General features: G+C 35.2%; 2 protein-coding genes across 2 annotated transcripts in view; both read left to right on the forward strand.

The window, feature by feature from the left end:
* The first annotated feature begins 29,008 nt into the window (after window positions 1–29,008).
* LOC120133162 (protein indeterminate-domain 12-like) lies at window positions 29,009–31,789 on the forward strand. The gene is made up of 3 exons (XM_039149810.1): window positions 29,009–29,470; window positions 29,554–29,950; window positions 30,981–31,789. The coding sequence occupies exons 1-3, from the start codon at window positions 29,362–29,364 to the stop codon at window positions 31,699–31,701; spliced, it is 1,227 nt and encodes a 408-aa protein (XP_039005741.1). The 5' UTR covers window positions 29,009–29,361; the 3' UTR covers window positions 31,702–31,789.
* A 35,716-nt stretch (window positions 31,790–67,505) lies between these two features.
* LOC120133196 (protein SPIRRIG-like) overlaps window positions 67,506–72,089 on the forward strand; it is a 7,050-nt gene continuing 2,466 nt past the window's right edge. Inside the window, exons 1-5 of the mRNA XM_039149837.1 lie at window positions 67,506–68,675; window positions 68,884–69,580; window positions 69,658–69,760; window positions 69,846–70,960; window positions 71,049–72,089. The exon at window positions 71,049–72,089 is cut by the window's right edge and continues 595 nt beyond it. Coding sequence (XP_039005768.1) covers window positions 67,506–68,675; window positions 68,884–69,580; window positions 69,658–69,760; window positions 69,846–70,960; window positions 71,049–72,089 — 4,126 coding nt within the window. The remainder of the gene's footprint in view (window positions 68,676–68,883; window positions 69,581–69,657; window positions 69,761–69,845; window positions 70,961–71,048) is intronic.

Genomic DNA, 72,089 nt, shown 5'->3' on the forward strand with positions numbered 1-72,089 from the left:
CATATAAAATTTTAATTATAGATTTTTTTTGTAAATCTAAAATAATTTAAGGATAAATTTATAATTTAACCTTCATAGAATTTTTATTATTCAATAACAGAAGAAATATATTTTTGAAAAAAATAAAAATTTAAGGGCATTTTAGTCCAAAACGCCGGTAATCCAACAATACCTAAGGAAAGGGAAGTAATGACATTCCCGGTAATATACCCCAAAAAATCCACTATTGGTAATCTTACATTACCGAGAATAGGATTTCCGGGCTAACCAAACGGGGGAATGTGGATTCTATTCCCATGAGAATCCACATTCCCCCATCCAAACACCCCCTTTATGTACGTATACAATGTATCCTTATTTAATCTTTTATTTGTATTAGATTAATTGATTAATTTATTGACAAATTAATTTGAATTAAATAGGATAAAAATTTATTATAAAATAATTCTATTAATTTAATTTATTACATTTATAATATTAATTTTTATTTTTAAATTTTATTGAAAAAAAAATTAATATCTAAGCCACTAACTCGACTTATCATTAATGAAAAATTTTATGGTTAACGTCGCACACCGAAACACACCATTAATACGACACACTGAAACACACCACTATTTAAATTGTTCTTATTAAGTAAATATTAAAATAATAAACTAGACATTTAGTAGTTAAACTATCATTTTTTTATCGTTTTAGCTTAAGTTTAGTTTAAGAAACCCCACAATGTTGATGTGGCATGACGTGTCAAATGTTTTTAATTTCCAGATCACCTTTATCTTTAAATTAATCGTATTTAACCAATTAGGTGATGACATGTGTCATCACAACATATGATGGAAAAATAAAAAAAATATTCTTGCTCCTAGCATGAATCAAACATGAGCCTCTCACATGAAATACAAGGCACTCAACCACTAAATAAAGTTAGTCACTTAAGTTAATTTCATCATATTTTTTATTTAACTTATATAACGGTATCACCACAAAATCAATATTTTTCTATGATTATAAAATCCAAATATGAGGCACTTTAAATTAAAGATAGAAAGCTTAGTCACTTGGTTATACTATGAATTAAATATTATTATACTAAACTTAATACTTACTTATATCATTATTAAATTAAAAGATAAATTTTCACTTGATTTGGAAATAAAAATAATTAAATAATTTTTTTAATTTTTTATAAAAATTATATTAAATATTCTAAAAAGTATATTTATAATATTATAAAAAAATCTTTTTAAAATATTTGTTTTTTTAAATCATATTATTAATTTATTTTAATAATATTAATTATTTATTAAAATTTATTTTAAATAACTAATTAATATTATTTAAAATAAACAATTAAATATAATTTTTAAAATTAAATATGTAAAATAATATATAAAAAAGATGATATTTTTCAGAATATCACCTTCCAAAAATTATAAGCAGATATGATACTTTTCCATATTATTAATGAAGATAATATTAAAAGGCGTTATGTTTTACATGAAAAAATAGGAGCTATGTGTCGTGGCCATCTTCTTCATAGGGCCACCACTGGGTAGGAATACCAAGTCCAGCATTGTATAAGGCTTATTGGTGGGTAGAATAACTTGTCATCTTTTCAGTCATTTCAATGTTTTAGGTAGAGAGTTCGGGTGAAGGTGATGTCCCCAATTTGAGTGTTTTAATGTCTATTTGTGGTATTTTTGTTATTTTGTTTTCGCATATATGTAGAGGGTGGACAACCGACAGAGCTTGGGTGCTCCACAGGTAAAGGTATGCCTCTGTGAAAATCATCGAGAGTCACCCCTACACCTAATCGATGGTGTGGGTGAGTCTTCTGTAACCCGATGTTATTACATTAATAAACTTATTTTTCCCTCGGAGAAATCCGAGGTCGGATGTGGGCATCCGCTATGCCCCACAGGCTCGACCTTTGGCTTGAGGATCTCGGGTGTAGCAATAATCTAATACAATATGTGCTTGTGTTTGAGCAGATAAACAAGACTAAGGTTGACTTGACTGGAAAAGTGTTCCTTTCAGGTGCCGCGCGGATTAACAACCAAACTAACTACGCGAAATCCGTGACACTATGCACCAAAAACTTTTAAAGTTGTGTTAGAGGATAAACTTTTATTTTTTCCTACTTCAGTTTTAGCTAAAATTATGTTTTTGTGTACTTTTCAAAGAAAAGGTCTCGTTAAAAAGAGTGTCCTAGGACTTTATATTACTAGAAGAAGAATCATTAGATACATCATACATAATAATCTCGAGACAAACTGAGTCAAAGTACAAGGCATTTCCAGAACGGAGAGCGTATTTAACCATAGTATGTGCCAGAGTATTACAAATTCTATGAACAAAACACACTTTGTAATTCAAATTCACATTCAAAATCCTACAAGCTTTTCGAATATGATAACCCAATGTGAACAAGTCCTCATGTTGAAACATCTTGTTGACTACAAGCGTTGATTCTGATTCAAAGATTACATGTGTACACCGATACTCACACGTCAAAGAAAGAGTTGCGTTCAGAGAATGAATCTCCGAAAGCCCAGCTTCGGCACAACCTGATGACGATGTAACCATGCCACCAAGTACCTATCGAGCAATAACCCCCACAACTGATATTTGCCCAGCAGGCTCAAAAGCACCATTAAGATTGATCTTCACAACATGGATGAGGAGGTTGCTATTTTATTTATTAACTTTTAAAATTTATTTTTTGAAAGAAAAAGGATAGCTAGTTTTATTAAGTAAAAAATATCCAAAATTACAATGAGAGCTTACAATTAGAATCGTAAACTAAATATATAATTAGGATATTCTTAAGATAAAAAATAGTCACTTAAGATCATATAAGGACCATACAATGAAAAGCATAAAAATCAATTCAAAAAACATCAAACAACATGTAGATAGATACGAATAGATTTAACTGATACAGCAAATGAACCACAACAAGGGGTTAAACTATTGAAAAACCAACGACAAACGCAAATCAGAACCAAGCTTCATGAGAAAATCATCTACGAACACATGTTACGTATCCAAATGTAATTAAAGGGTCCAAAACAGAGAAAATCAACAAGATAACAAATTAGCGTCATCTTGATCAGTTGCATCGGCGTCAAATATAACAATGTGAAAATTAAGCGACAAAATAATAAATGATGAAAAATAAAACTGAAAAATGTGCCAAAAGACAGAGAAAATGTATCATGAAGACAAAGAAAATCGTGAAATAAAGACAAAATTATTAGAAATAATAAAGTAGAAATGTGAGGTAAAAGTAAAGAACAAGGAAAAATAAGCGGCCACAATCAACATCAAGTGATACATGAATCACAAGGCTCACATCAAAGGAAGATCCACTAACGCTTCTAATTAATCCATACGACTAAGCCTTGGAAAAGAAAAACAGAAGAGCATCAGACTTGCGACTACTTTTTTAATGGGGTCATAATGTTATTTGGTCAACATGTATTTTGGAGTTACAACCAAAAATCTCTTAGTTTTCCAACCGTTCTTGAATCGCATAAATCCGAAATCGGGAACTCAAGATACTGTTGAAAACATTTTGATATTTCGATATAAAAAATTAAGTATAAATGAATTTTAATATTTTATAAAGATTTTTATAAGTATATTCGATTCAATTAATAGAATATCAAATTATTACTCCAAGTCTTTCAAGATCAAATTCAAACCTTACTAAATGTGTAAAATTGTGTTTTATACTTAAACTATTTTTGAAACAATTTTCACAAAGTATTTTGAACCAAAACTAAGCCTAAAATCAATTTTTCAATGTGATGCACCGATGCACCAATCCATGCATCGATGCACCATGGAATTAATTGAACATCGAATGCAGTTCATGCATCGATGCACTCTCCATGCATCGATGCACTCGGGTTTTAATGAAAACATCGAATGCATTTTATGCATCGATGCACATACCATGCATCGATGCACTCAGGCTATTTTGAAACATTGAATGCACTTCATGCATCGATGCACTAAGGGTCCAACGGTCAAAATATTTGAATTTTACACTTGATGCACCGATGCACCATGGGTATGCATCGATGCACTGACGCTCTCAACTGAATTTATTAATTGTTTTCACACTTAAACGACTCTATTGACTCCACTAATCATCAACAACGTTCAGAATCATTTGAAGGAGTATTTAAACAAGCTTAGAAGCCATTGATCAATAAGAGAAAACAAGAAGAAACAACAAGCAACTAGAGTCAATAGAGAATCAAAGAGAAAGCATAAAACTCATTGTTTGAGCACTTCAAGCCTATTTTTCATTCAATATTCATTTTGCTTTCAAGAACACTACTTGTACTCAATTTTATTCATTCTTGAGTGTTCTTTTCTTTGTTCTAGAATTGTGCAAACAATCTACCTTGTGAGGATTTCCTTGTAAGTTTGCAAATTTGTAATCTTCTCTTTGAGAAAGAGTGTTCTCGTGAATTGGAGTATATTCTTGAGGGAGTTGTAAGGTTATCTCTTTGGCCTCAAAAGAAAGAACAAATTAGTGAATTTATTGGAAAATCCTTAGTGTGGATAGTTAAGGTAGTCGACGTAGACTTTGGTTGAGAAAGTCGAACCACTCTAAATCGATGTGCAAATCTTTTCAATTTTCTACACCACCAAAATTTTAATTGCCAATTCACCCCCTCTTGGTCAAGTCCATCGATCTATTAACTCAACAATTGGTATCATAGCCTCACTCATTTGAAGGTTTAATCACTTCTTGAGTCGATTTAGGAAGAGTTACATCGATAATCAAGTCATCAATGGCCTCCACTTCAAACGTCAACTCCGGTCTTGATTCGATGCTCGTCAACAAGCCTCATTTCTTCAATGGAGCTAACTATGTCTATTGGAAGAATAAGATGATGTATTTCATTCAAGCAAGTAACATGGGAGCATGGAATATTGTAGAAGACGGATATATCAAACCTCTCACTCATCCAAGATTGTGGAGTGAATGAGAGACGAGAATGTTCCAGCTCAACTCCAAAACCATCCATATCATATTTTGTGCTCTTGGACCAGATGAATATGGGAGAGTTTCATCTTGTACAACCGCCAAAGAAATATGGGATAAACTACAAGTCACTCATTAAGGAACCGATGAGGTAAAAGAATTTAAAATTAGTCTTCTAACACATAGCTATGAAAATTTCAAGATGAAACTGAATGAAGATATCAAAGCTATGACGGATAGATTCTCAACAATTGTCAATGGTCTCAAATCATATGGAGAGATCATTCCAAACGAAAAGCTTGTGAGGAAGTTAGTTTACTCACTTCCAAAATTATGGCAATCTAATAAGACTGTAATTATCGAGGCTAAGAACCTAAAGTCTTTAACTCTTGAAGAGCTAATTGGTTCCCTCCTCACTCATGAAATGATGCTTGAAGATGAGGTGGATCTCGATAAGATTGACGAGACACCAAAGGAGAAGGGGAAGAAGAAAAACATTGGAGTTGCTCTCAAATCCACAAAAGATGAGAGTGATTCGAATGAAGATGACGATGAAGAGGAAATGGTATTGTTTGCCAAACGGTTCTGAAAAATGATGAGACCTTAGCGAGGAAGAAAATTCAAACGAAATGAAAGCCTCAAAAATGAACCAAAAGAGAAGGACCCAATCATTTGCTATGAATGCAAAAAGCCGGGGCATGTCAAATATGATTTCCCACAATTAAAGAGAAAGGGTTAATCAAAGAATAAACACAAGGCTTATGTGGCTATATGGAGCGATGAAGAAGGTTCTGATAAACAGGAACAAAAAGTAGCAAACTTGTGCTTGATGGCATTCGGGGAAGATTCTAAGGTAACCTCTAACTCATTTGATTTAGATGATTTATCTTATGATGAGTTATTAGAGGAATATAATGGGTTGGCTTCGGATTATGAGAAATTGTTTTTAAAATATAAAAATGATATTTCAAAATTAAAAAATGAAAATAAACTCATATCCAAAACCAACAACGATCTTGAAAGTAAAATCAAAGATTTGCAAATCAAATTAGAAGAGTTTGAAAAGAAAATTTTGGATTTGCAAAATTTACTTTCAAAGGTTAATGATGATCATCAAAGATCATCAAAAGAAATTTGATGATCTTAAAGCTTCTTTTGATAAAGTTGGAACAAAATGTTTTGAAATTGGAGAAAATTCAAAATCCAACTTTGTTAGAAAAAGTTTTAAAAACTACAATCATAGAAGTCCCCGAAGAACCTCTAATGGAAAAATCGTTAGAAGTATATGGGTTCCTAAAGGACTCGTTACTATTAAAGATAAGGATATCCTACACAAATGGATACCTAAAGGGACTAGGATTTTGGAAACTAATGAATATGGACCCAAAAGAATTTGGGTACCAAAAATTATAAATTAATCTATATTTTTAGGAAAATGAGCATTGCTACAAGGCACAGGAAACAAATTCAAACTCATGGTACCTTGATAGTGGATGCTCAAGACACATGACCGGGGATAAAAGCCGGTTCATAGAACTTAACGCCAAAAATGGAGGAGAAGTGACTTTTGGTGATAATTCAAAAGGTCACATCAAAGGTATAAGTACCATAGGTAATACCTCTTCCATACAAATTAAAATGTTTTATATGTGAATGGATTAAAGTATAGTCTCTTGAGTATTAGTCAATTATGTGATAAGGGATTCAATGTCATGTTTGAAACTAATGGTTGTAAAGTTATTGACATTGCATCTAATCGGATTATGCTTGTTGGTTATAGAATATGAAACATTTACATGGTGCATTTAGACTCTATTGATATGACTAATTTATGCCTAGTTGCTAAGGATGAGCATGATAGTTGGTTATGGCATAGGAGACTATGACATGCTAGTATGAGTGTTTTGCAACGGCTAATTCAAGGAAATTTAGTTCGAGGGTTGTCTAAGCTTAAATTTGATAATGGTAAAATCTGTGATGATTGTGCTAAAGGAAAACAAAAGTGAATTTCTTTTAAATCCATTAATGACTTATCCACTAGTAGAGTATTACAATTGATCCATTTAGATCTTTTTGGGCCAACTAGGACTACTAGCTTGGGTGGAAAACAATATGCATTTGTCTTGGTAATTGACTATTCTAGATATACTTGGGTTCTATTTTTAAGTACTAAAGATGAAACATTAGAACTTTTTATCATTTTTTCAAAAAAAATCCAAAACGAAAAAGGTTACTCTATCACTAGTGTTAGAAGTGATCATGGCACTGAATTTGAAAATCTTGGATTTACTAAGTTTTGTAATTCTAATGGTATTAGCCATAATTTTTCAGCACCTAGAACCCCTCAACAAAATGGAGTTGTTGAGAGGAAAAATCGAACTTTAGAAGAAATGGCTAGAACCATGCTTTGTGAAAACAATTTACCAAAATATTTTTGGGCGGAAGCCACAAATACCGCTTGTTATATTGTAAATCGAGTAATGATTAGGCCAATTTTAAAGAAAACTCCATATGAAATTTTTAAAAATAAAACGCCTAACATTAGCTATATTCATCCTTTTGAATGTAAATATTTTGTTTTAAACAACGGTAAAGAAAATCTTGGCAAATTTGATGCTAAAAGTGATGAAGGAATTTTTCTGGGTTATTCATTAAATTCTAAAGATTATCGAGTATTTAATAAAAGAACTTTAGTTGTAGACGAGTCTATGCATGTTGTTTTCGATTATAATCCCCTTCCGAGGAAGGATTATTGTTTGAATGATGATGTAGGTATTATAAATATAAATGACGTTGAACATGACGTTGGAGAACCATCATCAAAGGAAGAAATGAAATATGAGGAAACTTAATATCCTCTCGAGAATCTAACCATTGAAGAAAGGGAAGTATCTTACCCAAGAGAGTACAACTATGTCAAGGATGGTGAGATTATAGGTGATCCATCCAAAGGGGTAATACCTCGATCTTCTCTTAGAAATATTTGTAATTATGTTGTATTTATCTCATGCATAGAGCCTAGTAATAAATCTATTATAGGTAGTAGATGGGTATTTAGGAATAAGCTTGATGAGAGTGGTAATATAGTGAGAAACAAGGTTAGACTTGTTGCTCAAGGGTATACTCAAGAAGAAGGTATAGACTATGATGAAACATACGATCCGTTAGCTAGGATGGAAGCAATTAGAATGTTATTAGCATTTACATGTTTTCATGAATTTAAATTATATCAAATGGATGTTAAAAGTGCATTTTTAAATGGTTTTATAAAGGAAGAAGTGTATGTGGAACAACCTCTTGGTTTTGAATATTTAAAATTTCCAAATCGTGTTTTTAAGTTGACAAAAGCACTTTATGGTTTAAAACAAGCTCCTAGAGCTTGGTATGAAAGATTGTCAAACTTGTTAATTGAAAAAGGTTTTTCCAAAGGGAAGGTTGACACTATATTGTTTTTAAAGCATAAAGGTAAAGATTTATTAATAATTAAAATTTATGTTGATGATATAATATTTGGTTCTACTAATGATGTTCTTTGCCAAGAATTTTCTAAGCTAATGCAAAGTGAATTCGAGATGAGCATGATGGGGGAGCTCTCATTTTTCTTGGGACTCCAAATCAAGCAAAGAAAAGATGGCATCTTCATCAATCAAGCTAAGTACGTCAAAGATAAGCTCAAGAAGTTTGGACTGGAAAATAAGAAACCATATAACAGTACTCCAATGAGCTCATCCACAAAGCTTGGCATAGATGAAGGAGGTAAATGTGTGGATGTTAAATTATATAGGTCAATGATTGGCTCTTTGCTTTATCTAACTGCAAGTAGACCAGATATTATGTTTAGTGTTTGCTTATGTGCTAGATTTCAATCATGTCCTAAGTAATCACATTTACTAGCAGTTAAGAGAATCTTTAGATACCTTAAGGACACTCCTAGTTTAGGACTTTGGTATCCTAGAAACTCTACCTTTAGCTTGCATGCTTTCTCTGATGCGGATTATGGAGGTTGCAAATTAGATAGGAAAAGCACCTCCGGTACTTGCCAATTCCTTGGAAATATGTTGATTTCTTGGTTTTCAAAGAAACAAAATTGTGTAGCATTATCTACTACTGAAGCGGAATACATTTCAGCCGATAGTTGTTGTGCACAAGTTTTATGGATGAAACAACAACTTTTTGATTATGGAATTGAAGTAGGTACCATTCCTATCAAGTGTGACAATACTAGTGTTATTTGTCTCACTAAAAATCCCATCCAACACTCTAGAACTAAGCACATTGAAATTTGACATCACTTCATTAGAGACCATGTCGCTAAGGAAGATGTTGTTCTATAATTTGTTGATACTTTGCATCAATTAGCGGATATTTTTACAAAGCTTTTAGACAAGGAAAGATTTTGGACACTTAGGAGAGAACTAGGTTTAACTGACCTATCTTTACTTAGTGTTTAAAATATTTTTAGCACTTTTAAGAATAAATGAAAAATACTTATAATAATAATTTTTGATTGTATTCTTTGCTATTAGTTAGGGGGAGTTTATGTTCTTTGGTGAAAATTAATTTTATGTTCAAATGTAGTTTAAGGATAAATTTGATTGATTGAACATGATTAATTTTCATTATATGAGTTGCCAATACCACTAGAGCCAATTAATTTAGCATTTTGAGTGTTTAAAACGGATTTTTTGACATTTTTGTGCTTAATGTATCGATACACCTAACAGTGCATCGATGCATCCTTGAATGTGCATCGATACACCATGAAGGTGCACTGATACACGCCTTGAATGTGCATCGATGCACAAGGTCATGTATCGATGCATCGGTCGGATTTTGGGTTTAAAAGGCTTATTTTCTTATTTGTTTCAAACCCTAAAACTAAACCCTCTCTAGTTATACACCTCTCTTCTTCTCTAAATCCTCATTTTGCTCAAAATCAACGAAAATTTGTCGGAATCTTCGAGCTTTTCATCTCTATATCCTGCTACTGTCATTAAATCGTGCAACAAAACATCTCACTCTCATCAATCCAAAATTTTCAAGGTATTTTTCTAAAAACCTCTAGTTTATCATTTTTTTTTATCTTAGGACTAGTTTTAATTAGTTCTAGGATGAACATTATATCGGGCATTGATTGTTTGATGATTACAAACTAGATTTTACAACTAATTTCATCAAAAACTCACAATTTTTTAAAGAATTTTTGAATTTTCGAAATAAAAAAAACGCTAAATTTACTTTTTAAATTTGATGTTTTTTATTTAATTATGTTGTTTTCATGAAAAACTATACATGTTATAATTTTCAAACATTATTTTCTAAATAGTTTTTCAAAACTATGCCCATTAAAATTCGGTTTAGAGAACCTTGAATTATTGCAGACTCAATTGAGTTTTGGGATTGATTATTGTGCATACATGTGTTTCAAATTGCAGCTTTCATTCCTTATTCTGATTCTTTAAACCATGTCAAATCCAAAACGCCCTAGGACTTCTTCTAGTCGTTCTACCCGACCTCCAAATCCCGTTCCTCCTCCACCTAATAGTCTTATAGGATCCTGTTTTAATATGCCTGAATGTCATAGAGAAGAATTGTACTCTAGGTACATAAATTCTTTCTAATCCTATAGAATCCGGGAAGAGCGTATTCTTTCTCATCAAGCCATGATAGATATTGACTTCGAATACCTTCTGATTCTTAAAACTTGGAAGTTTGATAAAATGTTTCACCTCAAACCTATTGTCTATCATCAGTTAGTCCGTATTTTCTACTCCAATGCGGTATGCATTCAAAACCAAACTCAATGTGGGACTATAGCAATTAGATCCTATCTTTTAGGCCAATATATTAATATTGACCCCGAGACTATAGCTTTCCGTTTTGGGCTAGATGATGATGGGTTATATAATGAGAATGAAACTGTGGAATATCCCTATGTTCCAAACTCTAGTGTTAGTACTCTACGATCTCATCATAATTGTTTTCTTCATTTGATGATCTCTTGGTGGTTTAGACCATCCGGAGGTAGGTATTCTACTCTTCGTACTAGAGATTTATGGTGGATGCACTGTATCAAGAATAAGAACAAAATAAATCTGCCCCACATTATATTTAGTCAACTAGTAGATATCATAAATATTGTTCCTTCAAAACATGTCGAAACATTAATTTATGGATGTCTTCTTAGTAACATTTTTATCAAACTCGGTCTAAAGTTCTCTCTCGACAATCCCATCCCTCTCCAAAATCAAATCAATCTCACTTCGTTGAAGAAAGAGGATTGGAAACAAGGCGAGGAAACTGGTCTTTGGGTCTTTCGACCCGGTAAGCAAACTCTGGGAACGAGTTCTTCACGATCTGCTCCTAGCTCCTCTCGTGCTCCTCCTCCAGCTCTGGCTGTTGACGATGATCTCGAGTTTCAATAACTTATGCAAGATATCGACGATCACATACCAGACGATGAGCTTGCACCGGAACCAGCACGGAAAGAAGATCAAATGCCACCATATTTTTTATCTTTCTTAGAGTCGTTTGATATGAGGTTTGCCTCCATAGAGTCTCAGATTACTGAGTTTCAGTGGGAGATGCGTGAACGTATGGACGCTCTCACTCTTGAAGTTCAACCTCATTATCCTCCTCCTCCCGATCCTCCGATGGAGTAAATTTGTTTCCTTGTTATGTTTTCTTGATTTTTAAAACTTGGATTGATTTTGATGTTTCTGGATTGTTTGTTTTGGATTGTTAAATGTTTGAATTTATTATGGTTTGGATGATTGGATTTTGAACTTAATATATATATATATTTGGTTTGGTTGAATTTTCTTATTTTTGCATCATTCGACATATATGACCAATAATGGCATTTCACATTTGATTATGAATATTAATCTTATTTACTTATTATCAATTGGACATACTTTTCAAAACCTTGTTTAAAACATTTTAAAGTCTTTTTGATTTAACAAAAAGAGGGAGAAGTGTAAAAGTGTTAAAGGGGAGAAATATTATAGTAAGGGGGAGTAATTTTTCAAAATTGAATTCAAAAATAATTTTTCTTAAACAAATCTTAAAATTACACAAATGTTTTGTTATATCAAAAAGGGGGAGATTGTTGAAAACATTTTGATGTTTCGATATAACAAATTAAGTATAAATGAATTTTAAGATTTTACAAAGATTTTTATAAGTATATTCTATTCAATTAATCGAATATCAAATTATTACTCCAAGTCTTTCAAGATCAAATTCAAACCTTACTAAATGTGTAAAATTGTGTTTTATACTTAAACTATTTTTGAAACAATTTTCACAAAGTATTTTGAACCAAAATCAAGCCTAAATCAATTTTTCAAATTGATGCACCGATGCACCAATCCATGCATCGATGCACCATGGAATTAATTGAACATCGAATGCAGTCCATGCATCGATGCACTTGGGTTTTAATGAAAACATCGAATGCATTTGATGCATTAATGCACATACCATGCATTGATGCACTCATGCTATTTTGAAACATCGAATGCACTTCATGCATCGATGCACTCTTAGTGCACCGATGCACTAAGGGTCCAACGGTCAAAATATTTGAATTTTACACTTAATGCACCGAAGCACCATGGGTATGCATCGATGCACTGACGCTCCCAACTGAATTTATCAATTGTTTTCACACTTAAACGGCTCTATTGACTCCACTAATCATCCCCAGCGTTCAGAATCATTTAAAGGAGTATTTAAACAAGCTTAGAAGCCATTGATCAATAAGAGAAAACAAGAAGAAACAACAAGCAACTAGAATCAATAGAGAATCAAAGAGAAAGCATCAAACTCATTGTTTGAGCACTTCAAGCCTATTTTTCATTCAATATTCATTTTGCTTTCAAGAACACTACTTGTACTCAATTGTATTCATTCTTGAGTATTCTTTTCTTTGTTCTAGAATTGTTCAAACAATCTACCTTGTGAGGATTTCCTTGTAAGTTTGCAAATTTGTAATATTCTCTTTGAGAAAGAGTGTTCTTAAGAATTGGGGTATATTCTTGAGGGAGTTGTAAGGTTATCTCTTTGGCCTCAAAAGAAAGAACAAATTAGTGAATTTGTTAGAAAATCCTTAGTGTGGATAGCTAAGGTAGTGGACGTAGACTTTGGTTGAGAAAGTCGAACCACTCTAAATCGCTGTGCAAATCTTTTCAATTTTCTACAAAAGCTTCCACCAAAATTTTAATTCCCAATTCACCCCCCTCTTGGCCAATTCCATCGATCGATTAACTCAACAGATATACTCATCTTAGTGAAGGTAACGCATGCAAAAACTCTTATATAAAATTAATACAATATTTTTTTAATATTACAAATTTCAATATAATTTAATATAGGATGATGAATTGTCTTTTAGGATTAGATTTATTATTTTATTAGGAATTTATATAAAGTTAAAACAATTATATTTAGTTTATTATAAGTAGGAATTATGATATTATTTTATTATTATTTTCAAGCATTACTCATGCTACAACAGTGACTTCTTCACCTTATATAAATGAGGCTCTCCCCATCATTGTAAACACATTTTTTCCTTGAATACAATACATTGAGAGTTTATCTTTGTAAGTATTGATTACTTGTTCCTTCGAAGCTTCTTTTCATTAAGTTCTTTTTAAGTTCTTTGTAAGAGAGATCTTCACACTCTAGTTTGCCTCTTCATTGCAATTAGGAGGGCTGCTTAGAGCTGATTATCGAGTTTGCCTAGTTAATTGTGACTAAGAGGGTTCATAGGACACTTATCCGTTGATTTTAATCATATCCATCTTCATTATCAATATCAATCACACCACCATCTCCACGATTTTGGCTATAAAGCCTAATTTGGCTAAGTCATTCTACTTTTATCAATTTTTTTATTTTATGTTCATCTTCTTTGTCTTTATCTATCTTTATTATATTAGTCTTTATTATCTTAATCTTTATTCTTGATTTTCCAACAATTTAATCTCTATATTATCCATCTTTATCGTCGCTCACATCTCTTCATTCCCTCTCGTTATTTTATCTAGTCTAGAGTTTTCTAGGTTTAATTCTTCAACAATAGCAACATTCATTTTATCCGCCACCATAACTCTATCAATTGGTATCATATTTGGGACAATTCTTAGGGAGAATCAAGTGATTTTCTTGTTCTTGCATGTGTACACCACCAAGGTACCCCAATCGAGCTAGTTCACACAAGTTCATAGTTTTCAGGTTATTTTTCAATTTTTTTACTTTTGTTTTAATTCCTTCTTGTTAGTTTGTTGATTTTTATCCAAAAAATAGAGAAAAATCAAAAAAAAACAATCCACATATCATAACGAAGGAATTTGGAGCTGATTTTTACTAGTAGCTTTGTCCTAAGAGCAGTTTCTAGTCCAAAATTCAGAACCATCGAACTTTATTTGACCCCTCAAAACCATTATTCAAGTTTGATCGATAGATTCGAGGACTTAGAACTCCTCTCCTATATATAGGAGGCTTCATTCAACTTTGTAGTGATAACTTTTTCTTGAATACAATACATTGAGAGTTTATCTTTGTAAGTATTGATTACTTGAGCCTTATAAGCTTTTTTTCATTAAGTTTTTTCAAGTTCTTTGTGAGAGAGATCTTCACACTTGGGTCTGGCCTCTTCATTGCGATTAGGAGGGCTCGTTAGAGCCATTTATCGAGTTTGTCTTTTCATTGCGACTAGGAAGGTTCGATAGGATAGTTATCCATCTATTTCCATCTTCTTCAACTCCATCTTCTTCTTCCATTCAAATTATTTTGCTTTATTCATGGATTCTAGAGCTTTCTAAGTTTGATTCTTCAATGAGAGCAATAATTCATTCATTCACTGCCGTTTTCCTATCAGTTGGTATCAAAGACATGGTTTTTAAACACTCTTTTTTCTCCACACACGAGTGAAACCATGGAGAAAGCATATGAATCAGTCATAAAGAAAAACAATAGTGGCCGACGCCAAGTTGAATTTCAACATAAACACCATGTTATAAGACTGGTGTACAAAAGAGGATCTCAAGACAACACAAAATCGGTTCCAACAAGGAAGAAAACTCAACTAAAATGCATAAAGACACATCACATTGATCCAGGTAAGTGTTTTACAATTTTTTCTTTCCATACATCTAATTCTCTTTCTCTTGGATTTTCATATTCATGTAAAAATCATTTTGAGGGGAGGGGAATGATATATGCACCAGAGTACATAATGATGACAACACATGCTTATTTGGACTAATGTTTTTACTCGAACCTATTAGAAGAACAAAGTCTCAAAGATTCAAAGCATATCTATTGGGTAATTATAATGTGAGTGAATCATTAAAAGGTTCTAACATTTCTCTCTTTTATGTTTCATATAGATTAACGCTTCCAATTAATCTACACGACCAAGCCTTGGAAAAGAATAACATAAAAGAAATAGACTTTAGATTGCTTTTTTAATGGGATTATAATGTTATTTGGTCGGGATGTCTTCTATAGTTACGACCGGTTGTCTCTTAGCTTTCCAACTGTTCTTGAATCGTATCAATCCAATATCGAAAACTCAAGATACGCTCATCTTAGTAAAGACAACGCATACAAAAATTCCTATATAAAATTTTATAAATATTACAAATTTTAAATATTTTTATTGATTATTTGTAATATAATTTAATATAGCATGATGCATTATCTTTTAGAATTAGATTTATTATTTTATTAGATATTTAGATAGAGTTAAAACAATTATCTTTAGTTTATTGTTAGTAGGAATTATGATAGTATTTTAGAGTTATTGTATTATTATTTTCAAGCATTAGTCATGCTTCAACAAAGACTCTTTCACCCTATATAAAGGAGGCTCCTCCCACCATTGTAGGCACATCTTTTCCTTGAATACAATACATTGAGAATTTATCCTTGCAAGTGTTGATTACTTGTACCTTCGAAGTTTCTTTTCATTAAGTTCTTTGTGAGAGAGATCTTCACATTCTGGTTTGCCTCTTCATTGCGATTAAGAGGACTGGTTAGAGCCGATTATCGAGTTTACCTAGTTAATTATGACTAGGAGGGTTCGTAGGACACTTATCCGTTAATTTCCATCATTAGCAATATCATCCACGCCGCCATCTCCACGATTTTGGCCATAAACCCTAATTTAGCTAAGTCATTCTATATTTATCAGTTCTTTATTTTATGTTCATCTTCTTTTTATTTATCTTTATTATCTTAGTCTCTGTTTTTTATTTTCCAGCAACCTTATTCCCTACATTACCCATCTTTGTTACCGCCCACACCTCTTTATTCTCTCTCGTTCTTTGATTGAGTTTAGAGCTTTCTAGGTTTGACTTTTCAACAACAGCAATACCCATTCATCTGTTGCCGCTTCTCTATCACAAAGAACGGTGTCATCGCCTCCTAAACAAAAAGTTAAAAAGAAAATCTAAGAAGAGGCTACTTTTTTCATTAAAAATTAATCATAACTTAAATAGTACATGACTAATATGAGTAAATTTTTATTATGACTCAAATATAAAAGAAAAAAATAATTCCTATAATTTACCCTCAATAAATTTCATGTTTGTCTATACTTTGAAAAGATATCATATATATATATATATATATATATGTGTGTGTGTGTGTGAAGGGTGATGTATATAAACGAGAGAGAGAGAAACAAAAGAAATGCCTAAATAACGTCTATAGCTTTCTTGTGAGACCCTGACTCAATTTAAATGTCGTCGGCCCCACCTTTGGTACCCCTTGCTGCTGTTTTGGGCTCTGAAATTGAAGGTCACCACTTCCAGTCCAAGTTGAGCTTAGTCCTGGCCCACTCTCTCCGCTTTACAAAAGCCTACTCTTAGTAGGGTCGCTGATGAAACTTGGAGCATCTTTTCATCAAACAACCCTAAATCCCAACATCACCACTATGTGCCTTAACCCTCACGATGCATGAGGTCTTTAGATACTAAAATAAAAATAGTTCGAATTATCCTCCCACTCTTAATTTTATTGATATTTTTAAAGTTTATAAGTTCGAATATACTGTCTGTGCTTTAATGATATAAAATAATCAAATTTTGGTAACATAAGAGGACATAAACAGAGAGACAAACCCAAAATTTTGGCCCACAACTTAATTTAAAAATAAAAACTCTTTTTGTGCACTTGCGGGGCAAGTGAGGCAAAATCGCACGAGAGAATCTAGTAATAGAAGAACCCGTGAATAAGGGCATGGACCCCCTGGTTATGGCAGCCTTTCTACTATCTACACATCCAAAACAGAGCAGTATGTGTTTTGTTTATATTCATAATAGTAAATCAGCATGAACCAAACAATCTCAAGATTTAAGAGATTTGTTGTTTTATCTTGAAGTCTCGGATTCAAACATGACATATATTCATGTGTAAAGATATAAGCATTCATTATCAAATAATTAAATCTTTGAAAAAATATTTCCTTATATTCATCTCATATTTATTAAATAAAAATAATAGTAAGTTAGAATAAAAAAATAATTTTGAAATGCCAAAAGAAAAAAAGACTATAAGGCCATCCCTAGACCCTAATTGTTGGATTTTTCCCCAAAAAAAAGGAAACCCAAAGTTTGAATTGGCTTGTTAGCAATAATTTTTTAGGCACTAGTTTGGAGTCAATATTTAAAAAGAAAAAAAATAAGATAGGGTTGCAAAAAGGCTAGCAGACTTAAAAATTAGATCAAAGACCACTCTATTTCAACTTTGTATTGTACCGGTTCAACACCTTTGAACGAGTCTGCCAAATCAGGCTTCCTCCTAGCTGAGGGGGACTTGTTTGCATGGGTTTGCTCCTCTGTTTCTACCTCATTGTTGGGAAGCAAACTAGTCGAGCCAAAAGATCACCTGACTTGGACAAATGAAAGGTGATGGAATATATGGCCAATTTCATGCTATCTTCCCCTGCTTTACATTTAGGATTGGAATAACTAAAGTTATTTAAAGAAAGGAGGAAAAAGGCCTTCCAAATTTCCCTTGGTGGGGTTTGCTTCAGCACTTTATATCAAACACATACATTGTGAAAGATATTCATTAAAGTTTACAATTTTTGAGTATCAATGTGGACATGACGCAAGAAGAGGTGTAGCTTCAATATTTATATGATATAAAAGAACATATTCTAAAAGGTTTGGTAACATAAGCCAAAAATAATTACTTGTTGTACACGTAAAAATCCCACCTTTATCAAATAATGTATCGGAAAATATGAGTTTGCTTTTACATTATCAAATAATGTAGTGTCTGGTTTAGGCGCTGATAAGAGTCAATCATGTTAACTGTGGGGTACTTGAAAAAGGTTGAAACTCTCAAGGGAAAGGGATATACCTCACGGTAGCCATGCCTTTATCAGTAGCGCCCCCTCACACATTTATTAATAATATAATTTTTTTTAAGGTCACAATCAATAAAATATGTAAGTAATTAAAAAAATCATAAAATTTTTGTATAATTAAACACAAATAAAATTTTAGAATAAATATAATCAATAAAATAAATAAGTAACTGAAGAAGATTTGGATGTAAAAATGAACATGTGTACACCGACTACCGTAGACTACGGGTATCAGCCGCTGGCCTTTAGCCCTTTACCACCCACTCGAAGCTTTTTTTTAAGTTTCTGATTACTATTCTAATGGATCATCTAGCAGTAAGCAAAACAAGCCTTACTTTTAATATAACATTATGTCAACACACATTTTTCGTCATATTAGGATTCAAACTCCTAAAAATATGATAGAATTTTAGGATTCAAACTCCTAAAAATAGGATAAAATTTTGCTAGGATTCAAACTCCTAAAAATAGGATAGAGTTCTACTATTATTTAAATTCCTAAAGATAGGATACACACTATAAATAGCCATTGTAACTCACCATTGTAGGACACGATTTACACACAAAACATAGAGGAAAGCAAGGGAATATACAAAAGCAAAACTATTGTAAAGGATTCGAAAAGGAAATAAAAGGTAGCATTTTCTTTTTTTTCTTTCTTTTGCATGTGCACGTTATTTTTCTTGAGATTTGGTTCGAATAACCCAAAACGTGGGTTGCGCCGATGACTAAAATGGGTAGGGTTTCGAAGTTTCGAACCTAGAACTACCCCGAGGCTTATTTTGAAAAACCGGTTTGATTTTCGGTTAAAGGAGGGGAAGAGCTTTTTAAAAATCTATATTAGTCCCTTTATTTATTATATGGATATTTTATTCATTTATTTTTATTATTCATGTTATTATTATTATATGTATATATATATATTATATTATTCTCATTCTTTTACTATATTTTATTATTATTATATATATATATATATATATTTCTTTAATATTCTACTTATAAGTCTATTATTACTATATATATTGTAATTATCTTTATCTAATCATATATTTTTTTATATACTTTTAATAGTTTATTTATATACCTATTATTAATATATATATATTATTAATTATTTTTATTTGGTTATTTTTTTATTTACGTAATATATCTTATAACTTTATATATATATATATATATATTTTCGTTTATTTTTATTATTATTATATTTTTTTAAAAACCTTGTGTCTTTATCATTATTATTATTAAACATTATATTATATTACTAACCTAGAGGACCCATTTTTTGTCTTATTTCTGACTAAAGCCCCTCACTTTCGGTGAAGTGAGAGGGTAGCTTTTCTATTTTTAAATATTTGGTGTATATATATATAGCTTATTTATTTTATTAATACTTTGATGTATATATATATATTTTCCTTTTTCAAATATTACTATATATAATTATTACTTTACTATTTTTTTTCCTTTATCTTATTTATTTATTTTATTTATTTTATTTTTCCCTTTTATCTTATTTGTTTTCTTTACCTTGTTTATCTAACATATTTCTCGATTTTTTAAGGATATTTTCAAATTAATCAAGGGTAAGTAATTGGGGTCGAAACTTTACCTTTTAATTTAACTTGTCATTTTTCTTAATTAAGACAACTGGAAATTACGTAGTACCGAAAGGGCGGTTCAAAGGTGCTAATCCTTCTTTGACCGTAACCGACTCCCGAGCCCGACATATTTCTGGTAAGACGCAGATCAGGTAAGAAATAGGGTATCCGATCAACCCATTTATTTTTAAATAAATGATCGGTGGCGACTCCAATCCACATTTTTCAAGTCGAAGCCCAATTCCGGGGCCCAACCGAAAGATGGTTACGACAGCTTGGCGACTCCGCTGGGGACTCTCAAGTGAGTCAGGCTTAGGTAATTTTCAGTTGTCTTTTTAACGAAAAGGGTAAGTTTAAATTTTAAGGTAACATTTCGATCCTTATTGCTTACTTTTGATTATATTTTTTCGAGTAAATAGTTGTACTAACCGTTTTCTCAATGATTTCAGCCCTTAAAGTATTTTTTCATCTAAGGCTCTAAACCCGAGCTCCGAACCCGTTTTAAGTGGGGGTGAAAGCGACGTATTCGTGTGAATTTATTCACCGCATATGCCTAGCAAGTAGCCTTCGGGATTCATATATCTTATGTCTTCGTGTGAATTTATTCTCCGCATAGACATAAGGGAATGTGTCCTCTCGAGTTTAACTTAGTCCACACAAGCCTGTGATGAGTTTAGGACTAAGGGACTGGCAAGCCCAATGGGGCACCGGCAAGGATAACTCGGGTACCTTTTTTAGAACCTAAACCGGGAGACTACAAGGAGTTAGAGCCCACCCAAAACCTCATTCCAAACCCTAGGATGCCAGAATTATTTCCTAGTTTACTTTATGTTCAAAGCATGCGAACTAGAAATTTATGCGGTTAGGACTTGTTCAAAATCAACTTGCGGTATAGAGATCATGTTCGGGTAGGAATAATAAGCATGTGAGGTAGATATCATGATGGGTAGGACTTTCATTTTTATGATCATTTTTTATTATTTTTCACCTCACTAACTCTTTTCATCTTTCTTTTATTTTATTTTATTTTCATCACTTGCATCATTCAAAAGAGGTCATTGATCCACTAAAACGTGTTTGTTAAAACTCGAATAATCTGAATCCATGGACAAAGGTGTTGTAATACAAGAGATGAAAATACAGAGGATAGTCTACAAGGCGACTATGTGTCACATTCAATCCAGAAGACGTGGTGCCCACAATTGAAGAGTATATCACTCTGCTGCATTATAAAAGACCCAAAATGAACCGGGTCTACATCAAGCACAATGAAAGCTTATCTTTGAAGAACTGACTGGCAGAGGTTGCAGGGGCAAGATGAAGGTTATGTATCTCGGAAGTCCCTTTGAACACAACTATGGTAAAATGATAGCTGAAATTGGAGACCATTGCCGGCGAATTCAAGAAACAGATTAATGAACTTCACATAGTTCCTATCAATTAAGGGCTCCAATGACGAATTCGTTGGGAACAGGCTCAACAAAAGAAAATGCTCGAGATGCGATCATTCGAGACTTCTTGGACCAGTACAAAAAATAACTCAACATTTTCACGGTTCATCCAGAGAGGCCGGAGCGGTTCGACAGGTTATTCAACCGGTGAAAGACGAAAGCAGAAGACTAGTCAACATGTCAGAAGCTGTCAGGATATTTTTTTCTCTTAAAAGATAAAACATTTTTGTCCCCAATAAGGATTATTCATAATAACAGTCACATTTCTTGGATCAATGCCTCGAACATTTCATGCATTCCTGCATTCTTGCATTTTTGCATCTTCATCTACATTTTTAAGCATTTTCATAAACATGAAATTAAATCACGGAGGATTCGATGAAGTGGTCTTAACCACATTACACCACATGGAAGCCAGATTTTAACAATTAAAGAAAAACAGAAATCAGTACAGGGGGAGCTGGATCAGCTGATTGTAGGACTAAGCCTGCCAGGATGATCTGAGAAAAGAGTACCCATCTCCTAAGGGCTACGATGTTGAAGTTGTTGCCACATAAGGATTCCCAAACATTCTTCTGAAAACTGTAAGGCGCTTGCCGAAGAAGGGGGCATGGCATATACCATTTGCACTTAGAGGATTATTTTGTTTGAACACATCTTTTAAACGATTGAATTCATGTTACTTTCTAAGGTGGAGCAATTGAACAAATTTTAATCTTTAGTTCTTTGAATATTAAATGAATTGAGGATTCTTTTAATTCTTCAAGAATTATAGATTTTTGACATATGACAAGATTAGACCTTTCTTACCCTGTCTCAAACCCTAGAATAAAACACCTTGATTCTTTACCCAAAATAACTCATTGTCATTATCAAAAAAACCAAATTTTGACATTATCTCCATTTGAAATTCTTGAACATTACCTTTATCTTTTTGATACACCCACACCTTTCTTTGAGTCAATAAGATCACACAACTGTCTTTTTAGACTCAAAATTAACCTTTTTTACCAATAAAACCCAAGGCATTGAGTTGTTCATTTGAACATGAGCATTCTTCCAAGATACAGTTTGGGGCATCTCGCCAGGAGCCTGAACATTGAGACATGTTGGGAGCAAGGAGCAGAAAAAATAATTCATTCGAAATAATTCTATCATGCATTAATTGCACTGTTTTCATGTGAATAGAATTAATCCTGAAAATCTATCCCCCCGGGGATACCTCTTCTGTGAAGACTTACATGTATGAAATGATGAACGGCTTTCTTTCTTTATCCCTTCACAACAGGAGAAAATATATATATCCCTTGCGTCCCCTTTTGAGCCTATAGTATTTTTTTCTTCTGATTCAACCCTAACCAAGGATCACCCTCCACACTGGGGGGCAAGATGGAGAAAATCTGCTCACATGAGTGAAAACATTGTTTCAGATGAGATACCGAAAGGTGAACCAAATGCCAAGTGCGATGATTCAATCAGAACAAAAAGGGCAAAAAGAAAAAAGAAAAGAAGCAAAAAAAATAACAAAAAGAAAAAGGGACAAAAAGCACATGCAAAGATTCCCTAAAGACAAATGGCACATCAAGCTTCAAACTACGAGATTGATCAAGCACAATCATTCCCGAATCACTTCACTCAAAGATCATAGAGCATCAAGAGAAAGAGACATTTTGAGCAAGACAAGATTGAAGGCATCAAAATGAATTGATCATTGGTTCAACACCCTGAAACACTTGTTTGGGCCTATTTATCCTTTTCTTTCATAACCATGAACCCTGGCCTACATTATGTGCCTTAAAATTCCTTTCTAATCATACATGGATTTCTAAACAGAAGAGACTATCTTCAGATTTCATCCAGCCCATCAGGATTAATCTTTGTTTGCAAAAAACAATGTAATTAATGTATGATAGAGAAAAATAACAAATGGGGGTTCAAGACGTAAATCCTGAATAACGTCTTGAAACCAAAGGAGTGTTCGAGTTGAAAACCTGAAAAGGTGACTCGAATATAAAAATTGTGCAACTGAGGTTATCACACAAATTCCTCGATAAGGCATCACACAATCCAAGTGTGACCATAAAAGCTAGGAGTCGGAGAACACTTCTAGTAGATGAGCATGCAAGCTACCCCATCAAACCTTTGAGCATCAAATGTCAAACCATTTAGCATCAAATGAACAAAAATGCCAAACCTTTGACCAAACACAATAACCTGAGACTTTTTATCCTTTCTTTGCTTGACCATTTCCCATAAATAGCTTTGATCTTGGCGTATGTCAAATAGCTATAATTTATTGAAGGATTAACATTGTAATTAATTCTTTGATATCCGATGAACTCTAGTTTTATGATTCATCTCAATTGTAAAACCATGAAAGTGACAATATTTTCAAAACTTTGGATTAAACATTTTTCGAAACTCTTTATTGATATTTTCAGAACTTTGAAAATAAAAGAGAAAAAAAAACATTTTTTTTTCAAACAAGACAGTCTCTCTAGAGTGGATCTTGGTAAATGACATGTGACTCTTAGACACAAAACTCATGCTCAGAATCAATGCTGAAGCAAGAAATGAGGAACATTTGGGGCATCTTTGGAGATTCAACATCAAATATTGGGGTATTTTTGGATATTGGGGCATCTTTGGGGATTCAACATCCTAATGCAAATTATCAGACCTTTTTCAGGATATAAAACATAACCAATTCATGTTACATGCATCTTATGCATACATTTTAGAACATCATATTTGTCATTTTTTTCCCACATACACAATTTTTGCAGCTTTTAGAGTCAAGTTTCGACTTCAAGACGAAGGATACTCGATTCAAAAGCACCTTTACAAATTGATATCGGTTGCTTAGCTCAGCAGCAAGAAGCTACACTTCAACCAACTCGACAGATAGAAAGATTGACATTCATTTTCAGATTCGACATTTCCAATATAAATTCTGTCTCGCTTGAGACAGTCTCATTTAATGCAGATGATTATCTCACTTGAGATTGCTTTTTTAAAACAGACTTTGTCTCACTTGGGACTGTTTTACTCGAAAGAAGATTTATTTCACTCATGATTGTTTTTCTTAAAACAAGATTTGTCTCGCTTGAGACCGTTTTCACTAGAAGAGTTTTGTCTCTCATGAAACAGTTTCCCTTGAAACAAATTGTCTCCCTTGAGACAGTTTCTCTTGAAATATAAACATTGAAAACATTTCCCTTGAAATAAATTTTTGTCTCTCTTGAGATAGTTTCCCTTGAAACAAAATTTTGTCTCTCTTGAGACAGTTTCCCTTGAAATAAATTTTGTCTCTCTTGAGACAGTTTCCCTTGAAATAAAATATTTGAATATGTTTTCTCTAAAACAAATTTCGTCCCCCTTGAGACAGTTTCTTTTGGAACTAAGTTTTGTCTCTCTTGAGACAGTTTCTCTTGAAACAAATTCCGTCTATCTTGAGACAGTTTCCCTTGAAACAAAATCTTTGAATTTATTTCCCCTAAAACAAATTTTGTCTCCCTTGAGACAGTTACTCTTGAAACACAAAATCTTCAAATTTATTTCCCTTAAAACATAATTTTGTTTCCCTTGAGACCGTTTCTCATGAAACAACAGATATCTTTGAGATCGTTTCCCTTGAAACGAATTCTATCTCTTTCAAGATAACTTCTTTTGAAGCATCATCTGAACCGTTACACTCAGCTCAGGCACATACTTGAGATGGTCGAGAAGCATTTCTCAAATCAAAAATAGAATGTGCATATCATATTTGAACATTTGAAGAATTCAAGATCAGGGATCAAAATTTGAAGATTCAAGAATCAAGATTCCAGATAGGCAACTGGAGATCGAGATTTCTCTCCAAAGCCCCAAGATAACATATGTTGCATATACATTTTAGGCACACCTAAGAGCATTGCATCCATAGCATCACATATATGCATAACTTTTTCAGGTTTTAGCTAGAGTCAATTTCAACTTCGCGGCGAAGGATATTGAACTCAAAACGACACAATTTGCTCGAGAGTGGATTTCAACTTCACGACGAAGGATATCTAGCTCGAAGCCAAACTTCACAATAAAGGGGTCTCCACTGTTTCAACTTCACGGTGAAGGGAATTGTGTCCACCCGCAACATACAATACTTGGATTTCAACTTCACGACGAAGGATATTCAAGTCAAGGTTCAACTTCACAACGAAGGGGCCATCCGCGATTTCAACTCCACGACGGAGGATATCGTGGCACTCGAGACAACACAAGTTCAACTTCACAACGAAGGGACGACTGGTTGTCAACAAACAACTTCTCAATTTCAGAGCCAATTTCAACTTCACAACGAAGGATATTGGACTCCAGACAACGCAAGTTCAACTTCACGACGAAGGGACCGCTGCTTGTCAACAACAACTTCTCAATTTCAGAGCCAATTTCAACTTCACAACGAAGGATATTGGACTTCAGACAACGCAAGTTCAACTTCACGACGAAGGGACCGCTGCTTGTCAACAACAACTTCCCAATCTCAGAGCCAATTTCAACTTCACAACGAAGGATATTGGACTCCAGACAATGCAAGTTCAACTTCACGACGAAGGGACCGCTGCTTGTCAACAACAACTTCCCAATCTTAGAGCCAATTTCAACTTCACAACGAAGGATATTGGACTCCAGACAACGCAAGTTCAACTTCACGACGAAGGGACCGCTGCTTGTCAATAAAATTTCATTCAGATTCAATTTCAACTTCACAACGAAGGATATTGGACTCGAGACAACACAAGTTCAACTTCACAACGAAGGGACGGATGGTTGTCAACAAATAATTTCCCAGTTCCAGAGCCAATTTCAACTTCACGACGGAGGATATTGGACTTGGAACAATGCTACTTACTTGGATTTCAACTTCACGATGAAGGATATCCAACTCAAAGAAGGATTATCTGCCATCAAAATTATCGAGTTCGACTCCATTCAGCTCGATGACACATCAATCGCACTACTTTCCGGTTGCAGTCGAGGTTTTCAAGTCGAGAAGAGGACCTGGGTTAGCCGTGCCTTAGTGACAAGCAACCATTTTCAAGCAGCATAGCTTAAGTCAAGAAAAAGCTATCTGTCAATGAAGATTTTTGAGTTCGATTCCGATCCAAGGTCTTTAAACCGAGAAGAAGGCTGAAGGGTAACGGGAAGCCACGTGCTGATTCAAATTCCGAACTACGGCTTTAATTTCATATCATTTCAAGATGAACTCGACTTCACGATGGAGGAGTCATCCGTAACTCAATTCGACAGGGAGTTATTGAAACATCAGAGTTAATTTTCAACTCCACTGAACGAAAAGTGTGTCTTTTAATCTTTGCCCTATCCCCGTTACACGACTATGGGCAAAGAGGGGCAGTTGTCAACACACATTTTTCGTCATACTAGGATTCAAACTCCTAAAAATATGATAGAATTTTAGGATTCAAACTCCTAAAAATAGGATAAAATTTTGCTAGGATTCAAACTCCTAAAAATAGGATAGAGTTCTACTATTATTTAAATTCCTAAAGATAGGATCCACACTATAAATAGCCATTGTAACTCACCATTGTAGGACATGATTTACACACAAAACATAGAGGAAAGCAAGGGAATATACAAAAGCAAAACTATTGTAAAGGATTCGAAAAGGAAATAAAAGGTAGCATTTTCTTTTTTTTCTTTCTTTTGCATGTGCACGTTATTTTTCTTGAGATTTGGTTCGAATAACCCAAAACGTGGGTTGCGCCGATGACCAAAATGGGTAGGGTTTCGAAGTTTCGAACCTAGAACTACCCCGAGGCTTATTTTGAAAAACCGGTTTGATTTTCGGTTAAAGGAGGGGAAGAGCTTTTTAAAAATCTATATTAGTCCCTTTATTTATTATATGGATATTTTATTCATTCATTTTTATTATTCATGTTATTATTATTATATGTATATATATATTTTTTATATTATTCTCATTCTTTTACTATATTTTATTATTATATATATATATATATATTTCTTTAATATTCTACTTATAAGTCTATTATTACTATATATATTGTAATTATCTTTATCTAGTTATATATTTTTTTATATACTTTTAATAGTTTATTTATATACCTATTATTAATATATATATATTATTAATTATTTTTATTTGGTTATTTTTTTATTTACGTAATATATCTTATAACTTTATATATATATATATATATATATATATATATATATTATTTTCGTTTATTTATTTATTATTATTATATTATTTTTTTAAAAACCTTATGTCTTTATCATTATTATTATTAAACATTATATTATATATTACTAACCTAGAGGACCCATTTTTTTGTCTTATTTCTGACTAAAGCCCCTCACTTTCGGTGAAGTGAGAGGGTAGCTTTTCTATTTTTAAATATTTGGTGTATATATATATAGCTTATTTATTTTATTAATACTTTGATGTATATATATATATTTTCCTTTTTCAAATATTACTATATATAATTATTACTTTACTATTTTTTTCCTTTATCTTATTTATTTATTTTATTTATTTTATTTTTCCCTTTTATCTTATTTGTTTTCTTTACCTTGTTTATCTAACATATTTCTCGATTTTTTAAGGATATTTTCAAATTAATCAAGGGTAAGTAATTGGGGTCGAAACTTTACCTTTTAATTTAACTTGTCATTTTTCTTAATTAAGACAACTGGAAATTACGTAGTACCGAAAGGGCGGTTCAAATGTGCTAATTCTTCCTTGACCGTAACCGACTCCCGAGCCCGACATATTTCTGGTAAGACGCAGATCATGTAAGAAATAGGGTATCCGATCAACACATTTATTTTTAAATAAATGATCGGTGGCGACTCCAATCCACATTTTTCAAGTCGAAGCCCAATTCCGAGGCCCAACCGAAAGATGGTTACGACACATTCCTTTTAGGGTTTGGGTGTTTTATAACAGGAGTAAAGGAAAAGATAGAAAGTGCCAACGTCTGAGTTCACAAGACAAAAGTATTAGTATTAAAATAATAATGGACATAATTTTATTGCCAAAAAGACTCTGAAATCAAGTGGGGTGAGAGGTTCTTCTAGTCCTTGTTTTGAGCTGCCTCTTCTCTCTTCCCTTTGGTAGAATTCTAAACCTTTTTTTATTTCTCTTTGGATTACATTTTCTTCCCTGGAAATTGATTTTATCTAGTTTTACCAACCCTTCTCTAATCTCTCCTTAGTCTTCCACTTTAATCATCACCTTCTGCCCTCTACCCTGCTACTGAAACTCTCTCTCTCAATCTATATATCTGTGAATCTTTATATACATATAAATGGATAGCAAGGAGAGGGCTATTGAGTGGTAGATGTTTAGAGAGAACAGAATCCCATTTTATTGTTTGTATTTCCTCATGTTTTGATTGCATGGGGAGAGCAATTCTCAGCTCTGGTTGGTTTACTAAGAAATAGATATATATATATATATATATATATATATATATATATATATATATATATATATATATATGTAATCTGGATTGCGTTGGCAGGTTGTTCAGAGCAATCCATGGCTAGACAGCGACTTGGAGAATAACCCATCATCACCTTCACGAGATTTTGCTTTTGCCCCCCCCCCCAATGAATGATGTCTTTCTGTATGTACATGTCACTGCCACCTGTTCATTAACAAAGCTGTACGTGTTTAGTTTGTGTCCAGAGCTAGGGGATTCTATTCTATATTATATGACCAACCCTTTGCTGTTCTCTGGTCTGTCTTGGTTGTTTCTTTTAAAGGTGTAAAGTGGTCACTCTTTGAAACAACATATATCAGATAAAACAAAGAGAGGAGCATCACACTAGTCTTCTGGGATTGCCTTCGTGTTTTTCTTTCTTGGAGTTTTCTTCATGTCTCCTCCAACTATGTCCACAAGAGCTCAAGCTGGCTTAAATCCTATTGTTTCAACCGTTTCTCCTCAAAAAATTAAGAAGAAGAGAGGCCTACCTGGGAACCCTGGTAAGACTTTTGTTCTTTTATGATCTCTTTCGAAATTTCTTTTAGAATTTGTCTTTTAATTGTTTGAAGCTAATAATTTACAGACCCAGATTCTGAAGTGATTGCTTTATCTCCAAATACGCTATTGGCTACCAACAGATTCATATGTGAGATCTGTAACAAAGGTTTCCAGAGAGATCAGAACCTCCAGCTTCACAGAAGAGGCCATAACCTTCCATGGAAGCTGAAGCAAAGGAACATCAAAGATGTAAAAAAGAAAGCCTATGTTTGTCCTGAGCCAACGTGCGTCCACCACCATCCATCGAGGGCTTTAGGTGATCTTACTGGCATCAAGAAACACTTTTGCAGAAAACACGGTGAGAAGAAATGGAAGTGTGAGAAATGCTCAAAGATCTATGCTGTTCAATCGGATTGGAAGGCTCATTCTAAGACCTGTGGAACAAGAGAATATCGATGTGATTGTGGAACCCTTTTCTCAAGGTATTCCTTTCTCTCTTTGTTCCCTTTTTTTGTGTGTTTATGGCCGATTTTGTTTCCTTGCTTGGATGGGGGCAGAGGTTTTTGTTTTCTTGTAGTAGTTGTTCCTCTTACACAAGAGTTGGTGAGCTTATGCATGGAACATATCTGGAACTTAATTAAATGCAGTGCCAGGCTTCGTTTCATCGAAGTGGATACCATTAATATACAAGTGTCTGTTACTGCCTACCGGGTAACCCTTGCTAGAGAAACAGAAAGCAAAATCTCTGAAATCTTAACCAGCTGTAGTAAATTATATATTAACCTTGATTTTCTTCTCTTATTTTCCATTATCGATATACGTGGTTTTAATTTCTCCTTTGATGCCTTTTAATAGGGTGGACTGTAGTCTCAAAAATAATGATGAATATCCAAAGGAAAAAAGCAAAAGGAAGCTTAATTGTTGCTTTTGGGATTTCATAGTTTCAGAAATCCGTGACAAAATTTTCATGTAGTATGCCATTATTTACTTGCAGAAAATACTGAAACTCTGAATTTTCTCATCATGATGTAGAACTGATAAATCTGCAACAATATCTGCTGTTGATTTTGCCTTTTTTTTTCCCATGCGCTCCATCAATTAGATTTACGTTTCAACTGCACATCTTTGTTTACAAATGCATGGAAGAGCTCTAGCTTCAAATACCAACACTTTCCATCATGATTTTTATCATATTCTTGAAATTTTAACCCACCTCTGCATGCATATACACATCAATTTAATGCCCATGCATATTTCTTCTCTCTTAAAAGGTAGTTTTCTCCTTTATTTTTTTCTGTAAAACTTTATGACATAAGTCTATCCAATGCGCATGCACGATCGTAGGATTGAACCTTTTCGATATTTTGCTTTTTTGTTGCAGAAACAAGAACATGCATTCTGTCTTGTGTCAAAATCCCACAATCACTTTCACAACTGTTTGATTCATTTCCTTAAATTCATTGCTTGTTAATGCGATTATTAATTATGATGACTTTGTGAAACCTCCTACAGGAAGGATAGCTTCTTAACTCACAGAGCGTTTTGTGATGCATTGGCTGAAGAAAGTGCAAGACTCTCCGCCAACCAACTTGCCGCCGCGGCCGGCACGAATCCAGCCCCCTATTCATCTTTGGGTTTCCCTTTCCAAAACCCTATTTCTCTTAACCCATGGGACCCTACTCAAACCTCTAACCCTAACCCTAATAGCCCACTTCAAGTCAAGCCTGAGTCTCAACATTTCGCGCCATACTTCCAAGAACCGCCTCCTCCAAAGGTCCTGGTCACCTCTCCCTTCCAAACCCGCCGCGTTAGCAACAATCCACCCTTCAATGCTGCCATGTCAGCCACTGCACTCCTTCAAAAGGCGACCACCGTTGGTGCATGCACCGCCACGCAGATAAATAACAACAACAATTATCATTACGGCATGGCGAGTCATGTATCCCCGGATTTCTCAGGTTTCACGACGGCAGACCTGTCCACGTGGCAAAAGACCAGCGACTGTTTCACCAGGGACTTTCTTGGTTTGACTAGAGACCATCACCAGCAACATCATAGTGGTGGCAATGGTAATGGGAATGTTAACTATAGCATAAACGCGAGAGATGTGTTAACGTGCACTGTCGGAGTGGAGTTGCAGCACTTTGAGACAGGCCACCCGCTGTTGAAGCCCCAAGGTTTTGGATTCACCGAGCCCTACGCCCCAGCCTCGGAAGCCTGGGGTGATTGTTGAAATAAAAAAAGGGGGAAAATAATAATTTTGTGATATCCCTTTCAGAATGAAAACAATGCCCTAATTATCTGGTGTAATATTTAATGGCGAGCCCTACGGTTAGATTTCAATTTGTTTGTTGCTAAGTATGAAAGCAAGAACATGGAAGATAAGATCGACTCTACTTTCTATATATTTAATAATGGAATTTGGATAGAAACAGAAGTTAAAAAAGGAGCAAAGGCAAAGAATATTCTGCAGTCTTGCTCTTTCATGCATGTGAATGATAATGCCACTATTCTCTCTCCGACCCTACCCTACACGTTTCATGCAAATTGTCATACTTGTCATTCATGCACTACAATTACCACTCTACCCTTCATTTATTACACAACAAAAATTATCTATTCTCGATCGGTAGAAATAAATACGTACAAACAGAATAGAGCTGAGATAATTAAGCCAGTGGGAGCACATACAGAGGGGCAGTAGGTAGAGTCTAGAGCGAGACCATATTTGTCTTTCTTACTAATACCAACGGTTCAATACAATACTCGTAAGGATAATTTCTCATACCCAAAACGGATGTTCACTAAATAACACCAAACTGTTGAAATTCATGGCATGGGCATAAAATAGCACCAATTCTAAATGTCCCCATCTATTAATTATTAGACTAAATTTTATATTTAGTCACTTCAACCATTATTTTAATTGTATTTTGATCATTTTTTTAAATTATAATATTATGTTTTGATTTTATTTTGGTTATTCGTTGTTAAAATATTAACAATAATATTGATATGTCATAATAAGATAATATCAAATCATTATTGAAAAATACTATGTCAATAATTTTATTAATATTTTAACAATAAATGACCAAAATAAAACTAAAATCAAAATGATAATTAAATAACTAAATATGTAATTTACCCCAATTATTGTTGTAGAGCACGAATAACTAAATGAATTAATAATGCAAGTTTTGTCTCTCTTCTTCTAGAGTGTTACAAAAGGTAGATACAATGGCAAAGATGGGAAAAATAAAGTCTAAAATCCAACTGCTTGCCTGTATAAATAATATATAATTACCCGAATGTCTTGACTAACCCAAGTCAAAAGATGGAATCCAATTTGAACATCGTTTACGTCCAAGTTAAACATTAGAATACTTGAATTGCACAATAGTTCAAATTTAACTAATCCCTGTCAATCAGATTCGATTCCGTAAAATCATACCCCACCATTATTTGTACAAACATACACATATATATTAGTAGTAGTAGTTTTCTTCACAAATTCACATTACCCCCTTTACCTCCTCAGCTGGCCCTCGCGCATCGAATACCGTTTAAAGATGGACGTGAAACCAGTTTCCAAGAAATTCTTCCCCCCCCCCCCATTATGTAATGTAGTAAACGAAGCAAGTGATGTAGCCTTTTTGTTGTAAAGAGGAGCGCCTGCCGTGAAAACCTTTTGTAAGCGTGACGAGTGAAAAAAAGGTTTACGAAGTTGATTGCTGCTCTTGGTGTGTTGGTGGTCCGGCTCTTATATAGGTGTGGTACTAATCCAAAACAAGAAACAAATGTCAACGGTTATGACAAAGATGCTGCCTATAACTTTGAAAGTTTGAATCAACAATTCGGTCGATCACTTCTTTTTGTTTTTCCTTGATGACCCTTTATCAATTTCTGTGCACGTCCCCATTTCTACAGCTTTTGGCTGCTTCATATAACTTGCTTTGACTGAATGACATACCGAATCCAATCCATTTGTTTCGCTTCAACAAATGTACACAACACTTGTGCAACAAGCTCAATTGGAATATTCATATGTTCTACCGTAACTTGAGAACAAATAATTGAGTTTATGATAGAATTATAATAGTTTAATATAAAACCTAATGAGGTAAGATATATCATGTCAAATCGCTAAGAACGATCAATTAAATGTGAAAATATATCTGAATCCATCGATAAACTAAAAACTTTGAATCATTATGTTAAAATCTCAAATTTGTATTTTTCATCACTCATATGTCAATAGATGGTATATCATAATTTAAAGATAATAACCCTAGCAAATAAATTTGCACATTAATCTTAATCTCAAATCAGCCCATTATCAATTAGAAATTAGTGATTTAGGTATCTACGTATATTTTTATATTATAACTGAACCCCAATTAACTTTAACCGTATTATGTCACTTTAATTTGGACTAACTTTTTTTACCAAGTGTTAAGCCTGATCAAGTGGCAAATGAAACTCAAATTGAACTACTACAAATGCCTAATTGAATTAAATTATTGCTAGGTAACAAATGGATTATGAGGCAATTTTTCGGGAATCAATGGAATACAATACCATATTACTCTTTAAACAGCTATTAAAAGAAAAAAGATTATGATAATCCATGTCATGATATTCAACCTAAAAGAGAAAGAAAGACCAAGAGAAGGGAGCCTTGGGATTAATGAAAGTAGAAGTGCAGTGCTTGTGGGTATATCCCCCAAGCTTTCAGAAAGTATATGTGAGAGTTGCAGGCTTAAGGTACAATATACTGTATACATCCCATTTGCCTACTAAAAAAGACTACATCTTTTTTTAATTTAAAATCTCCCCCTCTGGTACACAATCAGACAAACCAAAAGCTTCTCTTCTATTCTCCCCTTTTCCTCTCTCAATACCACTTGCATATGTCACCTTCCATAAGGGAATCTCATCTCTAACAAACCTTACTTTTGCCCTTCCAGTCCTAATAATTACCAGCCCTCTTTTTTGTGCTTTTCTTTTCTTTTCTTTTCTTTTCTTCTCCTTTTCTTTTACCATCTGCTGTAAAATCCCCTCTTCCCTCAATATTAACATTTGCACTACAAATGAACAAATGAAGCTGATACTTGCATGGCTTCTTTATCCTAAATATATATTATATTAAAAAAAGCATCATTTTACCCTACTGCTTAAGGCATTAACTGTAAAAGCCTATTTTTATTAAGATTTTTTTTGTTTTCTTCCGTAGAAACTTTTAGAGTTTAGCTAATAGAAGCTTAGCAAAAGACTGTTATGAGAGGCATCTAAACCAAAGACACAAATTAGTAATATGAACTCGTAAAGGAAAGTCCCCAGCATCATGGCAATCTCAGTGCTCATTTCAAACATAAAATAAGACAGGTCGGTTTCCTTGTGTGTGGGGTGATTAACTTATAGGAAGAATGCTCTCCTTTTACTTTCTTTTCCTCAATTCATTTCAGGGATCAATTAAGCATATATTTATCTCAAGTCAATTAACAGACCCCCTTAGTGTGCATATCATTTTCATCTAGTTTATGCAGGACAGATTTCCCCCCAAAAATGTTGTTTATGCAAGCTATAAAATCTTAATGAACATTCAGATAGGGAAACATAAGAGCTCTGTAATCTAAATCATACAACATCTAAGCATAATTAAGATATGCTGCAGTATTCAAGGCTTGTAATTATTTATATTCTATAAAATTGTTGATGACTCGCATGTGAAAGTACTGATTGGGACAGAAAAGTTCTGTGATGAAGTATGCATCAATCTACAATCTCCATATCACCATGGGACCAATTCTCTAAAGAAGAATGTGTCACGAGATGTCTTGCCCAACTCACAGTTTTAAAACCTCCAAAGTATTTAGCCAATAAAATTTCTGAATGCCTGCAATATAAAAGTGTTACACTAAGAATGCAAAATTAATAAATTTAATCTATATTGTGGGTAGATGCATCGAGTTTCAGCAAAATTTACTTTTTTTGGATCATCAATTTCTCAGGATAAGATTCAAACAGCTTCAAAATTATGCAATAAAATATCATTGAAGTAGCCTCGAAGAATTTTACAGTCAACCTGCATGATGTTGATCTGTGCCCTTGTGGAAGCTTAACCATTGTAGAACATGCTAGAGAAATGAGCATACATACCTGCTGAGGAAACAATGATGGAAAAGAATAAAGAACAAAATGTAAAGAAGTGCAGCCATAAGGAGAGATAAGGGCTCCTCTTTTTGTCTTATTGTTCTTTTGTTTTGTTTTTTATGTTTTTCCTCTCTTTTTTTCTTCTTTTTTTTTTTTTTTTTTTTGGTAGTGTGGGGCTTTAAAGTACAAAATAAAATGAATTTGTTCTGCAAGGCTGAAGGAAGGGAAAGACATGGCTCAAATAGTACTTAATGGAGTCAAAATTATGTGACTATGCATGGATATAAACATAACATGATTAGGCACAATGGTCCAAGTGTAACATCATTTGAAATAATCTATCTAGAGCAGTACGGTTAGAATCAGATGATGATCACCTTCTTGTCTACCAGAATCATATAGTGTACAGGGTTTTCAACACTTCCCTCATAAATGAAGAAGCTAGGAAAAAGCAATTATACCTGCTGGAAGAATGAAAACAATGAACCTAGCAAGCTTCTATGTTGTTTCAACCTTGAAAATAAATTTTTAATCCTTTATGCAACTCCGATAATGCCGTCTTAGCAAACCCGATGGAATGACTTGATTTTTTTTTTTTTGTGAGAAACCCTCTCTTAACCAACATTCAGTTCCGGATGATTGCATTTATTCCCCCGATCAGCTCAGGCCACCCTCGCACCCAACCCATCCACCCCACTTGCCCCACCCACAGAAAAAACTGGAATTAAATGAAACTTTTGGTAGACCTTAATTTCAGAAAAATGGTTTTTCAAATTATTTTTAAAAAAGAAAGGAAATAAATCACTGAAGATGATATCTCAAATCACAGAAACCATAATTTGGCATATTATTCAAGGTTAAACTTAAAGCATGACCAGGCAGGCAAATGATTCTTTCCCATTTATAATGGCATCCACGGCAGCAAATTGGTTAGAAATTACACCATAGAAGATCTGGAATGGGGTGTTCCTGAAACCATGAATATGAATAACAAAGTGATGCAAAAAACAATTCAGACCACCCCCACCCCCACCCCCAAAATAAAATAACCCTTAACATGTACCAATCTTAGTTGTTGTTCTGGTTATCCATCACATCAATTTTTCATGTAAGGAGTTCTGCACCCACTGGTCAAAGCAAGTGCAGTGTTAGAGCCTCCAAGGTTACAAGGAAGTTTTGTGGAAATTGATAGAACACAAATGGATCAATACTCCTTAATAGACAAGTAAGAAGAACAAAGAGAACCAACAAGGTAGAAGAATGAAACAAAGCAATAGGTAACCCTAACCCATTTATCAAGCAGAATCTAACCTTCTCATATGTAGCTTTCCACAAGTGCTAGAACAGGACAGAAGCCTCACTTCGATAAACATGAATTCAGAAGGTAACACTAAGATTCAACATAACTTCCAAGTTTAAAATACAAATAAAACCTTAGGAAGAATAGCTCAGGAAAAAAAACCAGTTTTCAAGTTCAACAAAATTTAAAACAGCATTAATGAAAATCCCAGGCACATATTAAGTCTAATAATGTTTAGGAGATTTCAACTCACCACCATGGCAAAAAAACGCATCCTGGAAGATACCTGGTTCAAGTATCCACTAAATTTTAGCTACTGGATCATCTTCTAACTGAAAATATCAGCCATTAAAGTTTTGCTTGTTAGTCAGCATAGAACAAACAATTTGTTGAGGCAGACAAAGCTGGTTAATTTTGGTTAGAACCATTAACATGATCATGTACTAAACAAGCTAGCTGTAGCAGCAATTGGAAAGAACAAGGATCTAATTCATGCAAAAGAAGGCTATGATGTTGTTTCTTTCCTTTTATTTTTTTTTCTGACTAACCTGATCCAAACTATGGTTTACACAATCTGATATATAAGTGATGACATTTAATTCAAAAAGAATGGCTGCAGAACAATATCAGTGGCTTTCATTTCGTATCAATTGAAAGAAAATCTAAAGATAACATGACCAAATAAAATACATGATAGATTTCTCAGCACGTTTACCGTTTCTTGCTTTGGTGAAAGCATGCTTATCAGGAATTGACCATTGTTACACGCAGCTCTAGTATATTCCTCTCCTGTCTTCGTATAGCAGTATAACACCTGAGATATACTTTGTATTATCCTTGTTTCAAAACTAGAATACTCAACCAGTTGTTGACGGACTCTGGAAAATGAAAAGGAAAGTAACAACTGAACATGTAGAGAATGCAGTATGTTTCAATCAAGAAAAATACAGAATAAGCTGTAAAATATAAGAAAAATGTTGTTTAACGCATTAACCAATACAGCCTAATGCGGCATCTATCATGGTTTTTAACGGTAAGACTGATACCCGAGCATGTGATGCAGCAGGCAGGTCTAGGTTTTTCACATTCAGCTGGTACATAAATAAAATGAATTAATCTTCTAGTAGTGGTGACCTCAAAACTCCAACAAGAACATATTGGCGTGAAAAAAAAGACCCCAAGTTCCCCAGGTCTTTTGAAAAGCCTAAACTCACCTTCGAAATCCTCCAGTTTATCACTGTCTTCTAGATGTCCTCACAGTATATGCTTCACTTGTTATTACTCAGAATAAATGCAAGGATAAGGGAAGGAAGACAAGATAGGTTGAAGACCGCAAACATGTTTTCTTATTTACAATCATGTGCAAGTAGAGTGAAAACAGAAAGGACCATGAACCAACTCGGCTAGGATTTACCAATTTGTTGTTTTTCTTTACAAGCAAACTTAGAAATTACGAGTAAGACAATGAACTTTGAAACACCAGCACATGGCCAAGATTCCTTTTTGTCATCCTGTAGATGGTTGAGCGGAAAGGAATTGAAATAGTCACATCAACTTATGCCTTGCACGCATATGTTATCGATCTTCTTCCACTTTTTCAGCCCATGGTTATGCTTAAGTAAAAATGAATTGAGTCTGGTCAAAACCAATAATCATTATTTTTGTGGCTTGCAATGATCAGACATAAGAAGAAGGGTTGTTTCTGATCAAATATCCTGTGAATTGAACATAATGAATAAGATCATTTGTCAATCATACAGAGATGTGAAGCTAACTTATACCACAAAAGATCATGGATGTGAGAAAATGGCATTTTGCATTCAAAACCAATAAATATTTCAAGTGACGCAGACAAAGCAGTTGCCAAGATTAAAGCTGCTCCCAAAGGTATTGGCTAGATAAACCCATCTCTTCCCATTCAAAATAAATAAAAGGGTTGTTTCTGGTCAAATATCCTGTTAGTTGAACGTAAGCAATAAGATCATTTGTCAATCATACAGAGATATGAAGCTAACTTAGAGGATATAAGATCATGGATGCGAGAAACCTGAATTTTGCATCCAAAACCAATAAATATTTCCAGTGTCATAGATAAAGCAGTCGCCAAGATTAAAGCTGCTTTATCTGCCCATCAAAAATAAATAAATAAATAAATTCTCCTGTGGTCAATAAATCCATCTTGACAATAACTTTCAAAATAATCCAAAAAGGAAAATATGAAATTGATATCATATATCTACACTAATAGTGCATTGGCGGGTAATATGAGTTTACAAGACTTAGAATGCAATTTACCGATATGACTGATTTGATGAAATTTATGATTCCAAGATTAAAAAAAAAGAGAACAGCCATTCTAGAAAGGTTGAAAGAGCACCAAAAGAACCAGGAAAATTGGTGAAAACAGAAAAGATGTTACGTATGTAAGTATATGTATATATATATATATATATATATATACACACACACACACATATATCACCCTGTTTCCTTCCCCTAGAGTTTCCAGTTTAACCCTCTCTTCGTTCCCAGCATTGTATAATTGGAACCTTATCAAAATGCTGAGATAACAGCATGTGAAAATTTTCAGTTCAAACAATTATTAATTTTAAAGAGCATTTTCAGTTTAACCCTCTTCAGCAGTTTAATCCATCTGTTTTATCCGGTTCAAACTAGCGTAATTTTAAAGTTAAGAATGCACATTTTGTTTATTCGGAAGAAATAAGAAAAGAAGACGAAGCTAATGAAAACAATTCCAGAGTTCTGTCACAAAAACTCACTTAGTAATTGTAAAAAGGGAGAAGCAAAAGACTGAAGAGAAAACCTATAAAAACTCAATGCCGCCATTAGAGAAATTCCATTTGTAAACAAGTTTCCCGTTTCCAATCCTCAACGCATCCGATAATGAAAACAAAACAGTAAATTGAAGCAAATGCCATTGCATAATTAGCAAAATCGAAGAAAAAAATACCAGTAATAAGACTCTGCTAAGAAACAAAACAAGTCTTTCAACCCTTAAGTTCGCGGTTAGCTGTTGGCGCACTGAGCGCTGACTGAGTCAAGGGCCTCATTCACTCAGTGACCGAAACAGCTGCGCTTTTATTGGGCTTTTCTTTTGCAAAAAAGGAGACCTCGTCAACATTCAGCTGACACTTATACACTCTTTTCGATTGCTTCTTTTTGGTTACTTCACACTGTTCACATTTGGACGTTTGTCAGCTGGATCGCCATTTGCTTAGAACTGAATCTAAGATCTCAATTTTCGTACCATAATAAGCTTTCTTTGCCGCGAGTATTTCTAAACAACCCTACTTGTGAAACAAAAATGAATGATTAAATCTGCGATAATTAAGCCCTACGCATGATACATAAAAATTATTTTCGGTTTCAACCTTGTGTTCAACCGCTACGACAAATGACGCAGAGAAAACGCCACGAATTGCTGTTTCCGTATATATTCGTCTACTGAGCAAGTTGGTGTGAGAATTTTTTGTACTTATAACTAGAAAATGTAACATTTTTTTACCTTTTGATTCTTTTTATTGAACATTTCAATAAAAATGTTAATCAATTAACCTATTGAATATATATAAGAACATTTTTTATATATATATAATCAGTTAATCTAATGGGATAAGATATATTAGATTCCTTAAATAAGGTCAGATGTTCAAATCTTAACGTTTACATATGGAGTAAACTAGGTTGGGAGGATTGTCCCATAATGAACCTCTGCAAAATTCGATCTGGATTAGTCGATCAATAGATCGGATGCTAGTGATTAATTTTTTTAAAAAACATTATTATTTTAATTAGATTGAAAACTTCTATGCCTGAAAATGAAGAAAATATTTCAAAATAGGGTGCACACCCTAATTGAAAAATCTTTATCATATAGAAATATGACATGTGATATTTTTGTATTTCCTTTTAATTTCTTTTAAATACATAAAATTAAAAGTTATTAATCTATGGTTTTATATACTAGCAAATGGACCACTAGATCGGCTAACGTAGTATTGGCGGATGGCAAAGTAACAATAGAAATGCATGCAAATAGAAATTATGCCATTGTCAACTATGAAAATGTTAATTAAAGATATCATCAATTTGTTGATAAAATTAAAGAGATAAGTGTTAAGGTAGGCCGATTCAAATATTAACGTCATATAATTCCAAAAAAAAATTGAAGCTTTCAAGCTACCATATTTGCAATTGGAGCTAGTAACGTAATGCTATTAATCAAGGGAAGATCGGAAAATAATAAATAAAAGAAATGTAAACTACATAAATTGGTCACTTTCGTTTGAGTTTTTATAAATTTTGTCCCACTGAATTTAAAAAAACATAAGATTTGGCCACTTTCGTTTCATTTTAATTAAGGTGTGTTCACTGAAGGTTAATAGCCGTTAAACCTTTAATGGTTTACTGACGTGGCATGATAAACATATAAAATTAAAATTATATAATGGTTTACTGACGTGGCATGATAAATAAATAAAAATTAAAATTACATCATTTCCACGTAGATAATACATTGATTAAGTTTTGATCACTTTCCTTTCATATTTGTACACGTTTGCTCTCCATTTTTTTTTGAAAAAAAAACATAAGTTTTAGTCACTTACGTTATCGTTTTATTAAATTATGGTCACTTACGTTATCATTTTATTAAGTTTTGGCCACTTGGACGTTGAATGCCTTTAGTTTGATAACGTGACTCATTAGTAAAATGCTTTAATTTTTATTTTAACCCCTAAACTTTAGATAAAACATTGATTATGCATCTTTTTGTAAATTCAAATTAGTTTAGAGACAACATTTCAATTTACCCATTTTTAAATATTTTTTCTCCCCAACCCCCAATATTATTTATCTGTTCCTCGTTTCTTCTTCAAACATCTTAGCTCCTTTGCAATACCATTATTGTTTCTAAGTATTAGATGTAATTATTTGAAGTCAAATTAGGTGAGTTCTCAGTTGTAAGAAAATGTATAAAAAAGAAGTAATGAATATCGTGAAAAATGTAGAGAATTCACCATTAAAACTCTGAAAAAGATTCACCACCATGGTGGCGCCACCGCCTCGAGTCCAAAAAACTAAAGGTTCTTCAATAGTGACATTATTTACGACACAATACCAATGATCCATCTCTAATGCGTTGTTGAACAATGAAATCCCCATGATGTGAAAGATTGTTGAGAAAATTTTGTCGCATTTGAACGTGATCGATCTCCACGACGTTTACGAAGATCAAACCGACGTTAACTTAGTACTAAAGTCCTGCTCATGCTGTGAGTTCTTCGATTGGGTTGTCACATAAATGAGGTACTCAAAGGTCGACACGATGGTAGTGGTGCTACAAATCGCGTGGGCCACATGGGGTTAACGGTGATTCATAGGGATATAGAATAAAAAAATTGCTTGTCATTGAGAGAGAGAGATAAATATTCAATGTTGAAGACCATAGATTTTGGATTGAGTTTAGTGGATGAATTCACAGATCTAGTTATTGGGTTGTTTGGATCCATTGATTATTTTTCACCGGAGGCATTTTCTCAAGGGAAAATCACTATGAAAAGTAATACTTGGTTATCAGGTTATTTGGATCCATTGATTTGTCTTATTGTTCCTTGTTGGATTTGACATTTTGCAATCTCAATCTTTGAAAATTAAATTTTAGTTTGTGTAATTGAGATTGTTCATCTTCATTTTATCTTTAGATGCTTACCATATAATTTTCCCCCTGAACTTATGGTGTTATTATTTGTTATCGAAAATTGGAAAATTTTCATTATTCTTGAAATGCAGCGTGAGTCCTTAAAAGAAGGCAAACGTAACAATGGAGCAATTGAGCGTAGATGTCTAAAGAAGAAGCAGATGGAAGATGAACAATAATGGGGTTGGGAAGAAAACCTATTAAAAATGAATAAATTTGAACTATTGTCCCTAAACTAATTTAAATTTACAAAAAGACTCATAATCAATATTTTGTCTAAAGTGTAGGGGTTAAAATAAAAAAATAAACCATTTTGCTAACGGGCCACGCCATCAAACTAATGACATCAAAATAAGTGATCAAAATTTAATAAAACAATAATGTAAGTGACCAAAATTATGTTTTTTTTTAATTTGGTGAACAAAAGTGTACAAATATGAAAAGAAAGTGACCAAAACTTAATCGATGTATTATTATCTACGTGGAAATGATATAATTTTAATTTTATATATTTATTGTGTCACGTCAGCAAATTGTTAAAGGTTTATTAGTCGTTAACATTTAGTGACCACATCTTAATTAAAACGAAATGAAGTGACCAAATCTTAATTAAAATGAAACGAAAGTGACCAAATCTTATATTTTTCGAATTTAGTGAGGAAAAAAAAATTATAAAACTTAAATGAAAGTGATCATTTATGTAGTTTACCCTAAAAACCTCAAAACAAAAAAAGGACAGCAAATGAGAAAATTGAAAAAGTTAAGAGCCAGTTTAATCTTGGCGCGACTCCCGCGCCATCTCACGTTCGTAAAATCATATGCGTGGGCTCCACTTTCACGCGCTTTGCCTTCTAGGTGGATCTCATCACTTATCTTTTTTTTCTTTTTTTCTTTTCAATAACAGTTTTGGTAAATTATGTACTTAGTACCTTAACTATTAGTTTTTCATTTTAGTATATAAATTTCAATTTTTTAAAATCATACATAACATTTAGTTTTTGTTTCATTTTAATACCTTACCATTAAAAACTTAATGGGTAATTTGCACGTGATACCTATTTTATGGGTATCATTCATCACTCAACTATCTCCTCACTCTTAATATTTTGGTAATTAAAGTTTAATTTTTTTTAATTTAATTACTTAACTTTCAAATTACTCATAGTTTCATCGCTCTAACTTTCAAATTTTTTTGTTTTTAAATATATATTAATAAAATAATAATAATAATAATCATGTCATAAAAATTATTAATAAAATAAATTAAAGTGATTAAAATATGAGCAATTTGAAAGTCGAGTAATCAAATTGAAAATTTAAAACTTTAGTACAAAAATATGAATGAAAAGATAGTTGAGTGACGAATTATATAATTTACCTTCAAAATGTATAATTTATTAAAAAAAGTTGCACATCATTTCCTCATCATCATTATATAGTTATTATTATTTTTATATGATAATTAATATTTAATCTATTTATCGATTAATTCAGATAAAAATATTATATACATTTATTATTTATTTTTGAATCTTCTGATTTACTTAAAAGAATTTAATGTATGATCACATTAGACTAGCAAATTGATGGTATTATATAATAATAATAATAATAATTAAAAGTCATAATTAAAAAAAATCATTATCCATATAAGTTTTATAGAAAAAATAACCCCATTAGCAATTCAGTTATGGGAAAAATTCTAGAGGCTAGCATATATTTAAATTCTTGATTAGGCATGCGAGAGATTACATTTTACAATTATTTTGGTACAAGAGATTAGAATTCTTAATTGATGCAAAACAAAAAGAAATAAATATGCGTGTATTTGGGAAGACATGCATGCCTTGACTGAACAAAACTAATCGATTCCCTCTTGTTTATTAGGTTAGGGCCAGCCAAAGCCAACCATTCCGCCTCTAAATTCAATTATCGATTTATTTAGTCACATGCACACTTTTCTTGACTTAATGGTATTCGATAACACATTTTAATTACTCATAATTTGTTTTCCCCATAATCATTTACGCATGATATTGTTAACGTTTAAGGCTTTAATATTCTCTATGTATATAGTATAAGACATTTTACTATCATTATTATACGTTGAGAAAAAAGACCTTAAATTATTTCTATTATTTTTAATTTTCAGAATATAAGAAAAAAAGCAACTTGTGGTAAAGAAAACATTAACTTCTCTCATTCAAGGGATAAACTTCTAAAAGCTTAAAGGAAAAAAATATAAATTCATAAATTCTTAAAAATTAAAATTAAATTATCAATACAAAATTATATAATTAAGGACAATCACTTGTTGCTTATATACCCGCTGCAACCGTAAATTAGGTCCTCTGTCGAATTTCATTGCACCTAATTTTGATCTTTCGGCTTTGATATGCGAGCAAGGAATGTCCTTTCCTAAAGCAAAGCCACATATTTTATTTTATTTTAAACGTTCATATGACTAAATATGTCACGAGGAAAGTAAATTACAAGCCAGATACGATCATCAATGCAGATGCCGAGTTTTAAAAGCCCCAACCGTCTTAACAAGACCTTGCAGTTTCCTTTTCATCCTCAAAATAATATTGTCCTTTATTTATGTTATTTCAGGAAAAAAAAAAGCTAGTTTTTTTTATTGTCTAACTCATTTTTTTTTGTTTTTGTTGATTGACGGCGACATAAACTTTAATGTGGTTATATATCATCGGTATTCTTTATTGTCTTTTTCTTTTCTTTATATCGTATCTTTATTTCCTTTTTTTTTTTAATAAGTCTATCGGTATGACATGTTTTCATCTATCTTTATGACATGTTTTCTTATACTTTTTGACATGTATTTTTGGTTATTTGGACGTTTTTCATTTATCTTTTTTTAAGGGTTGATTTGACATCATCATAACTAATCAGGATGACGCTTATCTGATATCTCGTTGATCTTCCTTGTTTTGGGGCCTCAGATTGGACGTGAATGTCTGATTTGCATTTGTGGATCTTTTTCTAAGTGCTCGGTGTGTTCATCTTCGGTGGCGCCTGCGGAGCCTTTGACAGCTTTTTGTGTGATGTACCCATGGAATTTCTTTGGAGATAGGCACCCCATGCTGCTTGAAGAGTACAATGTCGATCTTGCAGATTTCAATTACAAAAAGGTCAAAGTAGTAATGGTTGACGATGCTGTCAAAGATGGGAAGAAGTAGATCTTTGGAGTAAGGGTTTATGATCGAAAGTTTTTATGTTGTAAAGTGATGATATCTTGTAATTGTAGTTGCAAGTTTTGGTTGTAAAATTAAATACGCTTACTCGTTTCTGCAAAGTCTTTATGACTTTAACTTCAACCTCCTTCAACGATCTCGCCCCCGTTAGGCTTCAAACCCAACCTTGACATCTTTATAGCTTGGTAATTGCTCTCTCCCATCCCTCCTGCATGTTGGGTTGGTTTTGGAATCGGGTTTTAAAGCTGAGGATGATTGCTTTGAAGAAGAAAAAGAAAAAGAAATAAGGAAGAAGAAAAAGCAGAAGATGAGGAAGAAGAAGAAGCTACCACATTAGAAAAGTTAACGGGGTTAAGTGCCAAATCAAAAAAAAACTAACGGGAAGTTAACGGTAGGGACCAAAATAAAAATAAACTAAAAGTTTGATGACTGTATTACATGTTTTAAATGTTGACTGACCAAAATGTAAGATCCTTAAAAGTTCAGGGACAATTTTTTATAGTTTACCCATATTTTTATAGCAATTTTAAATTTTAAATATAAAGAAAGAGAAGTCTACAGTGGAGGAGAGATATATAGAACGAGAAACAAGGCGGGGAGTGGCCGTCCAAAAACAGCAGCGACTGAGGGAGAAAAAATATAGTGAAAATGATTTTCTAATGTTGATGATGATTTTTATTTTTGTTTAACTGAAGTCGCGTTGTATAATTATTAGATCCTCTCTATTTTAGGGTTGGAAAAACAAACGATAGAAATTTGAAAAGAAAAAGAAAAAAAAAATAAGACGAGAAAAAGGAAAAAACGTAGACAGAATAATCCAAGATCCCGCTATGCTTTGAAGACTCTTCCTAATCCGATAGATCTGTTACTCGCATTTTCTCCAGCTGTATTCACACTATTTCTTTTAAGTTTCTAATTTATTATATTTCTTCATTTTTTCCTTTGGTTTTATTTGATTGTTTTGGGGGTTTGGATGTAGTTTTATTGCAATTCTTTGGTTGTTTGGCTGAGTAATCGGAGACGGAGGTGGAATGAGATTCTTATCGAAGGGATTCTAGAAGGTAAGGATCTGGTGCTTGCGGCGGCGACGGCATCGGATGAGAGAAGAGAGGCGCTTGTGAATGTTTCAAGGATCCAAAGGGAAAAAAAGATGAAATGGGTATCATTGCTTAAGGACTTCAAGGAAAAAGTCGGTTTAGCTCAATATCCTCCTCCTCCTACTGCCACCGCTACAACTGTTACTTCTCCTCCTCCTAATTCGTCTTCCAATCGCGATACTAATGCTTCCTCGACTCTCCACGACTATGTTTCTTCCCCTTCTAGGTTCGATTAATTATTTTCTGAACTTTTGAATATTTGTTGACTTTTTCCTCTGTCTGCATTTTCATCAGTCGATGATTAAATTTGAGAGATGAACTGGCAGAGCTAGTTGCCTGCTTTATTTTTAATCGTCTTCCATCCTTTTTACTTCAAGTTGACTGCTTTTAATGTTGATATCCAATGTATTTTTGGGGAATTAGAAGTATAGCCTCAGTTACATACTGAGTGCCTTTGTCGATTTTTTTATTTTTTATTTTTTTGAAAAGATAAGCTCCGATGAGATATTCTTTTAGTGAACTGCTGCATTTTCTATAACAAACAAGATTAAAAGAGTTAAGTTTAGATGCGAATAGTGTTTTGGTACTGTTGTCGGTTCGATGTTCTAGTCTGCACGGTTGAACTTAATTTAAGAGTGCCAATGTGTGGTCCCGTGGCTAAGCATTTATGATTTTTGGCTATTATTTTATCTGTTAGTAAAACTAGTATTCTATTAGTAGAAGATTGCACAATTGAATTTCAGCTGTTTCAAGCAAAGTTCGGTTTGTTCTGGATTGCTGTTTCTACTAAAAGGTGTTAAGATATTGAAAAAATAGAAGCAAACAGGAAGGGAAGAAATAGACAGAATACGAGTTAGAAATGATCCTCTAAAAGTTCTTGACAATAAGTCTAGTACAAAGTCGTGGACCAAAATTAAGTTGGACAGTCCTATTAGTATATTGGGAAGAACAATAAGGATTTATTAGCAATTATTAGAGATATAATTGCCTGACAATAGGATAAATGCTACTTCTCCATTAATATATTGTTTTTGGATTTTTTCAAGCTTCTGAAGCTTTGTTACATCTTTTCTTTATATCTGCTGTTGAAATATTTTACTTACTCTCAAAAGTGATCTTTCAATGTTTCTAAACTTGGCATTTTGAGATGACTTGACACCTATGGTCTAGTGATCTAAGTGGGAGATAATTGAGATCAGACTTTACTGTGGGCTTATGTTTACAGTTTGGAATAGTGTGGACAATTGGTTTATCAATGGATAGATGTTTCTTTACTTATCTTTTTAGGCTTGAACTTTGGATTGTAATAAAATATCACATTAATATAATCTATCACAAGTACCAAAGCATGCATGTTGCGGAATTTCCTTATTTTTCTATGAAACTATGTGGTACTGTTCAAGATACTTTTCTATGCTACGGCTTCCTATTTTCTTTGAAGCAGGGAATCGATAATAATGTAATGCTAATGCCTCTTTTCTGTTCAAGTATGAGGTTTTATGCTAACTATGTGGTGGAACATATATTACCATTGTTGTTCGGTATCCAATCATAGTCTAATTTCCTTTATGTTTTATTATGATGGACTGATCAGATTTTTTTGAAGTCTGCTTGATTCTATTTATTTAAATAATTACGTCAATTTTCTACACTTGCAAAGTGCCTTCTTTTCTCTGCTTTCAATTCTTTTGTTCAGAGGATGTGATTTTTTTTGTACATATTATTTCACCCGTGATTGCAGTGATGAACATGAACTGGAGCTGGACTTCAAAAGATTCTGGGAAGAGTTCCGCTCATCCAATTCCCAAGGAAGAGTGCGGCCGCCGTCTGACTTTGGAACAAGTTGAAAATTTTAAGTCTTCTGAAGACTCTATGCTGAAGAAAGACAACTGGCATGATCAGGAGCAGAGGAGTAGGTTGCAAAAGGGGGATGGGGAGCAGCTTTTACCAAAAAAGTCAAATATGAATATTTTAGACGTTGGGTTGTCAGATTTGCGGGAAAAAGGAAAATATCCTGCTGGGGAGCATGCTGGACTTGGTCTAAGGGAAGAATTGGGCCTAGACTCTCAAGCCCAAGATTGTAACAGTTTGATTTCTGAATCAAGCATGAAGATTATGTGTCCTCCAGGGCCTGCGTATAATCTGAAATGTATTGCCGAAGGGTCCAAAGGCAGATTTATTCCCCAATTAAACAGGGAATGGATCAAGTCCAATGAAGAATCGATAAAGGACGTAGTGGCCTTGGACAATGAGGTTACGAACGCAAAAGGAGTGGAGGAGGAAAAGGATGATGTTTCAATCAAAACTGCTGGAACTCAACCAATGGAAGTACGAAAGGGGACGTTTCCTAATGGTCAGAGGAGCTGGAGTCCGTTAGTTTATTTGTCCAGAAGTTTGGCTTTGACGAGTGTTCCGGTGGGAAGAGGGAATAGAGGAACTTGTAATAGAGTATATAGAAGATCAAAAGATAGAAAATTCTGGTATGATCCAAAGATAGAAGAAGAGCTGTTGCGACCAGCTGAGGTACTGCACCATAATAGAAAAGCTTCCAATTCTTTATTGACCACCCAACCGCTCCCAACTTTAGAGGAAGATGGAATAATTAGCGACGATGAGGAAGGAGGTCCTTTTAAAAGTGTAGTAGGAGACTTGGACCAGCATTCAGGGAGCAGAGTAGTGCCTCGATCAGATTGTCAGTCTCGAGCAGTTATAAGGAAAGAGAGTAGGCGACAGAGAAGGATTTTGACTAGGGAAGCTTTGGAGGTGGCTAGTTTACACACAGTTTCTTCTCCCTCCTTTTCGATGTTTTTGGAAGAAGCAGTGGCTACGTGGGAGGTTAGTAAGTTGTTGGGGATCTCATTTAAAGAAGGCAAGAAGGTGTTTTTAGATAAAATTATTGATCTTGAGGAATGATTGGGGGTTAGTAGGAATTGTTGAAATAAGGGGGTGTGCTATTGTGCTTTTTTGAGTTGAATTTCTTGGGATATTTGTTATATTTATGAGTAACATTAATATTATTTCGTGGAACATAAGGGGGTTGGGGAAGAAGGAAAAAACAAGAGCTGTAGCTAAATTAGTCAGGAAGAATAAGCCGAGCATTCTACTTATTCAAGAAACAAAGCTAGAAAACTGTTCTATGGCACTAAGGAGAAGGGTAGGGGGTTGTCTTCTCGAGGGATGTATCTTTTCACCAGCTGTTGGGTCTGCAGGGGGTTTGCTGGTAATGTGGAATGATAATGAATTTAAAGTGTCCAGTAGTTACTTAAGTAGCAGGATCATTGCAATATTTGGGAAGTTTAAGAATGTTGTTGAGGAGTGTGTGATTATGAATATTTATGGTCCCTCCACTGAATCTGAAAAGGATGAATTTTACAGGGAATTACTGGAGTTTGTTTCAGCCCAATCGAATCTACTTTGTATTGGGGGGGACTTTAATACGTATCTTGATCCGGCTGAGAAGATGGGAAGGTATCAAAACTGGCATTCTGTTGATATATTTAGGAATTTTCTGCAGCAAACCAATCTAATTGATCTTCCGTTGGTGGGAGGAACTTTTACTTGGTGTAACAACAGGGAAGAATCAACCTGGGTTAGGCTTGACAGGTTCTTAATTTCTGGTAATTTTTTGACCTGCTGTCCGAACGTAGTTCAAAGGCTACTGCCTAGGTCCATATCATATCATAATCCGGTGTCATTGGAGGATTCGTATGTAGACTGGGGTCCTAAACCATTCAGATTTTACAATTATTTACTAGAGGAAGAAGGCTTCGAGGATTTGGTTAAATCTTCAATGGTTGACTTGATGGAAAGGAATAATAGAAGGGGTATCCTCAGTATTTTACAGGGAACTAAAAAGTCAATCAGAAACTGGTCAAGCAGGAAATTTAATGGGATTTCAGACTCTATCGAAACTTTAGAAGGGCGAATTAATGAGTTAGAATTGAAGGCACAAGGTAGTAATCTTTCTCCGCAAGAGTGGGAACAGGTGAAGCAGTCTAGATCGAATCTCTGGAGGTTGTACAGGATTGAAGAAAGCGTTTGGTTTCAAAGAGCAAGAACGAGATGGATCAAAGGAGGGGACAGAAATACTAGATTTTTCCACTTGTGTGCACTAAACAGAAACAGGAGAAATGCAATTACTAGTCTGAAGATTAATGGGACTGTAGTTTCAGACCCGTCTCTGATCAAGACCCACATTTCTGATTTTTTTAAGACAGCTTTTAATTCCATTTCTACAATGGAAGTGGAGAACTTATTTCTGGATTTTTCTAAACTGTCAAGGGAACAATCTACAAAAATAGAGAAGTTTTCAGAACAGGAAGTTTGGCAAGCTATAGCATCCTCGGACAGTTCTAAATCTCCTGGTCCGGATGGCTTTACAATGGGTTTCTTCAAGAAATGCTGGCCAGATTTAAAGGAGCAAGTACTGGAATTTTTTAACGATTTTTATTTCGGAAGGATGTGGGAGCATGGAGTAAATCACGCCTTTATTACCCTAATTCCGAAAATTTTAAATCCGGAAAGTGTTGAAGACTATCGATCAATTAGCCTTGTAGGAAGCTTGTATAAGATCCTATCAAAAGTTCTATCCAAGAGACTTAGCAGCTGTGTTGGTGACATTATTAGCCCTTTCCAGTTTGCGTTTATACCAGGGAGACAATTGTTGGATTGTGCATTTGTTGCAAATGAAGGGATCGATTATTGGAGAAAACAAGGTCTACAAGGGGTTGTTTTCAAAGTTGACTTTCGCAGAGCATATGATTCTGTTGAATGGCCGATTTTGAACAGAGCAATGAAGGAGATGGGCTTTGGTATAAGATGGTGTTCGTGGATCTCACAGTGTATCTCTTCTGCTTCGGTTTCGGTTCTGGTGAACGGTTCCCCTTCGGAAGAGTTTACTATGGCTAAAGGACTAAGACAAGGTTGTAGTCTCTCTCCGCTCCTATTTAATATTGTAGGTGAGTTGTTGCATTTGATGCTAGACAAAGCAGTTGACAAAGGACTTTTCCAAGGTTTTGTGATTGGGAATTCTGCGGATTCACTTCGGTTATCTCATCTTCAATTTGCCGACGATCTCATCATTTTTTGCCAAGCTTCACTTACTCAGATTAAAAATGTCAAAAGGGTGTTGAGGATTTTCAGTATAATGGCGGGGTTGCATCTAAACTTAAAGAAAAGTAAACTGTATGGTGTCAACGTTGATGAGGATATTTTATCAGACTGGGCAGTGGAAGTGGGCTGTTCTGTTGATCGTTTTCCCGCGGATTATTTGGGTCTTCCAATCGGTGCTAAGAAGAATTCTGAAGCTTTATGGGATCCTGTCCTTAAAAATTTCAATTCAAAACTAGCTGGGTGGAAAGCTTCTTCTCTGTCCTTGGCTGGCAGGACAGTTCTATTAAAGTCAGTGTTGACTTCCCTGCCAACATTTTTCCTATCTTTCTTTAAAATGCCTTGCAAAGTTGGGAATAAATTAAACTCCTTAATGGCCAGATTTTTATGGGGTGACAGTGCGGAAAAAAGGAAGATCCACTGGGTTAGTTGGGATACAGTTTGCAAACCAATGAACAGTGGTGGCCTTGGGGTTCTTGACTTGAATCTTTCTAATCGGGCATTATTGGGGAAATGGGTGTGGAAGTTCGCAAATGAAAAGGATTCCATCTGGAAAAGAGTGCTATGTAGTAAGCATAATATTAGTAGTAATACTATGTCTATTAGTAAGGTCATTTCTCCAAAATCTTCTTGGAATTTGAGAAGTATTGCTAATAATTTTTTGAAGAATGATTCGGCGGGTGAGTGTCTTAGATCTTTTTCGAAGTTGCAAGTAGGCAATGGTAAGTCCATATCTTTTTGGACTGATCCATGGGTGGATGGGGTTCCTTTAAAAATTCTTTTCCCTAGAATTTTTGCACTCTCAACTAACAAATGGGGTAGGGTTGCTGATTTTGGAAGCTTTGAGTTGAATGGTTGGCAGTGGAACATTATTACTAGGAGGAATTTGTTTGATTGGGAATTGGAACAATGGTTGGATCTGATGATGAAATTAAAGGAAATAAAACTCACTGATTCGGTTGAAGATTTTCTCTCTTGGTCAGCAAGTGGTGATGGGTTATTCTCAGTGAAATCGTGCAGGAAAACTCTTGGTAAGGAAGTTGGGGGTATTGAGTTGTGGTCAAAAGGGGTGTGGTTGGGTTTGTCTCCGCCTCGTGTAGAAGCCTTCCTATGGCAGTTAGCTCATCAGAAGGTTGCAGTTAAAATGGAGTTAGTTAAAAGAGGAATGTCCTTAGAAGAAGATATACTCTGTCCTTTTTGCAAGGAACATGAGGAATCTGTGCAACACTTGTTCATTTCGTGTTTTGTAGTTTGGGAACTATGGAATAAACTGGCAAGCTTCTGGGACTTGTCTATTGTGCTACCACAGGACCCTCCTTCCTTACTTAATTCGTGGGGGAGTTTGAGGTTGAATTCATTGATTTGGAAGTTTATCCCGGGAGTCGTTTTTTGGTCTATTTGGAAAGCAAGGAATGCGATTGTGTTTGAAGGTTAAACCTTGATAGGCTGTCTCTCTTTTCCTTGTGAGATTTAGGTTATCTAAATGGTTCCTAGCCAAGTATCCTAAATTCCCTATTCAGGAAGATCTGCTAATTGGGGATCCATCACTAGCTGATGGTATTTCTGTTCCTAAACCTAAAGATTATTCTGTTATTGGCTGGCTTCCTCCACCTGTTGATTTCTTAAAGATGAATGTTGATGGAGTTGTTAGGTTAAATGACTCGATTGGAGGTATTGGAGGCATTTTAAGGGACTGGAATTGCTGCACTCTTTTGACTTTTTCAGAGAATATTGGTCAAGGTCCCCCACCAGTTGCAGAGTTAAAGGCTATTAAAAGAGGCATCGAAATTTTTCTAGCTTCAAGATGGTCTGCTGCTAGTAGATTGGTTGTTGAGAGTGATTGTAAGTCAGCAGTGGAGTGGATTCACACCCCGTCTTTGGCACCAGTTTTCATGTTGCCTCTTGTTAGAGAAATTCTGTTGATCCTTTCTGAAAAGGTGGTTTTAATTAGGTTAATTCCAAGGTCTTGTAATGGGGAGGCAGATAGTTTAGCAAAGCAGGGGATCGGTTGATTGTATGTTTTAGTTATAGTTCATTTTCCTATGGCTGTAGGTTCTTGAAGTAGCAGAAGTTGTTAAGTCTAATGTAAAAGCATCTGCTGTATTGTTAAGTCTTATGTAATCTGGTTTGGTAATAAAATGAGGCACTCTTTTCCTCCCTCCACTACTTGATCCTTTCTATTAGGAAAGGGTCAACTATGAGGGAGGTTTTTAACGAGGCTTCCTATTCATATCAAAAAAAAAATAAGAAGATATTTTAGCGTGGATTTAGCATTACTTTGAAGTTTGTCCATCAAAATTCATTCTCCTGATTCTTGGTCATAATTTATGATTCATTCTTGCTGCTACTTGATCTGGTTGCCATTAGAAAGTTTATATTCTCTTTTTTTTCTGCCATTATTTAGATTTATGTTGTTAGCTTTAAATTTTAGCTAATAGGATCCATCCTAAAAAGTTTCAAACAAATTTTGACTAAAACTATGCAGACACCGTTTGTTAGTTAAGTCTGGTGGGGATTATTGTAATTAGAGTTAAGTCTGTACTATTTGAAATTTCGTTTCTGCATCAAATCTTGTTATGAAATTATTATTTTTTGATAGAATTTGGAGGTCTCATTAAAAACTCCCTTCATATTCTTCCACATACTTATGTTGAAGAACATTGGAAGGGAGAAAAGAGTACCTCATATTTTATTAATTAGAATACCAAGTACATGAGGAATCACCAAACCCACATATGGGAATAAACACCAATACAAACCATATCACCTAGAAATCTTACATTGTCAAACAAAAAGCCCCTAAAACAATAACCCTATTTGTAGAATAAACCTCAAGATAAAAAATAAAAAACCCCCTACAATTACAACCACAAACTTAAAAACGCCTTTGAATACAGCTGCCGAACAATCACAATCCAATTGGAGGATCAAGTTCTAAAGAAATATCGCAATCTTCAGGAACCCAAGAATTAGGTTTGAAGGAAGGATCAACTTCATGCACCAAGATTTTGAATAAATGATCTCCGACCTTCAACTCAAACAACTCATTAATTCTCCCTTGTGCCATTTGTATCATTTTCCCTTCTATATTTCTCCTTAAGAAAAGTTAGATTATTTCTGTGCTTGCAGTTTGCCAAAAGGTTACTAGCTCAGCAGTGTGCATCTCCAGTTATCATATTGTTGCTTTCTTCCTTTCTTGAATTGTGAGTCTGTTGACTAATTTTAAGAGCTTTAATTAATTACAGGTTAGTAGAAACACATATATTCTCTTTTGTTGTGGGAAGAGCGTTCGTAACAGATATTGAAAAGTTAAAAATTAGCTGCAAAACAAGATCTTTGGATGTACGGAAAGTTCTACAGTTTTTCTCTGAAGTCACTGAGGTTTGGCTCTGGGATCCAAGTGCATTACATCTCTATATCTTGACTACCGCTATTGTTTGTGGGTTTCTTCCGGGGTTATATTTTTATGTGGTTATCTGCAGGGTTGCTTCAGTCCTGGTTCAAATTTGTTGACTGCTGTTGAAATCCTTGTGTTGGGGGTATATCTCATTAATCTACAATAGCTTAACTGATGTTCTGTAGGTGAAATCATGCTATTATAGTTCTTTCTGATATTCAAACATCATTAATTATTATTTTTCTATTGTTTGCAGCCTATTGATAAACAATCTCTCCTTGATTCTGGGATATTTGCTGTCTCATACATGTTTTGAGTGCTCTTTTGAGTCCTCATGAGGCCAATGAGAGGCTGAAAATTAATGATCACGAGGAATCAATGTTACCTGAAAAGGATTCAGCTGCTGATGTTGGGCAAGCCCGCCAACTTGAGGTTGTTTTATTTTTGAGATTTCTTGAACTTCTAATTGCTGTATACATATCTGAACATACATGTATGATCCATATGTTAGGGCATGTGCACATACTTTTTATCTCTATTATATTTTATTTAAGTTTTTAGAAGAAATCTTTTTTTTTTGATAGAAGTTGGAGGTCTCATTAAAAACTCCCTTCGTATTCTTTCACATACTTAGAAGTATGTTGAAGAACATTGGAATGAAGAAAAGAGTGCCTCAAATTTTATTAAACATAATACCAAGTACATATGGTAACATCGAACCCTCATACGGGAATAAAAGCCATTACAAAAACCATATCACCTAAAAATCTTTCAGCTTCGAACAAAAAGCCCCTAAGACAATAACCCTATTTCTGAAATACACCTGAAGATGAAAGATAACATAGCAAAAGAGACTATCGGGGTTTATATTTAGCCAAAGAGACTATAATTTTACTGTCATAAATAAGATTACCATTCATCATTGAAATCGCTATCCTTGCTTCTTCAATTGTAGCATAGCGAATAAACCCAAAGCGAACCCCATTCGAGTTCCTCTTTTTAGGAATGAAGGCATTAATAACTTGACCGTGTGTGCCAAAAATAAATCCAAGTCTCTTCCAATGTAACTTCTTCGGCAGGTTCTCAATGAATAGCGTAGCGCATCCACTTCTATACCCATTACTACCATTTGTATGACCATCCTTCCTCCAATTTTGAAATCCATTTATTCTCCTTCTCGTTACTTCAGAAGATTTATCTTTGAACTGCCCCTTCGTGGTTATCCCCCTGGTTCCAATGTGATCCACAACAACATCAGAAAGAACGGGTGTTGCTTCAACTAACGAAAGCCTCTCAATTCTATCATTCCCACCTTGCGAAGGAGACATACCACTATAATCAATCCTAACAGCAGGTGATTGCAAATCTAATGTTCCTTTACCAGAACATTTTTCCAGAGAACTGGTTGAAAGAAGCTGTTCACCCGACCTCGCAGAAACGATTCTTACATTTTGCTGATTTTGGTGGGAAGGAGAGTGCCTGTAGGTAGTGCCGTCCGACTCAACTGTCCAACCTGCCTCTCGGGCCAAGGCTGCCAGGACATCATTCATATCAAAGCGCACGGGAAGAGGGAAATTACTGTATTTCCTCAATCCGACCAGCATGCGTCTGGTGAAAGCTCGCCTATTCCGTTTCCGAAGCTTTGTCCTCTCCTTTTCAATCTTCCTGTCACATTTTTCTTTATCAGAATATGAAGAAATGGCTGCACCGGTGAATCCAGAGGGAGTACTAGCGTGACTCACAGAGGCTGCACCTATCGCAACTGATGCAGAGAGCTCTCGAGTTCGCCTGGTCTGAGACAGGGGTTGTGAATCCATGGTGAAATCAGGACAAAAACAGAAAGATGGAGGACAGGGTAATATCTTGCCGAACCAGTTCACTAGTTCTGGTCGTTAGAAGACGTTGTGCCCAGTGGAGAGGCGGTGTCACACTCGGACGGCGGGAAGCAACTTTAGTCGGCAGTGGACTTCGTTGAGATCTACGTTGATAGAATGACTCTATCGCAAATCTAAGACCAGAAATGAACTCACTGTAAGCCGGCGATCTTCCTAGAACAAAACGGCTTCAAATGGTGATTAGAGTGTGGCGGCGGCGGGTTGCGGACGACGACGGCGGACAACAGTTGGATGTCGGAGGAGGAGAAGAAAAATATTCAAAGACGCCTGGGCTCGAGTTTGAAATTTGAAAACACCTAGGTTAGAGAGAAGCTGGAGCTTCTCTCACTAACACGTGACTTTTTTTCTTACGGTGCTAATTTCTGCTTAGGTAGAAGAAATCTTTTTTCACAACGTTGTTTTTTATTTTCAGTTATCACTAATCTATAAAACATTCAATTTAATCAGACATGTTTTCCTTCCCATTTGGGATCTCTATTTTGTTTCAGTTTGATCCTACTTTCTTGTAAACAAGTCATATATCTTGACACAGTAGGCATGGATAATGTCTTTTGGTTTGACTTGAAACTTTCTATTCATTCAGGTAGAAGGAAGTGTGGTGCATATTATGAAAGCATTGGCAAACCATCCTTCAGCAGCACATAGTTTAATTGAGGATGATTCTTTAATGTTGTTGTTTCAAATGGTTGCCAACGGATCTGTAATTGTCTTCTCTATGTATAAGGAAGGTCTTGTTTCACTGCATATCATGCAACTTCATAGACATGCTATGCAGGTAACTTTGTTTTGCTTTAATATACAAATTTTAATGTGAAGGAGGTTCATTTAGCTTTTTTTTTGATAGAAATAGGAGGCCTCATTAAAAACCTACCTCATAGAAATAGGAGGTTCATTTAGCTTCACGTGGTGATTGCTAACCGGTATAATTTTCCTGTTCTTATAGATCCTTGGACTTCTTTTGGTCAATGATAATGGAAGCACAGCTAAATACATTCACAAACATCAGCTGTTATGTGCTTTTGTGGAAAGTTTTAAGAGCATATCTGAAGAACAAATGTTGCTTGCTAGATTCCATTTCAGTTCTTTTATTTTCTTTTTTTAAATATAGTTTCCCGTGCTTTAGGGGATCTTTAATAATTGGATTACATTTTGAGTTTACATTTAAGGTTTTTTGATAGTTGATTTCGGCTTGAACAGTGAAGAATTGTGTAAACAGAAAAGTAAGGATTATGCATTGAATTGTAAAGTACTTTGGGCAAAACATTTGCAAAGTATCAGAGTTCATGTGTTCAGTGAGGGTAGGATTGTGTGTTAACTAATTGTGGAAAAGTTCAGGTGACCCTTTTAGGAGTCTGAGAGGTGGCTCTTGTTCCATGTGGAATTGTTTATATAAAACAATTTGACGTGTTCTTAAGTCTCTCACTTTTTTTTCTTTCTATTTTTGGTATTTTCCTTGATTTCTCTGGGTAGAAACTCAAGCCCAATGATAATGGTGTAACTCAATTGACCGGCTACTTCATTGCTTTAGCGTTTTAGTTTCCTTTAATTCATTGGTGAGAGAGATCTGGTGAGCAAAATAACAATGTTGATTGGTATCTACTCCAATTATTGTTGATGTGGTCTTTCTGAAGACACTGGCTTAACATAAACCATGAAGGAGTAATCCTTTATTACCTATTAGAAAATATTCTTTTATATTTAGATGATCATGCAGCCAAATGTTTTTTTTATAAGAATTGAAGGCCTCGTTAAAAACCCTCTTTGTAATTAATGGAGCTTGGAGAAAGCTCCTTAATCATTGGAATGAGGAAAAGAGCGCCTTAGGATTTTATTCAACAACATAAAATACATAAGAAACAACCAAGACCACACCCCCATCAAACCATAAACAACATAAAGCGCTCGAAACCCAAAGCAAACCAAAACTATAACAGAAACCTACTCAAAACCGACACAGCAGTACCCTAGATCAGAGGGTGAGTCTTGATTCCCAAACTAGCAATACTATTACAAAGGATCAACCACAAAAACCCATCGAAAAAGCACAACATTACAAGAAGCCTGTTACACTTAACCGATCCCCTGCTTAGCTAACCTGTCAGCCTCCAAATTACAGCTCCTAGGAATCCATCTAAGATCGACTCCCTTAGCAGTAATAAGAGCTTCAATATCCTCCACCATATCACTGAAAAATGAAGGGGCAGGTTGCAGCTTTAAAATCCAATCCACAGCACATTTGCAGTCGCTCTCAATAATAAGTCTTCCCTTCTTAGCCCAATTTGAAGAATAGAAAAAACCCAATCCTTAATAGCTTTCAGTTCAGTCAAAATAGGCAAACCAGGCCCTACTGCAGAAGAGAAGGAAGCTAAAGAGCCGCTGAAAGAGTCTCTCAAGACACCACCAATACCCCCTTGCATCCCATCGCCAGTCATTGCTCCATCAACATTGAGTTTAAACATATCCGCTGGAGGAGGAGACCAACCAATAACCTTCTTAGGACCAGAAGTAATGAGAAAAGAATCTGCCCTCGTAGGATCCCCTACTAAAAGGTCTGTCTGAATCCGAACCGAAGGATGTTTAGCTAAGAACCATTTCGCCAATTTTTTTTATAGGAATGAAAGGCCTCGTTAAAAACCCCCTTCTTAAATTAAAGACCTTGAAGAAAGGTCGTTAATCATAGGAAGGAGGAAAAGAGTGCCTTGGAACTTTTATTAATATTGAACATTACATAAAAGTTAAAAATAGCACTAAATTGCTTGACATAAGACTTAAACACTCCTCCTCCCAACATAAAACCTACACACTTGTTCAAGAAAACCACAAATAGACCCTTACAATCAACCTATCCCTTTCTTTGCTAAGCTATCTGCCTCTCCGTTACACTCCCTTGGAATCAACCTTACTGAATGAACCTTTCCACATATAAGACTCGAAATCTGATAAACAATAGGTGAGAAAAAAATAGGTGCCAGAGTCGGGGACTGAATCCATTCCACTGCAGACGAGCAATCACTTTCAACGATCAACCTACCAACTGAAGCCCACCGAGAATACAGAAAAATATCCATGCCTCTTTTTATAGCTTTTAATTCAGCAAGTGGGGGGATTGCTTGACCAATACTCTTTGAGAAAATCAAAAGAGTGCAACCATTCCAATCTCTTAATAAGCCTCCTATACCTCCACCCGAATCGTTCTGCCTAACAGCTCCATCGACATTCATCTTTAGAAAGTCTACTGGGGGGTAACCACCGAAAGACAATACGATCTTTAACATTACAAGATGAAACACCATCTGCAAGAGATGGATTACCAATCAGCACATCCTCTTGTATATTAATACCCGGAAATTTGGTATGGAACCATTTAGCAAGCCTGAATCTAACAATGAAGAACAGTGACACTTTGTATAAAAGAATTCCTTCGAACACCATTGCGTTCCTATGTTTCCATATAGACCAGAAAATGACTCCCGGAATAAACTTCCAAATCGTAGATTTCTCCCTCAACTCACCCCAAGAACGAAGAAGAGAAGGAGGATCTTGTGGTAGAACCATAGCAATTTCCCAAAAACTAGCTACTTTATTCCATAATTCCCAAACAACATTACAAGTGATGAATAGATGCTGCACAGATTCCTCCTGTTTCTAACAAAATGGACACAGAATATCATCCCCTAGGGGTAGACCTCTCTTAACCAACTCAACTTTGACTGCTACTTTCTAGTGAGCAAGATGCCAAAGGAAAGCTTCCACCCGAGCTGGTGCAAAGCCCAACCAAACCCCTTTTGTCCACACAGTAGTACCCCCAGACATATTACCAAGAGTGCTTCTACAAGATTTAATTGAGAACAATCCATCTCCACTAGCTGTCCACGATAAAAAATCATCCACAATTTCTGAAAGTTGAATATCCTTCAACTTAGACATCAACTCCAACCATTGGACCAATTCCCAATCGCACAAATTTCTCCTAGTCTGGACATTCCACACCCAACCACTCGATTCGAAGCTACCAAAGTCCTCAACTTTCCCCTCTTTATTAGGAGAGAGCACAAAAATTATTGGAAAAAGGAATTTCAGAGAACACTCATATGCCCAAACGTCATTCCAAAAAGAAATAGACTTGCCATTTCCTACTTTCAATTTCGAATTTGACCTGAGACAATCTCCTACCGAATCATTCTTCAAATAGTTATTAGTTATTCCTCTCAAAATCCAAGATGATTGAGGATAAGATACCTCCCTAATAGACATTGAACTGCTGCTGACCTTATGTTTGCTGCACAACACGCCTTTCCAAAGGGAATTTTTTTCATTGGCAAATTTCCACACCCACTTGCCTAGTAGAGCCCGATTAGTGAGGTTCAAATCAAGAACACCTAATCCACCACAATTTATGGTCTACAGACCGAACTCCAGTTCACCCAATGGATTCTCCTCTTTTCCTCTTTATCACCCCATAGGAAATTGACCATTAACGAGTTTAACTTCTTACCAATTTTGCATGGCATTTTAAACAAAGATAAGAAAAAAATTGGTAAGGAGGATAACACCGACTTCAATAAAACTGTCCTACCGGCCAATGACAGACATGAAGCTTTCCACCCAGCAAGTTTGGCACTAAAGTTCCTAAAAATTGGATCCCATAGAGCCTCTGAATTCTTCTTGGCACCTAGGGGAAGGCCCAAATATTCTGTTGGAAAGGAACCTACTGAACAACCCACTTGTGATGCCCAGTCTGTTAATTCATCTTCCTCCATGTTAATTCCAAAAAGCTTACTCTTAACCAAATTTAAATGCAGACCTGCCATGATACTAAATATCCTCAACACTCTTTTAACGTTCTTGAGATGAGTAATCGAAGCTTGGCAAAAAATGATTAAATCGTCGGCGAACTGAAGATGAGACAACTTAGTAGTATTATCAGTTTTCCCTATTACGAACCCCTGGAACAGACCCTTGTCCACTGCTTTAGAAAGCATCAAATGAAGCAACTCGCCCACAATGTTAAACAATAATGGAGAGAGACTACAACCTTGTTGTAAACCTTTGGCCATAGGAAACTCATCCGAAGGAGACCCATTCACAAGAATTGAAATCGACGCTGTTGAAAGGCATTGAGAAATCCACGAAGACCATCTGTTACCAAAACCCATCTCTGTCATCGCTCTAAATAAAATAGACCATTCCACAGAATCGTAGGCTCTACGGAAGTTAACTTTTAGTACAACCCCTCGCAACCCTTGTTTTCTCCAATAATCAATTCCCTCGTTCGCAGTGAAGGCACAATCCAACAGCTGTCTCCCCGATATAAAGGCGAACTGAGATTGACTAATAATGTCTCCTACACACCAGCTCAGTCTCTTAGATAACACTTTAGAGAGAATCTTGTAAAGACTACCCACAAGACTAATTGGTCTAAAGTCCTCCACACTATCCGAATTAAGTTTCTTTGGAATGAGTGTAATAAACGCATGATTAACCCCATGTTCCCAAACCCTGCCCAAATAAAAATCCTGAAAAAATCTCAAAACATGCTCCTTCAAAGTCGGCCAGCATTTCTTGAAGAAGCCCATGGTGAAGCCATCCGGACCTGGAGCTTTAGAGCTGTCTGAATAGGCTATCGCTTGCCAAATTTCCTGTTCAGAGAACTGATCCTCAAGTTTTGTAGATTGGCTTTCTGTAAGCTTAGCGAAATCCAGAGATAAAACGTCCACTTCCATAGTAGACTTGTAGCTGTAGGCATTCTTAAAGTAGTTCGCAATATGTGACTTTATCAAATGCGGATCTGATACAACAGAGCCATTGATCTTCAAACTTGTAATTTCGTTTCTTTTGCTCCTGTTTAACGCAGACAGGTGAAAGAATCTTGTATTTCTATCCCCATCCTTTATCCTTTATCCATTTCGCCAATCTAAATCTAGTGATAAAATACAGAACTGAACTGTCACATTTTCCATTTTCAAAAACAACCAGATTTCTTGCCTTCCAGATTGACCAGAAAATAACAGTCGGAATAAACCTCCAAATGATAGAATTATGCCTAAGATTGGACCATGAGCAGAGAATAGAGGAAGGATCTTGATGCAGAGCAGTTGAAATATCCCATAACCTTAGAAATTTACACCACAATCCCGAAGCAACAGAACACGTTAAGAACAGGTGAGCTATAGTTTCATCCTGGGAATTACATAATGGACACAATACTTCCGTTAGAGGGATCCCTCTTTTCTTCAATTCCACTCTAACTGCTATTTTCTAATGGCAAATCTGCCATAAGAAGGTTTGAACTCTAGGCGGAGCCAAACCATCCCAAACCCACTTCTTCCACTCAAAACTCTCTTCAGAACTATCATATAACGACAATCTACAAGCTTTGACCGAGAACATGCCATCCCCCTAACTCGACCACCCCAGGAAATCATCAACAGAACATGACAGCTTAGTCTTGTCAATCAACAACATTAGATCGATCCACTGGTCCAATTCCCAATCACAAATTCCTTCTAAGCTGGATGTTCCAAACCCAAAAATTATCTACATACCCACCAAACTCAGAGACCTTCCCCCATTTATTTGTAGACAAAGCAAAAATTCTTGGAAATTGATGATTTAAAGGCATACTAGTGATCCAAACATCAGTCCAGAAAGCAATCGACTGACCATTTCCCACTTGGATCTTTGAATTGTCTCTCAAACATAGTTATAGTGCAGTCTTTATATATCTTTGGATCTTTGTAGACGAAATGGCATATGCAGCCAAATGTCTTTGGATCTTCTCTACATAGTTATAGTGCAGTCTTTATATATCTTTTTCTTTTTCGTACAGTTTTTTTATTATTTTATTTATATAATATAGCCTCATCTTGATTCAAATATGTAGTTGCTGACTCTCGAAACAGCTCATTTTGTTCCCATTTTATGCATTTGACAGAGAAATAGATCATATGTACTTGGTGACTTTGGAGAGATTGATATATTTGTTTTGAGCAGCCTCTATTCTGTTTGTCAAGTGTCCTCTTTCTATCTGCTTCGCTTTCTGCATTATGTGGGTTCTTTTAATATGGCATTTATGGGAACAACTCTTTTACCTATATGTATCTGGTCTGTTGTTTTGACTATTGATTTCATATTGAATTGACATATTCTTCTTCTTTCAGCTATCTTCTTATTTATATTTTATTTATTTCTCTATATGTATCTGGTCTGTTATTTCCTTGTTGCCTTGTCATTCATAAAAAAAATGTGCTCCTTCATTCTCCTTTTTTGTAGATTAAAGTTCTTTTAATGGTCGTGAAGGATTTTAATCCAGATTGTGGGGACCCTGCCTACACTGTTGGGATCGTGGACTTGCTACTTGAATGTGTGGAATTGTCCTATAGGCCAGGTAATTGGTTTGTGAATTTCTCTTTTTTTTGATAGAATATTAGGCCTCGTTAAAAACCCTCGACTTGCCCTCCATGTTGCAATAGTAACACGAAGGACAAAGGAAGAGGGAAAAGAGTGCCTACTACTTTTATTAATCAGGAGAATAATACACTGTCATTCCTTACATCATACTTTAAAAGCCTTAACCCAATTACATAAGACTTAACCACCTCTTACTGTTGAAACCTTAACACTGAATACATAAGACTGAAAACAAAATCCCTGCAGAAATGCCAGGGAGACTAGCACCCTAACACACCAAAAACAAAGCCTAACGATCATCCAATACCATCCTTAGCTAGTCTGTCCGCTTCCCAGTTAGCAGCTCTCAAGATTTGCCTTAACATAATATCCTTCCCTTCCATTATAGAAATGATCTCCTTCACCAAGGATAGAAACATAGGGGAGCTTAGTTTCGGATTCTTGATCCACTTCAAAGCATTACTTGAATCCGATTCTAAAATAATCCTCTTATTAAGGCCAACACCTGAATCAGACAACACGTACAACCCCCTCTTGATCGCCAATAATTATGCCAAAATCGGAGGACCCCCCAACCTTATCAGAGAACCAGTTAATCAACACACCTTTGATGACCCTTATGAGTCCACCTATACCACCTTTATTCCAACCACTCACCATCGCCCCATCAACATTAATCTTTATGAACCCGTCTGGTGGAGGAACCCAACATGAAGGTTGGGATCCACTTTTTTTCTGTCTCCCAACCGAATCAGCAAGAGTTAAGTCACCCAGTAGAGAGTCGAAAGGAATCTGCACAACATCAAAACTAGCAGTAAACCAAGAGACTATTCGAAATCGAGCAATAAAGAACATCCTCACCACATCCAACTTTCCTTTCATGAAGATAACTTCATTCCTACATTTCCATATAGTCCACAACACCGCCCTTAGGATAAATTTCCAAATACTGGAATTCTGTAATATCTCATCCCACATAATAATAAAGTCTAAGATGTTATTAGGAATCACCAAAGAAACATTCCACAAATTCGCAAATCTAGCCCACAAACCCCAAACTACCTCACAGTACAGAAACATATGAGAAACAGATTCCACAAACCTGCCACACAACGAACATAAAGAGTCTTCAATCCCAGCCACTCCTCGCTTCAACAATTCCTCTTTAACCGCCACTCTCTGATGAGAAACTTGCCATATGAAAGTTTCAACACGTGGAGGAGCTATCCCGACCCAAATATGTTTGACCCACTTATCCTGAAACCCCTGATTACCAGCCGTATCAAAAAAATTGTTGATACAAGACTTAGTTGAAAAACAACCCTCTCCATTCCCTAACCACATCCAGTAATCGTCCTCATCAAGAGATAGTGAGATGTTCAACATATAAATCAGCTGCAACCATTGTTCAATCTCCCAATCCGCTAGATTTCTTCTCATTTGAATATCCCACACCCATCCTACTGCATTGTTCACCCTAAACTCCACCACTTTACCCACTTTATTATTCGAAAGTGCATACAATCTAGGGAACAAGTCTTTAAGAGGGATTTCTCCCAACCAAACATCATGCCAAAACTCCACCGAATGACCGTTTCCAGCTTTCAAACGCATATTTCTCCTAAAGCAATCTCCAAACTCATCACTAGAAAAGAAGTTATTAATCACTCCTCTCCAAAACCAAGAGGCTCGAGCTGTCAAAGAATTCCCCAACATTTTGGAATTCAGATCCAAATTGTTCACAACAAACCACCCTCTTCCACCAAGAATTCTTTTCAGAGGCAAACTTCCAAACCCACTTTCCCATCAGTTCTCTGTTCAGAATAGCTAAATTCAGGATCCCAAGACCCCCAACCTTCTCGGCTTACTGACCAACTTCCAGTTCACCCAATGTATGTTTCTTCTATCTGTCGAACCCCCCATAAAAAAACAGCCATGATCGAATTTAATTTCTGCAGCACAGTTTTTGGAATTCTAAAAATAGAAAGGAAATAAGTGGGAAGGGAGCACAACACTGCTTTAACCAACACCACCCTACTTGCTAACGCTAGAGAATTTACCTTCCAACCAGTCAACTTATTATGAAATCTCTGTATAATTGGCTCCCACATTGCAACAGAGTTTCTCTTAGACCCCAAAGGCAATCCTAGATACTCTGCTGGAAAATTACCCACTGAGCAACCAATTTCATTAGACCAACCAGCTAACACCTCCTCCTCAACATTTATTCCAAAAATTATGCTCTTAACTAAATTAATCTTCAGCCCCACCAATAACTCTTAAATCAGTAACACCCTTCTAATATTCTTCAAATCCCGAATTGATGCTTTGGAAAAAATAATAAGGTCATATGCAAACTGCAAATGCAATAGCTTGAAAGAACTTTCTTGAACTCCTAAATCAAAGCCCGAAAACAATCCCAAATACACAGCTTTAGTTAACAACAAATGAAGCAATTCACCACCCAAATTGAATAACAAGGGGGGTAGCGAGCAACCCTGTCCAAGTCCTCTTTCAGTGTGAATTCTGTCCGTAGGAGTTCCATTTAGTAAAACTGAAATAGAAGCAGTTGACATACACTGATACATCCAAGAGCACCATTTTTCACCAAACCCCATTTCTCTTGTTTTAATTGTTTTAAAAACTGTCTATTGTATGGACTTTTTGTCGTAATCTTTTAACTGCTCTCTTTTTAATGATTTCTATTTGAGATTTTCCCTTGTTTTTGTTATTGCTGACATCATGCAACTTCGATTTGTAGAGGCCAGCACTGTCAGGCTTAGGGAAGATATACATAATGCCCATGGTTATCACTTCCTTGTACAGTTTGTTCTAGTTTTGTCTTCAATGCCACAGAGTCAAGGCGTTCAATCTATTTATTTGAAGCCTCAGGTTCAAAATGATAGAGGTCATGCTTTTGATGAAGCACCCAAAATGGATATCGTAGGAAAAGAAGACCCTTCCTCTGAACATCTCTCACCCACTTTGACTAGGCTACTTGATATTCTTGTTAACCTAGCTCAAACAGGTCCTGCTGAAAGCAAAACTTCTAAACATTCTCGCACCAAGGCCAGCGGCCATGACATAAGTCAAACATCATCTACTGAAAGGCTAGGTGATAAAAACTGGGAACAGGAAAATAATAAAGTTAAAGACCTTGAAGCTGTTCAGATGTTGCAGGACATTTTTCTCAAGGCTGAGAGCAGAGATTTGCAGGCAGAAGTGTTAAATAGAATGTTTAAAATATTTTCAAGTGATCTTGAAAACTATAACTTGTGTCAGCAACTGAGGATTGTTCCTCTCTTGATCTTAAATATGGCTGAATTTCCTCCAGCGTTGCAAGAGATAATTCTGAAAATTCTTGAATATGCTGTGACAGTGGTGAATTTTGTTCCTGAGCAAGAGCTGCTTTCTCTATGTTGTTTATTGCAGCAACCAATTGCGTCAGAGTTAAAGCTTACCATCCTTTCCTTTTTTGTAAAGCTCCTATCCTTTGATCAACAATACAAGAAAGTCCTAAGAGAAGTAGGTGTGCTGGAAGTCCTGTTAGATGATCTGAAGCAACATAAGTTTCTTTTGGGTTCAGAGGAACATGGTAGTAGTGCCAATCAGCTGGAGAGAAAATTCAGCTCCAGCAGCTTCCAGAAACACTTGGACGGTAAGGATGTTATTATTACTTCACCCAAGCTCATGGAATCTGGTTCAGGGAAGTTTCCAATTTTTGAAGTTGACAGTACAGTTGCTATTGGCTGGGATTGTATGGTTTCATTAGTAAAGAAAGCTGAAGCCAGCCAAGCTGCATTCAGATCTGCCAATGGTTTGGCCACTGTCCTCCCATTCTTGGCGTTCAATGTTCATCGTCCTGGAGTCCTACGGATATTGTCATGTTTGATCACAGAAGATGCTATGCAGGTTTGTTATGATGTGTGTTAATCTTTTTTTGACATAGATCTTACATTCAAACATGTTTTTCTTCCTCCAACATTTTCCCCTTTTCCTTGATCTTAATTTCCAGTTTGTTTAATGTTAAAATCCCTTGTCTGTGCATGTTTCATGAATGAGTGAACTGCAATATGGTTATGCATTACCAATTTGTCACACCATAGTGTTTTTTTTTCAGGGTCATCCTGAAGAATTAGGATCACTTATCGAAGTTTTAAAGAGTGGAATGGTTACAAGTGATTCTGGACATCAATACAAGCTTCAAAGTGATGCAAAATGTGATACAATGGGAGCCTTGTGGCGCATTATGGGAGTAAATAATGCTTCACAGAGATTCTTTGGTGAAGCCACTGGTTTTTCTCTTCTGCTTACCACCCTCCATAATTTTCAGGGTGATGGACACTCAAAAGAATCTTCTTTATTAGTTTACTTCAAAGTCTTCTCATATTTATCGCGGCTTATGACAGCTGGGGTGTGTGGTAATGCTATTAATAGGACAAGACTTCATGCTATTATATCATCACAAACTTTTTATGATCTTCTGTCTGAGTCTGGCTTGCTGTGTGCGGATTATGAGAAACAAGTGATACATCTGTTGTTGGAACTTGCCCTTGAAGTTGTCCTTCCACCTTTCATGACACCAGAGGGTGCCATATCAGCAGATACGGCTGAAAACAAGTCCACTAGTTTTGTTTTAAGTACTCCATCTGGTTTGGTTAATCCTGACAAGGAACGCATATACAATGCTGGGGCTGTTAGAGTTCTTATCCGTTCATTGTTGCTTTTTACTCCTAAGGTGCAAATAGAAGTGCTGGACATTATTGGGAAACTTGCTTGTTCTGGCCCCTTCAATCAAGAAAATCTCACATCTGTCGGTGAGATAGGATCTCTTATGCCTTTATGCTCTTTATGCATTAGACATTAGTTTTTTACTCCTTTTCTTTTCCAATAGGTTGTGTGGAACTTCTTCTGGAGACAATTCAACCCTTCCTTTCAGGCTCATCACCACTACTCTTTTACGCTTTGAAGATTGTAGAGGTTCTAGGGGCATATAGGTAGGCCTTGCGGTCATTTCTAGGAATCATTACTTTGTTTGTTTTTTATTGTTTTCTGAAATGAGGTTTTGATTTTTTCTGATAGGTTGTCTGCATCTGAACTCCAAGCACTTGTAAGATATATTCTGCAAATGAAGCGGATGAAATTAGGTTATACAGTTGTTGATATGATGGAAAGGTTAATTCTCATGGCAGAAACAGCCTTGGAAAATGTTTCTTTGGCTCCATTTGTTGAGATGGATATGAGCAAGATTGGGCATGCTTCGGTTCTGGTGTCTATGGGAGAAAGATCTTGGCCTCCTCCTGCTGGATATTCATTTGTCTGTTGGTTTCAGTTTCAAATTTTTTTGAAAACACGAGCAAAAGAAACTGATCCTGCCAAAGCTGGTCCTTCAAAGAGGAAAAGTGGCTCAAATGGGCAGCATCATGACCGGAATATTCTCCGGATGTTTTCTGTTGGTGCAGTAAATAATGAGAATACTTTCTATGCAGAACTCTATCTTCAAGAGGATGGTGTTCTTACCGTTGCTACCAGTAATTCTTGCTCCTTGTCATTTTCTGGATTAGAACTGGAAGAAGGCCGGTGGCATCACCTTGCTGTTGTTCATAGTAAACCAAATGCTCTTGCTGGATTATTCCAAGCTAGTGTTGCTTACGTTTATCTTGATGGGAAGCTAAGGCACACAGGAAAATTAGGATATTCACCCTCTCCCATTGGAAAACCTTTGCAGGTAACTATTGGGACTCCAGTTACATGTGCGAGGGTTAGTGACTTCACATGGAGACTCCAGTCCTGCTATCTTTTTGAGGAAGTGCTCACTCCAGGTTGTATTTACGTCATGTACATTCTTGGTAGAGGATATAGAGGGCTTTTCCAAGATGCAAATCTTCTTTGTTTTGTTCCCAACCAGGCTTGTGGTGGTGGTAGCATGGCTATCTTAGATTCATTAGATGCTGACTTGTCTGTACCTCCTGGGGTGCATAAGCTTGACAGCACAAGCAAGCAGGAAAACTCTAAGTCAGATGGAAGTGGAATTGTTTGGGATTTGGATAGATTAGGGAACCATTCGTTTCACCTCTCTGGAAAAAAACTCATATTTGCATTTGATGGAACTTGTACAGAGGCTGTTCGAGCATCTGGGATGTCTTTCTTGCTCAATCTGGTTGATCCCTTGTCAGCTGCTGCTTCTCCCATTGGAGGTGAAAGCATTTTGGTTCTCCCCTTTTTGTGTAACTGTTGTGAAAACTCTTCTTAGCTAAATTATTCTTCCATTTGTTGTCTATGCAGGTATACCACGATATGGGCGTCTTAATGGGGATATCTATATCTGTAGGCAATGTGTGATTGGTGATACCATCCGGCCTATTGGTGGAATGTCTGTCATTTTGGCCCTTGTTGAGGCTGCGGAAACTAGGGATATGCTCCGTATGGCCCTCTCATTTCTTGCTTGTTCACTTCATCACAATCCTCAAAATGTAAGAGACATGCAAACATACAGGGGATACCATTTACTAGCTTTACTCTTGCGTCAAAGGATGTCATTATTCGACATGCAGTGTCTTGAGATATTTTTTCAGATTGCTGCATGTGAAGCATCAATTTCTGAATCAAATAAATTGGAACAAATTCAAACTTTTGTCTCACCTACCACAACTACTCATGAAACTGGCTTCAAGGAACTTAATTTCGGAAAGTTCCGTGATGAAACATCTTCTGTTGGATCTCTTGTTGACTTGGATGATTTTTCTGCCCCAAAGGATTCATTCAGTCATATTTCAGAGCTAGAAAATGCTGATATGCGAGTCGAAACTTCAAACTGCATTGTTTTGTCAAATGCGGATATGGTAGAACATGTTTTGCTGGATTGGACACTGGGTAACTTCCCCGGTTTCCATTCAAATTGCACTGTTAAATTTTCTAGAGCATCTTGTTTCAATGCTTGGTACAGGAATCACAACCTTACAGTTCTTCGCCGAATGAACCTAGTTCAACATTTACTGGTGACATTGCAGCGTGGTGATGTTGAAGTTCCTGTTTTGGAAAAATTAGTTGTACTCCTTGGAGTTATATTGGAAGATGGATTCCTGGCATCTGAACTAGAAAATGTGGCTAGGTTTGCTATTATGACTTTTGATCCACCTGAGCTGAAACCACAGCATCAAATGATGCGCGAGTCCATGGGAAAGCATGTTATTGTAAGAAATATGCTTTTGGAGATGCTTATCGATCTTCAAGTGACGATCAAAACAGAAGAGATGCTTGAACAGTGGCATAAAATTGTCTCCTCTAAATTATTAACATATTTTCTTGATGAAGCTGTTCATCCTA

The sequence above is a fragment of the Hibiscus syriacus genome, unplaced genomic scaffold (genome assembly GCF_006381635.1).
Source record: "Hibiscus syriacus cultivar Baekdansim isolate YM2019G1 unplaced genomic scaffold, ASM638163v2 tig00110577_pilon, whole genome shotgun sequence".
NCBI lineage: Eukaryota > Viridiplantae > Streptophyta > Magnoliopsida > Malvales > Malvaceae > Hibiscus > Hibiscus syriacus.

Excerpts from the sequence above, each read along its gene's own strand:
- LOC120133162 (XM_039149810.1), top strand. The coding sequence starts at position 29,362 with ATGTCTCCTCCAACTATGTCCACAAGAGCTCAAGCTGGCTTAAATCCT. Across the intron at positions 29,471-29,553 it reads AGGCCTACCTGGGAACCCTG|ACCCAGATTCTGAAGTGATT; the intron begins GTAAGACTTTTG and ends AATAATTTACAG. Across the intron at positions 29,951-30,980 it reads TGTGGAACCCTTTTCTCAAG|GAAGGATAGCTTCTTAACTC; the intron begins GTATTCCTTTCT and ends AACCTCCTACAG.